Source organism: Mustela putorius, unplaced genomic scaffold, assembly GCF_011764305.1.
Source record: "Mustela putorius furo isolate JIRA1106 unplaced genomic scaffold, ASM1176430v1.1 tig00001012_pilon_pilon_pilon, whole genome shotgun sequence".
Taxonomy (NCBI): domain Eukaryota; kingdom Metazoa; phylum Chordata; class Mammalia; order Carnivora; family Mustelidae; genus Mustela; species Mustela putorius.
Genome location: NW_025421531.1, coordinates 4,892,022 through 4,955,833, shown reverse-complemented (window position 1 = coordinate 4,955,833; position 63,812 = coordinate 4,892,022). Strand labels below are relative to the sequence as shown.

Here is a 63,812-nt window from a genome sequence, read left to right as displayed (position 1 = left end):
AAAAGATGGCAGTACTCTTTGGCTGCTGTTGGGTTTTTGTTCATTTCTTCTCGGGTCTCGTCACTGTTGCCTGATCTTCAAGGCATTTGGTTGTCACTGAAGTGTGAGAGTCGCTGTGTAGCCACTGCACACCACTCGGCGAGCAGCCCACAGTATCCGTGAGCAGAGATGTCTCATTAGTTCCTTTCCTTCCTTTTTCTACTTTTTACAATTCTTTCTATTCAGCTAAAAATGATGGCTTTTCTTATAAAGTCAGGTCAAATTCCCAGGTGTGGTCCTTGCTACTGGTTTGAGTTAAGCCTCTCTGCCCACGGTCTCTCTCTCCAGCTGCATCTACACAAAATCACCAAAGCAATTATTTTCAATTAAAAAAGCTGTTTAATGAGTGTCTGTCCAGATGGTCACAAAATGCCTCTCCAGATGCGTGTGACAGAGTCTGTGTGTGGGTGGGGACGGGTCACTGTGAGAAGCACACAAGATAGTGTCGGGGAGGGGGGAGCTTTAGAAACTGTAGCCCCCAGGGGCGCCTGGGTGGCCCTGTCAGTAGAGCATTCAACTCTTGGTTTTGGCTCAAGTTGTGATCTAAGGGTAATAAGATCAGGCCCCTTGTGGGGCTCTGCGCTCAGTGTGGAGTCTCCTTGAGGTTCTGTCTTCCTCTTCCCCTTCCTCCTCTGCCCCCTCCAAACCAAATAAATAAAACTTAGGAAAGAAAAGAAACTGTAGCCCACAGGGATGGAGGGCCATGGAGTGATTGGCAGTACCATGGATTCTGGCTGAACTGTGGAAGGTTCTGGTGGCTTAAGCCCAAGCAGAGGCAAGAAGTGCTTTTACCCAGTGTCAGGTTTAGGAGGCCATGATTTCCCTTCATCAGACAGAAAGCAGGGTGGGGTGAGGAGGAATAGATTGTGTGTTTTCCTTGGCACTGTGGTAACTGTCAGTTGTTTTCTGCCACCAGTCGGAAAACAAACACAACTGCTGAGTCACACAGGCTTCCCATACTCTTTCCAACGGTGATGGTCCTAAAATCCACGGAATGCTATAAATATTACTACTACTGCTGCTAATAACAACATCAACAGCTAAGATTCAGCAAGTGCCTACTCTCCGCCAGGCACTGTTCTAAGATCTAAGATTTTTACTTGTATTAATTTCTTTACTCTGACAATAACCTTCTGAGATAAAGTGTTGTTACTATTCTCCTTTTGAAGATGAGGAAGTTAAGGGTTAAGTGGTGAGCATTAGAACTCAAGCATTCTGACTCCAGAGACCACCTCCCTATCTATATAAGCTCTTCATATTAGCTCAGTTAAAGTGTATTTCCATTTATACTAGAAATCCAGGGTCAGTCCACCTTCATGATCTCAAGCCACCATAATGGACCTTAGCTGGAGAAAGTAGTTGAATTGTTCTCAGTTCTTGGCCAGCTATATCACAATGACTGCTCTGCCTAATTTCAGACGTACCTGCTGGAGAGGGAGGCCCTCTTGTAAAAAAAAAAAAAAAAATGACTTAGTAACACTGGGGTCAGTGAGTGGCAGAGGGTACATCATGAATAAGGCACAGGAGCATGAAGAAGTGTGGTTGGCCTGGAACATGGCAAGGGGGACTTGGGATGAGGCGAGGAGGGGTCTTTAGCGGAGATAAAGTTGGCGTGTTAAGCAGAGAAACTTTGGGAGCTACCTCACAGGCCATCCGAAGAAGCTTGGATTGTGTGCTGAGGATTTTATTTTTATTTTTTAAGTTTCTTTCTTTATTTAATTATTTAGTTAGTTTAGTAATCTCTACACCCGACGTGGGTCTTGAACTCATAACCTAGAGATTAAGAGTTGCGTGCTCTTCTGACTGAGACAGCCAGGCACCCCTGTATGGTGAGGATTTTAATCAGGAGGGTAACGTGATCACATCCAGTGGTAACATTGCCAAAAAAATACCGGATCAAGGGCAACTCTTACTGTTGGCGCAATGCAAGAGAAAAATGATGAAGGCCTAACTAGGGTGGGAAGGGGAAGCAGTAGTAGAGAAGAAGGGAGGGGTCAGGCACAGAGATGGTAAGAAGGTGTAAGATTTTGTGGGTAGATATGGGGGCACACAGCAGAAGGAGAAGAAGCTGTCTGAGAAGTTTCTCAGGTTTGGGGTTTAAGGGATTAGGTGGCTGCTGAAGCCAGTTCAAAGTAACTCGGGCAGAAGAGCAGACTCTGGGGGATGTCTTAATGAATCCTGTTTGGGACACGCTGAGTGGGTCCTGGATGGAGAACACTGCCGTGAGACTGCTGATCTGGCAGATGGATGTGGGGATTTCATGCTCAGAGAAAGAGTTGATTCCAGAGACAGAAACTTGGAAGGTCCAGCTAAAGATGGCTGATGAAGGGCACCTGTGTGGCTCAGTTGGTTAAGTGACTGCCTTCAGCTCAGGTCATGGTCCTGGAGTCCTGGGATCGAGTCCCAACTCCATAGGGAGTCGGCTTCTCCCTCTGACCTTCTCCTGTCTCATGCTCTCTCTCACTCTCTCTCTCAAATAAATAAATAAAATCTTAAAAACAAAACAAAACAAAAAAAAGACGGCTGATGAAGTGATATGGTGTGATTGTCCAGATCTAGAAAGAAAAGAGGGCCCAGGCCTGAGCAGTAACGGGAAGGATAAGCTGGAGACTGTGGTATGGGACAGGGACCAGAAGCATGAGTAAAATTCTGGGGCCTTGGTGTTTACCCCATGTTTGTAACATCTTTGCAACCTGGCTGTTTCTTCCAGGTGGCAACTGGTTAAAAAAAGCGGGGGTGGCCTCTGGGTTTATCTTTGAGGATAGCAAAGGAGAGGGTAGCTGATGAGCTACTAAGCTAATCAGAACCTAGTCTTGAGGAGAAAAGAGGCATGAGAAGTTGAATAGGCACGAGGGAAAACTGTGAAGGTGAAGGAGGGCGAGCTGATCCCTGAAGGGGAACCAGGGCCACCGGAGCTGGGCTGAGGGAAGTGCTTGCCTGGCAACAGACCTCTGTGTTTTCTGAGCTGAAGGAATTGCCTTATCATCTTCCAGGGAATTTGAATATTTCATGAGATCACACAAAACTGACTGCTATAAAAGCCCAGTTGCTGTTAAGGGGGTCTTCTTCCTGTGGTAGACAGGCTATGGCTTGATAGGCTCATGGAGGAACAGGGACTCATTCAGTATCACCTCCCCCAGGACTGCCTCAGGACCTCTGTCTTGGGAAAGAAGGGGTGGGTTTGTCTCACCTGAGAATCTTCCCTTCATTTCTCCTACTTCCTTCCCAGCTGGAGAAAAATATACCATGAAGACACTTCGAAGCCTGGCGCTTTGGCTTCACATTGGATGTCTAGGCTGCGTGAGATGTACTTTACAAAGTGTCCTAGATTTGTAAGCTCCCTAATGACAGAGATTGGAACCTCTACTTACTAAATTTTCTTTTGCAAGCCTTGAAATAGGCAAAACTTCCCTTCAAATCCACTTTTTCTTACCTTTCTGGAAGTACTACTTACAATCTACCTTGCCTATAATTGCTTTCCTCTCTACCAGGTCCTCCTAAAGCCTACCAGTTTTGCACTGTATGATTCCAAGAAGAATTGTATGGCATTGCCTAGTGAGATCTTTGACAATCTGAGGACACAGCTCAAGTCAAGGAATGACCCTGAAATGGCAGGATTTGGGTCATTAGGGAAGCAAAAGAAAGATGTCTGAGCAGGACTGAAGGTACCTTCACCCAGTCCCTGCAATCCAATAGGCAGCAGCATCTCCCAGTGGCCTAGATGGCTCTCTTGCTCCCAGTGTAACCTTACAGGCCATTAAAGTCGACCCTTGGCCACCGTTTAAAAAAAAAAAAAAATTGGCCTTATTTTGAAAGACAGCATGTCAGCCATTTGCTCTGGGTTGCTCTCTCTGCAGACCTATAGCTATCCCCTCGACTAAGGTTAACTTACCCATAGAGATTTTTTATATAAGGCAGAGTCATTTGTGCTCATTGTGCTTGTGGGATTTTTCTACTTCTCAAGTAAATACGTTTGGTGAAATAGGTCCAGCTCTTTGGAATACAAATCCTTAGCTCGAGGTTGCTTGAGTGGAAATTTTTAACAAGCAGCTCCCTCAGCCACAGAGCCATGCAAAATGTGATTTCCTTAATGTGTGTGTTCCCACAGAAGCTAATAAATGGACATTACTCTGGTATGGACACATCCTATTACTCAGCTTGATCCTAATATCACTGGCAAAAAACCCATTTGCTGCTCTAGCAAACAGCTGAATTCATTATGTCCAGCTACATGAATAATCCCCAGACAAATTCTTGTTGACACAGACAGAACGCCGGTCTCTGAGGGACGACAGGGCTGCCAGGCAGAGCGGCCAGTGTTGCCGTGGTTCCTCCTGCTGCTCCCGTGGTAACCCACTAATCAGAAGTCACCACTTGCTGCTGATAGGGTGATGCATGGTAGACTCATGACATCTCGTTATTTCTGAGACAAAGAAAAAGAAAGGACACCAGGAAGGAAGGAATAATCTCTAGGTGTGGGGGGCGGGGGGATGGCAATACACAGCAGAAGATGAAAGACTGCTGCCTTACCCACACCTGCCATCACTCAGGTAGCTGAAAAATAGGTCATCGTTATGCAGCCACTTGCCCTTGACAATCCAGGATTCTCAGGCTAAATGGGCTCCCGGGAAGGACATTTGGTGTCCTCCTTGCCTTGGGGCTGAATCATTCCCACCCACACCCACACCCTTCTGGGTTGGGAAGACTTTCTTGGAAGAACTGCATGGTTACTCCTGTCCCTCCTTCTGGGTAGGTACAACCCCATAGGACAAATTTCGGGAGGGTTCCTGGGTTCAAGGAATGACAAGCTTTCAGAAAGATAGTACCTGTCATCCCCTGTGAGAGTTCCAGTGACCAGTGGAGATTTTGCTGAGTGGCTTTGTCCTGTGGAGCATGATGGGACCTATCAGGGCGGGACCCTGGCAATCCCTTCTTGCCCTGAAGCTACCTCCATTTTCCTGACAATTCCCAGACTGGTCAGAAAGAGGGTAAAATCATCCTACCTACCCACATATGTGCACATCTGAGGGTTCATTGTGACAGTGCTCATTCTTACCACGTGTTGTTGCTCCAGCTGGTTACGTGCCCTATGTTTTCAGCAAAGTTACTTTCCTCCCCAGTTGTCCTTGAGCTCCAAGCAAACAGTCCACTCTTTGTTGAAACCTTCTCCACAAGCTCTTTCTAGACCAAATCTTTCAACTTAATGTAGTTTTCTCCTCTTTTGTACTCTTAGAGCATTTGTATCCTATTATCATTCCATTCATTCTTTCATTCATTCAGTTAGTATCTATTGAGCACCTACTGTATGTAGACTAGGCATCATTTTGGGCAAGGATGACAGTTAAGGACAAGACAGGTAGTGTCCTAACCGCGTGGAGCTTACAGTCTAGCAGGAGAAGCGAGCCAGTAAACAAGTTCCACTATTGTTGCTCAGAGCAGGCTCCAAGATTTTTACAGCTGAAGAAATAAAACTTAGAATCCCTCCAGATTCTCTGATTCAGCCTGGCTTAAATTATAAGTATGGGTCACAGAAACGACCGACAAACCTAGGGTGGAAAGAATCTCTATCCTGATGAACAGTATCCTTATGCTTTTCAAAGTGCTTTCCTGAAGTTGCCCACCTCCAAACTTGTTGTATGATCCCCAATTCCCTACTTCTACTTCTCCAACCAGCATCTTCATTCTTATAGAGCAGTTGCTCAACAGCTGCTTAATGTACGAGGAAGGAAAGCATTTCTATTGAGTTAATTCATACTAAGTGTGAACAATTAATCCATACACAATCTTCACTGTGTTTTTTGCTTCTTGTAAGAGACTCTTTACTAACCCTAAATAATATTTAGACTTTTCAGTCCTCAATATAAATTGGAAAAAAAGGCAAAACAAGAAGTTTCTATTAGGTTGTGAACTGTTGGTTCCTCGAGGATAGAGACCGGCTCATTTCTGGGTACTCAGTTAACTAGCCTGATCAGTTGGGTACCTAATCAACACGTATTGAATTGAGAAGAATTCAACGTACAGAGAGAGGAAAGGAGGAGGGGGGACAGGTGGAGGAAGGCTAGGAGGAGAGAGGTGGGAGGGAGAAATGGGAGAGCAGGGGAAGTGAAGGGAGAGAAAAGGTAAGAGGGAAAGAAGGAAAGAGAGAAGGGAAGAAGAGAGCAAGGAAATCACAGTGAGAGAGAAAGAGAACTAAACAGAGCCCAGGGGCGCCTGGGTGGCCCATTGGGTTAAGCCGCTGCCTTTGGCTCAGGTCATGTTCTCAGGGTCCTGGGATCGAGCCCTGCATCGGGCTCTCTGCTCAGCAGGGAGTCTGCTTCCCTCTCTCTCTCTGCCTGCCTCTCCATCTACTTGTGATTTCTCTGTGTCAAATAAATAAATAAAATCTTTTTTTTAAAAAAATAAATAAATAAACAGAGCCCAGACTGTGGCACAGTTTCTGATTCTCTTGCAGTCAAGGCCCTCACAGAAACAGTAGCAAGGAGGAATTTGTTCCAGTAGAAAGGGGGAAAACGTTGCTGCTTCCGAGTGCCAACAAGAGAATGGAGCCAGGAGATGCTGAGCCCTGAGGAATGTTATTGATCAAAACCATAAGTTTCTATTTTCCAGCACGACAGAAATGATTCATGACAGATGACTGGCCTCCATCAATTAGCCTCCCTGAGGGACCCCTGGCCCAGAGGAATGGGGCCATGATCATCTAACAGTCACAGGAAATCGGACTAACCCTGTTAGAGTTATAAAAATTGATCTCTGTAGAATCAATATAATTAACAAGGCTGCGTTCATCCATAGAAGGCTGCAGTGGAATTTTCCACTGAAACCAAACTAAAATGGAAACTTGAGAGAGAAGTGGAGGTCAGAAGGCAGGGAGCCAGGACCACCAATTTTCTTCTGGGTCTCAGGAAATAAGAGAAGAAACTTTTTTAGATACTAAAGTAGCAGAGGCTGGCTACAGGAAACACAAGAGACCAAATGCTCCGGAATTTAGAGAGAAAGGGACTCGGGCATTCTGAGCAATGGAATCCTTGGGCAAGATTGGCCCAAGAACCAATGGGAATTGACATCATTTTTGCCAAGATATACCTTAGTATAATCTGTATACTCTGTGATTAGAATGCCCTAGATAAGTATATCAGAAATGGTTCTGCTCAGTCCAGGGCCAATAAAATTGTATGCATTCTTTTTTTTTTTTTGGAAGATTTTATTTATTTGACAGACAGAGATCACAAGTAGGCAGAGAGACAGGCAGAGGGAGTTGGAGAAGCAGGCTCCCTGCTGGGCAGAGAGCCCGAAGTGGGGCTCGATCCCAGGACTGTGGGATCATGATCTGAGCCAAAGGCAGATGCGCCCCTGCATTTTTTTTCTTTAAAGATTTATTTATATATTTGAGAAAGAAAGAGTGCACATGGGATCTCAAGCAGACTCCCCACTGAGCACGGAGACTAAAATGGGGCTCAACCCCAAGGCCCTGAGACCATGACCCACGCTGAAATCAAGAGTGGGACACTTGACCAACTTAGCCAGCTAAGGGCCACAAAATTGTATGCATTTAAATACTTGCTTCCATCTGTACCAACAATGGAACTGCTTTGCTGGATTTAGGGTCAAACAGACTCCTGACCTTACCATTCACTGGTTTGATGACCTTGGTCAAGCTACTTAATCTCTTCAATCCTCTGTTTCCTCATCTGTAAAGTGGAAAATACTTTCTCTCTTCCTCTCTCTCTCTTTACTGTTTCGTGAGTGTTTTCTATTGCCAGACACTACGCACTCTACATAGAAGATCTTTACTCTTCACCAGCACCCCAAGAAGTAGGTATTCTTACTGTCTTTTGACAGGTGAGAAAAATGAGGCTTAAACATGTTGCCACAATTTGTCCAAGGTCACTTAGCTGGGAAGTGTTAGAACTGGAACAGACACTCGGTGTACCTTCAAGAGCCCACAGTCTCAAAATGGGCGGCTTTGCCCCTCCAACTGTTCTAAATCATGGAGCTGAATGAAGGTGGAGAAACTCCACCCTTCTGTCCCATCGGGATGGAAAGAGCACCCTCCTTCCCCATCACAACCAGATCTGCAAAAAGGAAGCTCTCTCTTCCTCCCTTCCTTCTCTTGCTTATTTTTCAGTTACCAAATGGCAAAGGAGATTTCCTTGTTTTTGTTTTTGTTTTTTTCTGCCTTAGTGGTATCGAATGATCCTGAACCTACAGACTGGGAAACACAAATCTCAGCCCCCAGGTCTCGAGTGAGCAGCTTTCGTATAAGGAACTGTCATTTATCAGTTTGCCTCGCTCAGTACCCTCCCCAGGGTGAAGGCATTGACAAAACATGGTCCTTGTTTCTGTGGACTATCAGCTGCTGCAGCCTTGGAATTCAACCTCTCTGGCTTATTAGAACAACAAATTACCCAACATGAGAACTGCGGTGAGCATTCAGATGGAAAACGGTCTCTTTTTTATGAAGTGATTTAATTAGGAGCCATTTTCCCATCAGCTCAGTTGTCAGAGCAAGGCTGGGGCAGCCCCTGAGAAGAGCGTTTGGCCTCTGCCTTCCTGGCTCCCTTCTATCTTGCTGCTGCCATTTGGAAGAGGAGGAAATGGAAACCCCGCTAGGAAGGAGCCGTTGAAGCAGGGAAAGGAGACAGATCAGGCCCGAGGGCCATTTTTTAAGATCTTCAGTGAGTCCACCCACGGTCTCAGTCTCGGGCTGTGATTCCTCAATTTGTAGCCTGAGTCTCCAGTACAAGGATTTTTTTTTTAAAAAACCTTTTGCTTCTTGTGCTTCTTCCTTCTGCTCCTTGCCCCTAGCTATGACCTCTTGCAGCCCCAGTGGCTAAGAACACAAAATGAATTTCAAAGGTATCCTTGCTGGGAGTGAAGGACTCTGAAGGGTGTTTTGTGGTGGAGGGCTAGCAGGAGGCTGAATCCAGCTGGGGCTGTGCTGTTCAGGGCTGAAGAGTTTCTAAAATTGCACTGGAAATCTAATTATGTATATTTTTTTAAAAGCCTGGGTCCCATTCTGGAGCAGCTTGATTTTGACATTTTGGTTGCAATCCTATTTTTAGCATTCAGATAAACAGAATTTTGATCTGTATGGGTAACATGTCATTCTACACCACACATAGGAGCTTCCATCCCCACTCCTAGATTTGGGACTATCATGGCAAGAGTCCCCCAGGTACCAATAAGAATTTTTTTCCTGGGGTGCCTGGGTGGCTCAGTGGGTTAAAGCCTCTGCCTTTGGGTCAGGTCATGATCCCAGGGTCCTGGGATGGAGCCCCACATCTGGCTCTCTGCTCCACGGGGAGTCTGCTTCATCCTCTCTCTCCTCCTGCTTCTCTGCCTACTTGTGATCTGCATCTGTCAAATAAATAAGTAAAATCTTTAAAAAAAAAAAAAAGAATGTTTTCCCTATTTTCCGAGAAGGAAAGGGGTAAGGATGAGGTTTATGATTAGCAATGGAATATATTGCAAAAATGCATATCAGCATTGAGAGGATCAGAGCTCGATGAGTTGAGACTAGAAAGAATTCATGGAGAAAGTGAGTTCTGAACATGGTTTGAAAATATTTGACAGATCTGTAACTCCCCAATGCATATTTAAATTATTTTCTTTTGCCCAAGAAAACCAAATAAATAGCTACAAATTCTTTCATGAAAAGTGGCACAGAAATGTAATCTTTCAAAGGGAAATATTTGTTCACACTGTTGTAAGAAAGCATTTCTGTCCATTTGGTGTATGGTTATGAAGGCAGATGAGTAACACTGTCCCCTTAAAGCAGTGTTTATCACAAACTGAGATGGGCTGGAATCTGTAGTGGATTGTGAAGTCAATTGAATGGGCCATGACCAGCACTTCAAACGGCTATAATTCAATAGAAGAGTAAAGAACAGAAAACGCCAGTTTGTGATTGTAGGTGTGCTTTTGCACACACACTGAACCACAATGTAAAAGGTAGTCCTTACTGCGGCTCATAGAGCTCTAACTTCGGCATCAGAAGACCTCGGTTCTAATTTGCGTTCTCCCATGAACTATGTAACCTTAAGTAAGTTCTTAATGTCTCTTTTCTAAACTTTCCTTTCATAGCATCTGTAAAATGAAGGGGCCTGGTAAAATCCCAAGCTTCTGTGATTCCACAAAATAAGAAAAATAAAAATTTACTCTTGCAAAACTGTACTATGTCCCAAATCAACTAGAAATGGGTTGAGAGTGTTTTGAATTAACTGCATCCATGTAGCTATTCGAAATTTGACTGAGAAAATCCTCTCCATCCACTAGCCATATGGTCAAAAGGACTTCGTGTTTACTGTAGGTTTTATGGAAAGGGTATATCAAGACATGATGACATTTTAGAAATAAATATGTCAAAGACCAGAAGCTAGGCACAAGGACTTGCTGGTGGTAAAGTATCTCCTCTACCAATCTCCTCATCCTCCTAAAAAAAGTAATCTAACAAGAAATACAAAGCTTTGTGGAGCTTGGGGCCATGCGTGTGAATGTTACAACACGGCTCTCCCTGGCCTTTCCCGTTCACATGGAATGTCCTGTGCCACGTTCCAGAACCAACGCTCTCTTCACCAGTTCTGCTCCACAAGCTACTCCTCACTTCTTTGCATGGGAACAAAAATCTGACTTTATAAAAAATGGCCACCCCTCCATCCTCAAGTGCACTCTGTCACAGCATTGCTCCGTGGACCAGCCCCGGTCTGAGTCAGAACTTCTCTGAGGGGTCACAGCCATCACTCCTCATAGAAATGCACTTTCCGATGGCTCGCCCAGTGTTCTGTATAGCCTACACATGTTACCCCGCAATGTCCTTGACCCTGGTGCTCTCTTGCACTTGAAATGGGGATGTAATGGGACTTAAATCTTAATAATTGATTATGGCACGATCATAGCAGTTATTGTAATGTTTTTGTAATTATGTCATTATTTGCATGCCTCTTTCACTACACCGTGAATGACCTGAGGTATATGATTTAGTCATGAGTATTGTCAGATTCCCCAGTGGTATGGGTACCACCTGGCATATTCTAGGCCCTCCGTAGATGCTGAAGCTAAATATATCACTGGAGAAGAGAGAAGAAGTGTATCATCTAAAATAATGACTTAACTACCAGTGTTATAATATTTGGGATTTTCTATTTAAAGGTACTGTATGTGTACTATCAAAGAAATTCACTTCTAACCTAAGGAAATTATTGAGACTTTATGGGACTTTGGAGATCATCTAGACATGGGGTCACAAACTATGGTTTATGGGCCAAATTCAGTCCACTGCCTATTTTTATAAATCAAGCTTTACAGAAACACAGCAATGTATTTTCTATAGCTGCTTCCATGCTACGACGGTAGAGCTGAGTAGTTGTGACACAGACCATATGACCCCACAGAGCCTAAAATATTCACTCTCTGGCCCTTGACAGAAGAGGTTTGCTGACCTCTGATCTAGAGAGAGCACCACTCTGATTTTATATGTAAGGTAAGTGAGGCCAGGAAGAGGAAGTGACTTGCCCAGGCTCATGAATGATACAGCTGAGATGGTACAGTAAGTCCTCACTGTCCTGCTTCTCTTCTTGAATACCATCCTTTCTTCACCTGAATAACAAAAGCTCAGTCTGAAGATTTGATTCAGAAGAGCCAGGAAACCATCTCCTGGGATCCTCTGCTTTGCCAGATCCATCTTCGTGAGCTCCCTGTCAGAGATGATAGGTAACGTCCTGTTTTTCCATGTATGTCCCTTTGAAGGAGGGGCAGGGTCTCAGCTGGGACCTAAGCTTTGTTCCTCTTGCATTCAAGCATCCTGGGGCACGTTTGGAGAATCACAACATGGGCCTCCTAAGGGGCTGTTCCTGTGGGCCTTTAGGAAAGAGTTCACTTAAGGAGCAAAGGGTAGAGTGGCATAGATCTGGGGTCACGGGAGAGGAGCTGAGAAATGCAGGCGGTCCTCCCTCCAGGCAGTAAGTGCCTGAGTCCTAGAGAGGGAGGGCTGCAATCAGGAAAGAGTGAAGACTCAGTGAGTGCAGCAGGGGCATCCACGGTCTAAGACAGCACGGGGGACTTGTGGCCCTGGTGCTGGTGGCTTTGGCACAATGCATGGTGTTCTGTGGTTGCTCCAGAGGACTGCTCGGGCATGTGGGACCTTTCTAATGAACCCAGCCCAGCAAGCTGGGGCAGGACTGGAGATAAACAGCAGATGCGAGTGAAAAGTCAGAAGACTATGCTACACACCCACCCGAAATGCTCGTTGGGGTCCCCTGGAACCAGCAGAGAGGACTCCGAGGGGGCTGGAGGGCTCCCAGTAGCAAATGGGGCTCAACAACAGAAATGTTGTTTGCTTGTTTGTTTGTTTTTCATCCCCAGCTGGAACAGCAGGTAGCATTGACAAGTGCCAATCTTCTCCCCGCCTCTGCCAGTTTGAGAGTGCCACCAAGGCGAGTCTGGGCTCGTCCCCAGCCATACCCCCAAAGGTGGACAGTTAAGCCTCCAAAGCTCTATTGCTGAGTTTATTAACCCTGGTTCAGTAGGGCAGGGATGTGCTCCAAGTCATTCAGCAAGCAATTCCCTCCCTGTCAGACATCGCCAGCCCATAAATTCAGCCGCCATCGTGGATGGCTTTGGCACAGCCAACCTGAACTTGAGTGGGGTCCAGAGAAATAGCTTTTGGTTTCTGAGGGACAACACAAAAAGAAAACAAATGCTTGCTTAACAACTATGATTTGCGTTCACGCTAGGATATACTGGCTTGTAAATCTAGGGCTTAAAATAAGTCAGAAAGGTAAATCCATCCATTCCATGGAGGAAGGTTCAAGATGGCGAAGTAGAGCAGGGAGGAAAAGCAAGCGGGGTGTGTGGTTTGGATGAGAGAACTTCTGACAGCCCTCTGCTGGTCTTACACATCATCCTGCATGGCGACTTGGTTACCCGCAAATAGTGGCTCAAAAAGAGTGAAGCCGTGTCTTAAGAAAAATCATCCAAGGGGCACCTTGTCCTAGGATTGAGCCCCGAGTCGGGCTCCCTGCTCAGCAGGGAGTCTGTGTCTCTCCCTGCCACTTCCCTTGCTTATGTTCTTTCTTCCTGTCAAATAAATAAACAAAATCTTAAAAAAAAAAAAAAAAGAAAGAAAAGAAAAGAAAGAAAGAAAGAAAAGAAAAGAAAGAGAAAAACATTCAAAACTTGGAAATAAGACCAGAATTACTGTGTGTGCCCTTTGATGTCATGCCAACCCATTGTCTCACAAGCCCACCTGAGTATCACCCACTGTGCCAGGGAGGAACTGGGATTTACTAATTGCTAATGCTGAAAGCCAGGACTCTGGGAACTTAGATGTTACCTGGAGAACACCCAGAGTTGCAGATGACGTTTATTCAGTAGAAATGCAGATGAAATCCATCCAATAGCAAACATAACCCCCAAAGGGTCTGATCTTATCCCTGCTAGGATGTTAACTAGTTTTATCTAACATTCTTTCTTTCAGTGATCATAGAAAAGAATCTCTCCTATTCTCCCTTGATTTGGCCTTGGCATCCTGCTGGTTCCCTCACTAATGAACTGAATAAATCTTTGACTCCGCGTCTGTGTGAGAATCATATTTCTAATGTTTTACAGAAACCCCTCTTCTAAAATTCGCTGTGGGCTTCCCTGTCTGTAGTTAGCTATCTTATTTTCCATGCACCATAATAAACCGGACTCATCTGGCTTTCATTTCTCGGCTGACAGATTAGACAAAGTCTCCGTTTTAAAAAATGAAAGGTCCTTTCATTTCTACTTCGAAGCCAATTCACTTGAGCAAGTTGGCTGATGACCTTTGGGGCCCAGCGTTGTGCTGGTTAGTCCATGAATAACAGAAGAAAGGTCACAGCCTGTGTCCTAACATATCTTCCAGGCCACCTGGGGAGATGAATCACATGCGTTTTTTAATAATAGTCATCTGTGTTGAGACACTGCCATGGTATGCTCAGACCGGTTAGCGTACCTGATTTTATTCTAGGATCTAGAAGAAAAGGTAGCAAGAAAGATGACTGTGGCTGGAACAAGTTTCTGCCTCTCTTGGCGCTCACCCAAACTAATCGGCCTGGGAGATTGATTTCCCCTCCAGCCAGCATCTTGTTCAGCATTTCTGCTCATCATGCTTCTGGCATCGCTCCCTCAGAGGACTGTCCATCATTCCTAAACTCTCACCGCCCCTCTTGATAAATTAGCAGACAGATGTTGGGGATGCAGAATGGAAATTCAGAAAATATACCCGATACACAGACTCGTTCCTTTCTTCTTGTTACCTTTTTTCTCATATAAGAGAGAAGCATGGGGCAGTATGGCTGTGAACCAGGAGGAGTGTGTGTGTGTGTGTGTGTGCGCACACACGTGTGTCCGTGTGTGCCTGTGTGTGTGGGGGGAGCACCCAGAGTAAAAGGAAGAAGATTCCTGGGATGAGTTTGAGGGGAGAAAGCTCCTAAACAGGCCCATCTTTGAGGAATATTTGGGAGAATAATGCTGATTTTACGGCCTCTTCAAGGTCAGAGGAAAAGGCCAGGGGATACAGTGTTAATAGAAAGAGACAAGGGGGAATGCCAGGGGTTTGGCACCTCCATGTTTGTTTGGATAAGAGACTAAGAACTGAGTGGGCTAAAGTGGAGAGGAGGGTCAGAGAAGTCCACCACACTTCTGTGAAACTATTTCACAGATGAAACCCAGTTGGGGTCTCCCAGCCCCTTCATATCCAGATAAGGTTTGTTTGAACTGTCTGGATGATTCAAAAGCTAGAGCCCTCTTCCAAATTTCTGTGAATTATTAAGGGATCCACATGATCTTGTTCCGCTCTGGCACCAACGTTCTGCCCCTCCTGAGTTCTTGCTCTCTGCGCTGTATCTTATGTCTGTTCCTTTCTTTCCACCCTGGCTTTAACGCAAGCATGGGAGATCTTGATCCCCTTTCCACAAAATAACCATTCACACATGGAGATGGAGGAGATTTATATGAAGCAATAGAAACAATTTAGAATCGAATAGTAGAAATGATGCTGGGAAAACTGGAAAGCTACATGCAAAAGAATGAACCTGGACCACTATCTTACACCATACATAAAAATAAACTCAAAATGGACTAAAGACCTAAATTTAAGACCTAAAATCATAAAATTCCTAGAGGAGAGCACAGGCAGTAACTTCTTTGACATCAGCCATAGCAACTTCTTTCTAGATAGGTCTCCTGAGGCAAGGGAAACAAAAGCAAAAAGAAACTATTGGGCCTACATCAAAATAAAAAGCTTCTGCACAGTAAAGAAAGCAATCAACAAAACTGAAAGACAACCTACAGAATGGAAGAAGATATTTGCAAATGACATAGCCAATAAGGGATTAGTATCCAAAATATATAAAGAACTTTTAAAACTCAACACCCCAAAAACGAATAGTCTAATTAAACAATAGGCAGAAGACATGAACAGACATTTTTCCAAAGAAGACATATAGATGGCAAACAGACACATGAAAAGATCACTTTTCATCAGGAAAATGCAAATCAAAACTACACTGAGAGGCACCTGGGTGGTTCAGTGGGTTAAAGCCTCTGCCTTCGGCTCAGGTCATGATCTCAGGGTCCTGGGATTGAGCCCCACATCAGGCTCTCTGTTCAGTGGGGAGCCTGCTTCCTCCTCTCTCTCTGCAAGCCTCTCTGCCTACTTGTGATCTCACTCTGTCAAATAAATAAATAAAATCTTTAAAAAACAAAAACAAACAAACAAACAAAAAAACTACACTGAGATATCACTTCACACCTATCAGAATGGCTAAAACCAACAACAAAAGAAACATCAGGAGTGCCTGGGTGGCTGAATGGGTTAAAGCCTCTGCCTTTGGCTCAGGTCATGGTCCCAGGGTCCTGGGATCGAGCCCCTCATCGGGCTCCCTGCTGGGCAGGGAGCCTGCTTCCCTCTCTCTCTCTGCCTGCCTCTCTGCCTACTTGTGATCTCTGACTGTCAAATAAATAAATAAACTCTTAAAAAAAAAAAAAGGTCCTTTGACCACTCTTGGGACACCTGAGTGTCATTAAGCCTCTGCCTGCAGCTCAGGTCCTGATCCTAGGGTCCTGGGATCGAGCCCCACATTGGGCTCCCTGCTCATTAGGAAGCCTGCTTCTCTCTCTCCCACTCCCCCCACTTGTGTTCCATCTCTTGCTGTCTCTCTCTCTGTCAAATAAATAAATAAACCTTTAACAAAGCAAAACAAAATAAAACAAAAGTCCTTTGACCACTCTGCCTCCTGGCTCTGCTCCCGATATCCTCTCGTTGTTTTATACAAAGGCAGGTGGAACAGCACTTAGGAGCGTGGAAGCCAACCCCAGGGTGCGTGTTCTCAGTAAGCCTCCTCAGCTGTAAACCTAAGGTAAGCCACTTCACCTCTCTGTGTCTTATTCTTCTCATCTGTAAAACGGAGGTAATAACCCATGTAGGTCACGAAGTAGCTGTGAGCTTAAATACCCAAGCCAAGAGGCACACTGAAAGCTGTTCAGCACCATTAGTCATGGAGGAGATGCAAATCAGAACCACGAGGAGAGGCCCCTTCCCACCCACTAGGTTGGCGAGCATAAAAAATTGAGATAATAACAAGTGTTGGTGAGGATGTCAAGAAATCAGAACCCTCCGATTACATTACAGCAGAAATGTAAAATGGTGCAGCTGTTTTGGAAAACAGTCTGGCAGGTCCTCAAATGGCTAAATATAGTTTCCCTATGACTCAGCAGTTCCAGTCCCGGAGACAGGAAAACATATGTCCACATGAAAACTCCTACCTGAATAGTCACAGCAGCACTACTGGGGGCAGCCAGGAGGTAGAAGGGGTCACCTGCCGAATGGGTACGCGAAAGGCCGCCCTCCCATGGCACAGAGCACTACTCAGCCACCAAAAGGAATGGAGTACTGATGACTGCTATCCTGGGGGAGAATCCTGTAAACATTATGCATGACAGAAGCCAGGTGTGAAAGACCGCATGCTACACGAATTGGGCCGTGCGCAATGTCCAGGATGAGGCAACCTATAGAAAGTACATTAGTGGTGGTTAGGGCTGAGGGGCAGCCAAAGGAAATGGAATTTCTTTTTGAAGTGATGAAAATGTTCTAAAATTGACTGTGGTGACATTTGCACATATCTGTGAATATTCTAAAAACAACCGAATTCCGGCACTTGGGTGGCTCAGTCAGTTTAGCGTCTGCCTTCCATTCGGATTACAATCTGAGGGTCGTGGCATGGAGCCCCAGATCAGACTCCCTGCTCCCCGAGCAGCCTGCTTCTCCCTCTCCCTCTGCCTGCCGCTGCCCCTGCTAGTGCTCTCTCTCTCTGTCAAGTAAATAAATAAAATCTTTTTTAAAAATTAAATTGTATACTTTAAATTAGTGAATTGTATGATAGATACATTGTATCTTAGTAGAGCTGTGTTTAAAAAACAAAACAAAACAGAAGATTTATAACAATGCCTAGCACATAGGAAAGTTCAGGGTCCTGAGGGGAACAGATGGCATATTTAAATGAGTTGTTAAGGATAGATTAATTAAAGGTGTCTATTCACAAAGGTGTAGGCAGGGTTGGGGAGAACTAACAAGGTGGAATGCCCCAAGGGCAAGGGGAGGGAATCCAAGGAATGGGGTGCAGGAGAAGGGGGGCATGAGAGAAAGCAGCCACGGCCTACCCACACCGAGAGGGAGGAATCAGAATGAATGCCTCCTGGCGATCACTCCTCATCTACCAAGACGCCCCATCATGAGAAACTGGAAAGCCTGAGCCGCCCACTGAGGAAGCATAGATGTAGTCCATACAAGTCAGCCCACTGGGCAGAGGCGATTATTATTCTGTGGGCCAGCAAGCCCACTCTATCTACTAGGGCCAGCTTTTCCTACTAAATGGTCTAACAAGGTATTTTCTTAAAGATCATTTGCTTATTCAAAGATTTGGGTGTTTTTATGTTGCAAAACATTTGCAGCCTTTGGCAAAGACACCCCACAAACATTTCCTTAAGGTAGATGGAGAAGGAGAACTAAAACATCAGAATGTTTCTCCCAGGCTAGTAGGAATGGGCGGGTGGAGACACACAGAGCTGACTTGTGGGACGACACCTTGTCTTCTAGCCGGCCGCTGGAAGTAACAACAGTGCATGTTCAATAGAGATGGATTATTCTGTTTCCTCTCTAGTAACCATACCTGCAGCAGCCTGAATTCATTCCTCCAGAAGTTAGTTCCTCCTGCAGGTGTGGCTCCCTCTTGATAAACTGGTAAATCCTTATTTGGATTAAGGTCTGAGCAGAAAGGGAGTATGGCTACCTGCTATGGGCCGAATGCTGGCTTCCCTGCCCCCAAATCATATGGTGAAGTCTTAACCCCCAGGACTCCAGAATGTAATTAATTTGGAGATAAGGCCTTTAAAGAAGTAATTAAAGCAAAATGAGGTCATGAGGGTGGGCCCTAACTCATTATGATTTATGTCTTTGTGAGAGATGAGGACACAGACACAGAGGAGCGACCATGTAGACACAGAGGAAGTGAGCCTTCTGCAAGCCAGAGAGAGAGGTCTCAGAAGAAACCAACTCTGCTGACGCAGTCATCTTGGACTTTTAGCTTCTGGAATTGAAAATAAATTCTGTTTAAGTGACCTAGTTTATGATGCTTTATTATGGCAGCCCTAAGCAAATTAATACACTCCCCATTCCAGAATGTTGTCCCACTTTCTCCTCCAACCCATGCCCTTCTTCCCTTTAGAAAGTTGAGAAAAAAAAAAAGCTACTCGAGTCCTACTTGGGGTTTTACTTCCCAGTTCTGACTTATGTTATTCCTGGGATGAGTGTGTGGGTTGTTGTACCAATATTCTGATTCCAATATACATCCTGTTCCCTAAAATCTAGAAGTATCCCCAACATCACATTTCATTTAATTTCTCTACAACAGATTTAATCTGTTCTGAACCTCATCCTTCTCTAGTTGTCCAGAAACTCAATCTCAGTCACAGGTAGGGGTCTCCTTTCCAGATTTGTGCAAAGAAACTGGGGGTCTTATAGAGTTATGATATTTAGGGGGAGGCTGTCTGATCTAGTCTTCAGTTACTCTGGTCTGTTGACCTGCTCATTTCCCAGACTTGTGTGAATGAACTGCTTAAGGAGGGCAGTTCTCTTGCTTTGATACTGTGCTTGGCCTGGTGGGGGGCGGGGGTGGCAGGGGGTCTTTGCAATACCCTTCCCAGTCTGGAAGAAACAAGACCTCAGAATTCTTCCTCTTTGGCTGCTTCTGCCTCTTCTCCTCCAACCCTGGACTCAATATCCTTCACCTTCAGGATAAGTCATCGAAATTCTCTTCCTGGAAAATGCTGCTTCACCTTCCCCTACAAGCTCCCCACAGAAGGGGAACATCAAGGACTGGTTGACTTGGTGGGAGTCTGCAGGAACATCTATAGCAATAAAAACAGAACCTAAATTAGCATCACCCGGCTTTGTTTTGATGAGCATAAGGAAACTACCACACTCCTTTCACTCACAGAGCCGTATTTTTATCATGGTACAGCTGGAATTCTGTCATGGAAGGAGCTAGGACAGGATTCAGCCAGCATTTCCTCTAAGTTCAGATTCCTGTGGCAGACAAAGGCAGGTACCGATGATGGCTGCTGGGCGACCTTCCCTTCCACACCCAAGAGCCTCAAGCTGCTTTTCCAACTAGGGGAGCTAAGTCAGCACAACCAGATTTAGTCTTTGCCTCAGGTTTCATAACAGATAGAACAAAACTGAGATCTCTCCCTGCCCACTCGCTGTGGCTGGGGCGAACCTGGTGACAGCTTCTACACACCCAGCCCTCCTCCTGCCGACCTCTTTGCACCTCGTGTGGCGATGCACAGGGGAAAAAGTCAGAAACTCTAGTTCCAGGCGCAGAGTGGCTACTTTCTGGGAAATGATGAGGATCCCGGGGAGAAGCTGCATTTAGAGTCTGAGTAATTAAAAAGCATGAACTTGCCATCATGGTGCCCAAGCAGTGAGTGATGTGGGCGGCGGTAGGGCTCGCCTGGAGCAGGATTCCCGGCAGCCTCACTCAGCCCCCGCCTGCCTTTGATGGACAAGGCCTTCATTCCAGTGGCTCTTAGAAATACAACCACCTGCAAGAAGCCTTCTTGGGCCTGCTAGAAAATGTAGGTTTTCCCCTCCTAACCACTGCCTTTCGTTGCTACCTCTAACACACACACATACAAACACACACACACACACACAAACACAAACACACACAGTGTGATGTTTCATTCTGTTATTTGTTTGAAAGTTTGTTCATTTGGCCCTACAGAGTTCCAGGATGCCTGCCCAGTCCGGTCCCTCCCCCAGTGCTCACTCTGAGGATTTGCCACTTGGGAACTGGCACATAAGGTAGTTGCTTGGCGTGATGGTGTCAGTGTTCCTCTTCAGAATATCTGAGTAGCTTTCTTGATGGACAGTGGTTTGAAAAATGCAACAACGAACAAGATAAAGTATTGCCCTCAGCCTCACAGACAGATTTGGATAACTTTAGGGAAGTCTACAGGATTAAGTGTGATAGCAAACTGTGATTTCACAAAGATGATCATTTAAAGGGTGGCTTGAAAAAGGAGCAAGAGTTCAGCAGTGGTAGAACTGGGGACTGAGCAGGGGTAGAAGTGGGGACTGGGCATTCCAGGCAAAGGAAACGGGGTGGCCAAAATCTCTATCTTTGCTTCATTTTCTTCCAGCATTTAGCACCATCTGCATTTTTATGTAGCTTCTGATTGTTTACTTCCTGTCTTCGCCATGAATCTCTCAGTGCAAGAAGCATGTCTATCCCATTTATTGTTGTGTCCTAAGTGCCCAGAAGCATTCCTGGCACAGCGTGCATGCTCGTGCATAGCAGTTGAATGACGGGATCCACGGGCAGTCCATGTGAAAGGGAGAGGGGGAACTTCTATAAGCTCCACAAATATGCATGTGGTTTCATTTCATCCTTAACAATATCACTCCCCCAAAAAGACATCCTTATCTGCACCCTGCAAATAAAGAAACTGAGGTCAGACAAATGTAAGCAAATTTCTAAAGATCTTACACCCAGAAAAAAGTAAGATAGGGACTAAAGCCTGGGCCTTCAGTTTCCAAAGTCTGGACTATATCAGGAAAAGGGTAATAGAGGCCTGAATGAAGTAAAACTGTGGAAAGGGAAGTAGAGGGGAGAGCTCATGCTCAGGAGGCACTGAACTGAGAAACCTGCCCAGCCTGGGGTCAGACGGAAAGGGAGAAATCCCCGTGCAAATTCCTCTCTGTCCCAGAAGCTGGTCCTGACCGCTCTCCTGCCTGGAGCCAATCACATGGGGAGGACAGAAAAAACATGTGGCTTTGGCCATTTAACTGCTGTTTAACTTTGGGAGAGCTACCTAAATTCTCTGAGTATCTGTCCCCCTCATCCCCCCAAATGGTGATTAATACCAGCTTTAAGGCTGTCATGAGATGGTGTAGGTGAGACACCCAGGACAGCTCCTGGCCCATAGTAAGTGTTCAGTCAGTATCAATTCACTTAGCTTTTCCTGTGGCCTCCGGACGACATTTGACTTGGGCAATACTGTTCCCGAGAAGACCAAAGGAGGAGGAGGAAGTGTTAAGAGGCCATCTGCCTTGGTGCAGGTGCTGTAATGGACAGTGTCAGGAAGGAAGTGAGGGACAAGCTAGGCCTGGGAGAGGTGGATGGACAACAGGCTAGGGAAGTACGCAGCAGGGAAAACATCCTTCTCTGGGTGGCACTCTGGCCCCTCTTAGATGAGGGTTCAGACAAGCACCCAGAATTCTAAGTCTGTGGCCAGTCTCTTCACGGCTGAAAAGGTGTTGCCAGAGCAGGGTAAAGGAGAACCCGGGGTCTTAGGATCGAGCCCTGCGTCATGCTCCCTGCTCGGCGGAGAGCCTACTTCTCCCTCTGCCTCTGCCTGCTGCTCTGCCTACTTGTGCTCTCTCTCTAACTCTCTGTCAAATAAATAAATAAAAGCTTTAAAATAAAAAAAAAGAGACAGACCGACCGACCCACCTGGGTCCCTGGGTCTCTCCAGCTCACAGCACAGGCCTGCAGCCACCTAGAGGCAGCCAGAGGGAGGAGGAAGCGCCTGCTACTGCGTTTGTTTACAGCGCCACCTGCTGTTCATAACTCCTAAAAACTCAAGTTGCTTCATCCTTGAGAGCTGAAAATTAGAGTGAAATCCTCACAGCTCTCTTCTGAAGCATTCTTTCTCAAAATCTCTTCTTCATTTACTTGATAAGGATGAGTCTTATAAGCAATAATAATCTAAAGTAACAGTTGATGCCCCACGATTTTCCTTCGTGTTTGTTTAGCTCTGTGATGTGGAAGGGAAGGTCTGAAATGCAAGACTGAGGACTATGCCAGGCTGTGTTCTAGCTGCCCAGCATGGATTAGTAGCTTGGTTACGATAACAACTCTAGAGAAAGGTATTACTGTTATCATGCCCATTTTATGGATTGGCAACTGAGGCACAAAGAATTTAAAGAATTCACCAAAAATCACACAGCTACAAAGTAGCAAAGCAGGGGTGGCCGGGTGGCTCAGTCAGTTAAGTGTCCAGTTCTTGATCTCAGCTCAGGTCTTGATCTCAGGATTGTGAGTTCAAGTCCCGCGTTGGGCTCCATACCCAGGATGGAGCCTCCTTAAAAAAAAAGTATAGTAGCAAAATTTAAACCCCGGCAGGTTTGCTACCATGTCTATGACGTCTATGATTTTAACCACCATTATGCCAGTTTTCCATATAGGTGGGTGTTTCAAGAAAATATATCTTAATTTTTATCTGTCCTGATGTTAAAAATTTAATTTCTCTGTGTAAAGCTTGGTGGACCAAGAAACAGAGCAGCAAAGAAGTTAAAAATATGCCTTCAATAATCATCAGCTATATGAGACATTAAGCTTTCCAGAAGGATAAAGTCCCTTTTAGAATGTCATGTAATCCTGGGATGCCTGGGAGGCTCAGTCGGTTAAGCAGCTGCCTCCGGCTCAGGTCATGGTCCCAGGGTCCTGAGATGGGAGTCCTGCATTGGGCTCCTTGCTCAGTGGGGATCCTGCTTCTCTCTCTGCTTCTGCCTGCCACTCTCCCGGCTTGTGCTCTCTCTCTGACAAATAAATATATAAAATCTTAAAAAAAAAAAAAAAAAAGAATGTCATGTAACCCAGAAGGATAGAATATGAAACAACTTAATTAATGTTTGTTTATAATAACCTCCTCCCAAGAAAACATAATCCCCTCAGTCCTTTTAAGAATTCAACAATTTACAAGATCTCTCCTTAAGAGTAATAATAATTGGGATACTATTTTTTGAGTGCTCATTTTTCATTTTGGAGAAGCAGTTATCTATAGTCCCTGACCTACAGTGGTCTGACTTACAATTTTTCAGTTACTATGAGTGTGAAAGCCATATATGTTCAGTAAAAACCATACTTCAAACTTTGTATTTTGATCTTTTTCTGAGTTACCGATCTATGGTATGATACCCAGTTGTGATGTGGGGCAGTGGCACCAAGCCACAACTCCCAGTCAGCCACACGATCACAAGGGTAAACAGCCCATATACTTATGGACCATTCTATACCCACACAACTATGCTGCTCTTCAGTACACTACTCAGTTACATGTGACATCCAGCACTTTATTATAAAATGGGCTTTCGGTCACGTGATTTTGCCAATGCAGGCTAATATAAGTGTTCTGAGCACATTTAAGATAGACTATATCTTTGGCTATGATATTTGATAGCGTAAGTGTATTAAATGCATTTTTAATTAAAGAACTTTCAACTTATGATGGGTTTACCAGGATATAACTCCATTCTAAGTCAAGGAAGATCTGTAGTGAAAAACAATGTAAGTTTTGGGATCACACTACCTGGGTTCAGATCCTAGCTGAGTTACTGACTAAGCAAGTCACTTTATATCTCCAAACTCCGAATTCCTTCACAAAACAACAGAGAAGGGGCCTGGGTGGTTTAGTCAGTTAAGCAGCTGCCTTTGGCTTAGGACATGATCCCAGTTTTCTGGGATCCAGCCCCACGTCAGGCTCTCTCCTCAGCGGGAGCCTGCTTCTCCCTCTCCCTCTGCCTGCAACTCCGCCAGCTTATATTCTCTCTCTCACACTGCCAAATAAATAAAATCTTTAAAAAACGACAACGGGGGGCGCCTGGGTGGCTCAGTGGGTTAAGGCCTCTGCCTTTGGCTCGGGTCATGATCCCAGAGTCCTGGGATCGAGCCCTGCATCAGGCTCTCTGCTCAGCAGGGAGCCTGCTTCCCCACCCCTCTCTCTGCCTGACTCTCTGCCTACTTGTGATCTCTGTTAAATAAATAAATAAATAAACATCTTTTAAAAAAATAAAAAAGTAAAAAACAACAACAGGGAAAATAATGGTGCCTACACTTCAAACAGGTATATGAGAATTAACTGAACTTCATACACGAAAAGAGTTTAGAAGAGTTTGGGCAAATAATAAGAGCTCCAAAAAACTGTTACCTTGTAGTATGATATGTCAGGCACTGTGCTAAGCAGATTATAAAAACAAAACAAAAAATAAAAAACCCTTTCAGTGCAAAGGTCACTTTATAGAAACTGCTGGCTATAAATAATCTTTCAGAAAACAATCTAGGAGGAAACATACCAAGGTAGTAATAAGTTATCACCAAGAAGGTATAGTTTTGATTTTGTATTGTTTTTCACTGTTCTACCTATTTTTACTGGATTCACATGGGTTTTTGTTTTTTTTTTTTAAATCAAAACTGAAAGTACAACACTTTCTTTTGAAGGAAAAAAAAACTATTGAAGGAATGAAGAATGATTTGGAACTACGAAGTCTTGGAGAGGACAAGGCGGATGTCTTCAAATAGAAGATTAACAAGTGGAAGAAAATCTTGTACTGTGTAACACGGAAATGGAACCAGGACTGATGGATGGAAGCTTCATGAACTCTTCTGTTTTGCATCAGAACTCATCATAAAAGCCATAGTGAGAAGTACCTCCTCCTTGAAAGCATTTGCACAGAGGCTGCAGACCGCCTCTCCGAGAAGATAGACAGATGACAAGGCAAGTGGCAGAATGGATCACAAGACCTTTGAGTTCCCACCCAACTGGGGATCTGGATTCGTTACCTCGAAACATGGCAGAACACATAAAAAGCAGATGGTCACCAGCTTTCAGAGTTGAAGTCTGATTTCCTGACAATTATTGTTTTGCTACTCTCAGTTTCCACTAAATGCCAGAAGACTCATGTCCTCCTTCATTCTTCTGGACCCAGTGTGGACGGCATGTCACAGCACCCCAGTGCTCTCTCCCCACTGTCATCAATAGTCAGGAATTGACCCTGAAGTACAGATCCTATGTCGGATCCTACAGAGAACAGAAGAAAGAAGGGGCAAAGTCTCTAGACTTGAGGACTCTGTGATCCCATTTTTGTCCTCTGTATCAGTTAGGAATTGCTAATAAAAGAAGAGGCCTGGACTCAGAAGCTTAAACAAATTAGATTTAGGTTTTCACCTAAAAGTGCAAAGGGAGGGGGCACCTGGGTGGCTCAGTGGGTTAAGCCTCTCTCTGCCTTCAGCTCAGGTCATGATCTCAGGGTCCTTGGTTTGAGCCCCGCATCGGGCTCCCTGCTTAGCAGGGGAGCCTGCTTCCCCATCTCTCTCTCTCTGCCTGCCTCTCTGCCTACTTGTGATCTCTCTCTCTATTTCTGTCAACTAAATAAATAAATCTTAAAAAAAAAAAAAAAGTGGAAAGGGAGGCCACATATGACTGGTACGGCACCTTCAGAGTATGACCAGGAAAGCAGGCCACTCTTTCTCCTCCACCATCATCTGTGCAAAATGCCACCCTCAAGAGCTTCAGCCATCACTTCTGTGTTCCAGGAGGCAAAAGGGAAGATTAAGAGACATTGGGGTGTTCCTCTCAAAGAGCTTTCCTCATGGGGCGCCTGGGTGGCTCATTCGGTTAAGCATCTGCCTTAGGCTCAGGTCATGATCCCAGATTCCCGGCATAGAGCACCCCCCTCATCTACCCCTTCCCTGCTCAGCAGGGAGCCTACTTCTCCCTCTCCCTCTGCCCCTTCTTCTGCTCATGCTCTCCTCATGCTCAAATAAAAATCATTAAAAAAAACAAAAAAAAAACAAAAAAAACTCTCCTCAAATGAGCAGTGGTTAGTGCTCATATCCCTGGCCACACCTGCAAGGGGGACTGGGAAATGTCGTTTTAGCCGGTCATTCTGTCACCCCAGTAAAGCTCAGGGTCCTGTTAAGGAGAAGGAGATTTCAGGGCAAACGGCAGCTTCTTCCACTGCCTCTCATTCCCCTGTGTCAGGACAGTGGGATTCTTCCCTAATTTATAAAGAGGAGAAGGCTGAAAAGGGGCAGAGGTCCCTTTTCCAGAGGTCCCATGCAAAGCCCCAGTAGGTCAGGGCTGATGCCAGTCTCAGCATCCCGCTCAGGGCCAGCTTTGAAAAATGAGGGAGAACGCAAAAAGCAGGAACGCATGCATGTCTGTGGGCCAACACCGGCTGTGGGCCCAGGGCCATCTCTCTGCAGGGAGTCCCACTGGCCCGGGAGACGGGCTGCAGGACACTGGTCTACGTGTCATTCCCTGGGTTGGCAAGAGATAGACAGCTTTGGCCCTGGCTCAGTTGGGAGAACAGATGGGCAAGAATTCAGGGCAACTTCCAAATCAGCCAACTGGCAAAACTGCCTTCCCTCTCTCTGTCAGCCGCAGCTGGGTCCCACCTAGTCACAGGCAGCTGCAGAGGCCCAAGACTGAAGACCACGCCCGCTGGTCTTCCAGGAGCAGCCTCGGAATGTGTCATTCCTGGCCTGCGTGAGGGGCTGTCATGAGGACAAGCAAGTGCAGCTGTTCGTCCTCAACAGCGAGGGGGACACCTGGGGAGAGCTGCCCACCAGCAGCGGGTTTCTCTGTGTGGGGCGAATGAGCCCTGACTCCTTTGTGGAGCCCAGGGCTCTCACTATTGAGAGGGCCAGCCTGGAGCTCTGTTCTTTCTCGCACCCTCACCTCCCACAGAAATCATGGCGCTGTGGCCAGGGAGGTAGGTAAGAGGAACCTAGGAATTACATTACAATGCATGCAAGGTGAGCAGAGGAGACTCCTCCTCACATCTGAAGAAAGCAGAGTCCTCACAGAAGGGAAACAGAAACAAAGCAAACTTGATGAGGGGACAGAACCACGTGTTCAGTTTCAGAAACAGGATAGAAAATGCCGAGAATTTTATTGCAACTCTGATTAGAGCATATGGTATAGGAGGAAGAACTGGAAGTTTTTAGAAACACTTTCCTCCGTCAGCCGAACATGGTGGGGTTCACCAGAGAGGGAGTGGACAGGCCCAGAGGAAACGAGAGAGCTCTCCTCTTTCTTTTGCCTTCCGAAGACTGCACTAACTTTGGATTATCTGTGTCTGTACTCCCAATTCACGGACTCGAATTAAAAGCTGACTGAAATTTGCTCACAATTCTATTTAGCTAGGCTTCCAGAAAAGCTTTTTAAAATAAGCTTGGAGCAGAAAACACAATAAAGATCACGACCGTAAGTCTTTAAAGACAGAGAAGTTGGGGAAGAGACTGGAAGGACAGGGGTTGGAAGCAGGGGAGGCTAGCTGCGAAGGCTGTGCCCCCTCAGAGGGTGCGCCCTGAAAGGTGAAGTCGATGCGTTTCCAGTCCTCTCGTCTTTGGCAAGCTGCTGGCCCCTCACGGCCACCTGCAGGTTCCACGACGAAGCTCTTCAGATAAAGAAACTTCCAAATCCTATTCTCTCACCCCAGGCCTTCTCTCATCTTGAGGCCCTCAACTCATCAAATCGGAACTCTGCAGCCCAAATCTGCTCATGTGGCCTTGGGAAGGCTGGGCAGAAGGCAGCCAGCAGGCTCCCGCACCACCTGCCTCGGCCCTCCACCCGCAGCAGCCTAGAGCTCCTCGTTCCCACGAGGGCACGATCAGGGCCAAGAGCCTTCGTGAGCCCCTCTGGCCCTCTGGGGTGCAAGGAGTCAGCAGGGACACACTCCCCATCCCGCCGGGACCATCTGCACCAATTATAAGCCCTTTGGAAGCCAGCAGAGGGCTGTTTAGCTACTTGTTCTCTATGATTAGCTAGTTCTTGTTTTTGAATATTGCATATGGTGCGGCCAGCTGTACGAAGCATTCATGATTCAAAGCTTTTTTTCCCTCAAAAAAAAAAAAAAAAAAGTGCTAATCTAGTTGTTATTACTATAGGGAAGGAAAACTTTTAAGTCTTATTCTGGATAAGTTCCTTTCCCTATCTTATAATTCTACCTCTTCCCAGGATTAGGATCATTTGGATGATTAGGACCATTTCTATAAGCACCAGCTAGGCACTTGCTTACTGTAAATGAGCCTTGTAAATGTAAAGAAATATCAAGATAGGGATGCTTGGGTGGCTCTGTCAGTTAAACATCTGCCTTCAGCTTAGGTCATGATCCCAGTGTCCTGGGATCAGTCCCCTGTCAGGCTCCTTGGTCAGCAGGAAGCCTGCTTCTCCCTCTGCCTGCTGCTCCCCCTCCTTGTGCTCGCTTGCGCCCTCTGTCTCTTGACAAATGAATGAATAAAATATTGAAGAAAAAGAAAAAAAGAAGTATCAAAATAGTATGTAATTCCAGCTCAGGCATTATTATCCATAGTCCAGTAGACTCTCTTCTCTCCCTTATTTTGTGTATGTGAGAGCCCTGGTGTTAAGGCATCCTCTTAATGAAACCATTCATTCCAGAGAATCAACTTTTTGCAATCAATTCAGAAGCCAGGGCCAACTGCTGAGGCTTACCTTCTTGTGCAGGTGCTAAGCCAAGAACAGAAGCAGTACTTGTTCACATTTGAAATCCTCAGTGTTTTTACAGGCAAGAAGCAGTTGGCTGGCTACAAGCCAGCACTACAATCACCAGGGATGCTAAATACAATGTAGACTTCCTGCGGCTACATCATGGACTTGAAATCCAGGCTCACACCTGTGTACAGATCCAGAGAAGTTGGAGATCTGGGAGTCTCGTGAACAGTTGTAATGAAAGCGATGAAATCAGCTACAATGCACAGGGAAATGAACATGGAAACAAAAGAAGGGGTCCCCTTTTTCCTCCTGTCTCTGAACTAGGCAAGTGAACTCATTTTTCTCATCATCTACAGGCTCTATGGTAAACAAGAGCACAAGTAAAATAAACAAAGGATACTCTATGACTATAAAAAGTCCATGTAGCATGGGTTCAGCCATCTTGATGGTCACCTCAATTTTCAGAACTTTAGGAACCCAGCTGTATATGGAATGAACTTCTATGTGGAGTAAAGAGAGAAATAAAAATGCCTATTTAAATATTCAGCAGGACGACTACCCCAAAAATGATTTTACTCTTTTTTAATAAGCAATTTTAAGTAAGTTCAAGTAGAAGAAAATCTGTACCAATTATGGCTTGTTTCACTGAGGATAATGGGAGCCACACGTCTCGCTCTGAGAAGTTACAACTACAGAGAGGGAGAAAGCGAGAAGGTATCTTGTGGCGTTAGACTGGAATCAGAGGTATCATATGAATTCATGATTTTCAGTACGTGGATGCAGAAATAAAATTTAGATGCTGTGTGTGTATACATGTCCACACCAATTGTAATGGATTATAACCCACGGAACAGAAGGCGAAACTACAAGTCCATACTGACATAAATTGATAAAGAGGAAAAGAGGAACTCCATACTGGAAAAGCCTGGCATACACTGCCTTAAACAAGCAGCTGGCTCGGTCGATAGAGGATGCACCTCTTGACACTGGGGTTGTTGAGTTCGAGACCCCCAGTGGATATAGAGATTACTTGAAAATAAAATCTTAAAAAAAAAAAAAAAAGCAAAAACAAAAGAAAACCCAGTCATCAGTTAGCATCATGCGTGACGGGGCAAGAGGAATGGTGTGTGCCACCTGAGGAGATGCAGTGAGGACACAGCAGTGCATTAATGTTCCCGCCGATTAACTAAAGCTAATCAAAGGGAAACATTATCCAAAATAAACAGCCTGTTGTCTTCAAAAGTGTCAAGCTCAAGAAAGCTAGGGAAAAACTGGGGTACTCTTCCAGATTAAAGGATGCTACAAAGATGTGACAATTAAAGGCCGTATGTAATTCTGAACTGCCTCCTTTTGCTATAGAGGACATTATTGGGGCATTTGGCAAATGGGGTGCGAGGATGAGATGGCTATAGGTATTAATGACAATGTCCAGATCTGATGTTTTTTGGTTACACAGAAACAGGTCCTTGTTTACAGACAATACACAATAAATTCAGGGGTAACTTTAATGAGTGATAAGGCCCATCAAGTTAGCAACTTACTCTCAAAGGTTTAGGTTTGGTACTTGTAATTTTCTGAGAATATTTCAAGATAAAAATGTTTTTAAGGGGTGCCTAGGTGGCTCAGTGGGGTAAGCCTCTGCCTTCGGCTCAGGTCATGATATCAGGGTCCTGGGATGGAGCCCTGCATCAGGCTCTCTGCTCAGCAGAGAGTCTGCTTCCTCCCTCTCTCTCTGCCTACTTGTGATCTCTCTCTCTCTCTCTGTCAAATAAATAAATTTTTAAAAAATCTTTAAAAAAAAGTTTTTAAAAGTGCAACTTCCCCATCATTTTAGTTGTTGTATGACCTACAAAATGACTACAGTAAAAATGAATACAGTGATATTAAAGATGACTATTTCAACACCAAGAGTTTCAAAAATTCTTGAAATAGAGTAGAGATTATTTTAAAGAATCTGATTTTAAATGTGTGTTTTTTAAAAAATATTTTTATTTATTTGGCAGAGAGAGAGATCACAAGTAGGCTGAGAGGCAGGCAGAGAGAGAGAGAGAGAGAAGCAGGCTCCTTGCTGAGCGAAGAGTCCAATGTGGGACTCAATCCTAGGACCCTGGGACCATTACCTGAGCTGAATGCAGAGGCTTAACCCTCTGAGCCACCCAGGTGCCCTGAAGTGTATATTTTAAGTAAAACATTTACTGTTATGAGTTAAAAAAGATTAGTGGATGTACTCTTCTAGGCTGAATTAAAATAAAATGTTTAAGGTTTAAAAAAAGTTTGGCTGGAGAAAAATAATTGTTTTTGCAAAACCTGTGTGATCCAAAATTAAGATGATATTCAGCAGCAAAAAGTATTGCAATTTCTCATAACCAGTTCCCAAGCAATGACATGTATGCCTTACTTTAAGAAAGCGTCAAAAAGAAATAGGCAAATCTGAAAGAATTTACCAAGTGTAATAAATTAGAGAATAAAATAACAATAAAAGAATTTATGGCTTACAAAGAGCTTCAAGTAGAAGTTTTTCCTCTATCAACGTCTCGGAATTTATCAGCTCCCTCCTGATCTCTGTAAGAGGTGACCAAAATTTAGTTTACAAAATTTAGTTAACTTTTCAGGGACACATGACCTAAAAAGAATCATCCAATATGACGCTGCCTGGTGCTCCTTCCTTATAGCAGTCCTTCTCTCATGTAAGTGATCAGAACTGGGTCCAAGTGGCACAGAAGTAAGCATTATTACCCCACCAACACCATTTCCTGTCCAACAAAGTTTCATCTTTCTCCAGTGATAAACAGGTGGACGTTCTTCTTGGACTGCAGCATCTGTGCGGCCCGCTCCACGCCAACCACAGCAGCCAGCCGCTGGGCATCATACTTGGAGTAGAGGACAGTGCAAGTCCAGGTGGCTTCCTCTCCTCTGCTGGTGGCTCTCAGCATGTTACAGATTTCACTGTAGAAGTGGGGATACGTTGGCAGTTCATAGAAAATCAGGTTCCTGATCCCTTTAATGGTATACCTATTAGAAGGGGAAAGAGAAGAGTATCTACTTGAGAAAACGTATGGAAAAGCTACTTAGAAGAGTTCGACAGGGGCAGAGCTCCCTCTTGCTGCTACATCCTCCAGGAGGAAGACAACGGCACACACAACCAACAGAGCAAAGGTTATTTTGAGTTGGAAGGACTTATTTTGTGACAATACATTTGAATTACTAAAGTTTGGCTTAAGACCATGATAAAGTAAATTTTATCATGATCTGAGGTAGACTAGGACTGAAGATCTGTCACAGAAAGCTTAAAAAGCAAACACTTAACAACTTAACATTACCCTTAATATAATAAGCACAACAGAAAGTTCTATAATGGAGAGGAGGTCAGATCCAGTACGTCAAATAAACTGCAAAAACTGTAAATGCGTTCCCATCAGTCTTTTCTTGTCACTCTGTAGACATGTTAACTCCATGGCAGATGTCCCAAGTTCATCCGTTTACAAAATCCTGCCTGAGGACCCATTAGGCATTACGGAAAAGCAATTAGTTTCAACAGCTTATGCACTTCCTTCCCTGCTGCAGTGCAGCACAGTGGTGGTAGGGGGTGGAGACTCTAGGGACTCACAGTATGGTTCGGGTCGAGGTCAATTATTCCCTCTGGGGCCCCATAACAAAAGATTTTATAGTTGACAAGTTCCAATTTTTCCTGTTATAGCTCTCTCCTACACTGTGATGTAGACTCCCTTGGGAATTTTATTTTATTCACAGAGAATAAGCTTTCCTTGTCTTCTTATCTCAGGATCATCCTGACCTCTGTGACGATCCTCGTCTTCCAAACCAACTGCAAACTGCTACTTGGTTCACCTTTAACATTATTATAAAAAAGAAATTCTAACAGCTAATGACTTGAAGAAACTATTCTACCTCACTAGTTATCAAAATAAGCAAAAATAAACATGGAGGTCCGCTTCTGCTTAGTATAGAGTAAACTCAAGAGCATACTGCTTTTACACTACCAAGAAAAAGCCAGATAACCTATAAAAGCATTCCTTTCCTTGAGCCTAGACAGCTGATGTCACAAGGCAACCAAATGAACTGATTCAATGGTGCACTGGTGAATGCTTAATAACTGGTTCTCACTGGGGAAGAGAGAGTGCTGATTTGAAGCAACTGCCAATTTCTGTGGTGTAAATACTCCTGCCATGGCCAATGTCAAGCGACCAATGTCATGTTGCTAAACTCAGGAGCTGGGAAGAGACATGCAACCAGATCTCAAAAGCCAGACCACCACTGACTGAATTCTGAAGAGTGGCAAAGCCTTCTGCAGACAGACAGAAAACAAGAACTACTTTACTCTTAAAGGAGCACAGGAGTAAGAGAGCAGCTACCAAAAAAGTGGGTAGCAAGAGAACAGCTATACTTTTAACAAATTCTGAAAGGGCAAGGGTGGGCCTGTGCGACGGTTCAGAATCCCTGGGATTTGTGGGTGCTCCTTCTCACACTCACTCATGAGTTCTTTTCCACAGGTCTCCACTGGGAGTCCTTGAGAGAGATGGGAGGCAAGGCAGAATACATGAGAGATCCCTCTGGTGAAACCTCTCACTTCCCAGACCCATATCTGTATGAAGCAAAACTCTGAAATTGAGGAGAGAGGGGAAAGGTTAATTGTTGGCAGGGTGGTAAAGCAAGTCATCTGGGATAGTAAAACCCCACCTCATCCTTCTTCATCATAAGACTTCCACAGAGTAGAAAGTAACAGCTGACTACCCCTGAGGAAAGAGCATGAAATCCGCTCACCCCAAATCCTGCAGTAACATAAGCAGAGGTTTGCCACCACTATGGGAGAAGAAGGAAACTCTTTCCCGCCAAGACCCCTTACAGATACCAGGCAGGGTTCAGCTGCCATGGAGTGTGCTACAGGAATGCTGAGAAGGCCCCACCTCCACAGCTCAGAATGAACAGGGTCTGCCTAAAACCAAGCTGTACCAAGAGAACCCCAACCCCAAGCCTCAAGCCTCACAGGGAGTAACAAGCAAGAGCAGCCTGCTGCTGGGGGAGGGGGGCTCCTTGAGTGGGGAGAGCTCCTTGCTCCGGCACGGGGCTACAAGTGCTCTCTTACTCCTGTGCTCCGGCACGGGGCTACAAGGCTTGGTGAAAGCTGAGAGAAGATCAGGACACTGAGAAAAGACCCTCTAGCACTCCAGTCCCCACACTAAGCCACTGTGTAGTAGATGAATTTGAAGTCTGTGGAGCGTGGAAGATTAGCTACAGTAATAACCAAATCCTGACTAGATTTACAACTCCTACATGAGTGGCCTGACAGAGTAAGACATGTGTCTGGGTTAAGTACTACTTATTTCAGCCTCTACATACAATAGACAATTATTAAAAAACACAAAATTGAAAGAAAAAGACATTAAAAAACTGAGGTATCATTTTGGCTATCAAGTCACCAGCAACAAGTGGGGTTTTGCAGAAATAGGCCAATGGAGTACAAATTATCAGGTGTGTGTATTTTGGGGAGGGGGAGACAAAATATGGGGAAGACGGTAGGGAGCAAATAAGCAGCAATGTATAGTAAATTTTTCATTGTGTACAGATTTTGAGCTAACGGGTTTCCCTCCCCATATTTATCCTGATGAAATAACAAGCAACGATGCCATCAACTATGCATATGGATATTCTTGGCACTGGTGCACATAATAGCAAAACAATTTTTTAAAAAAACCTATTTACCCATTAAAAGGAAACTCAGCTAATTATATATCCATACAACATAATACTATGTAGCCATTAAAAATGATGCAATAATGTGCTATGGTGAGTGCCGTGAAGTGTGTAAGCCTGATGATTCACAGACCTGTACCCCCGGAGCTAATAATACATTATATGTTAATTTCTTAAAAATGATGCAATACACACCTCATAGATTACTTACTAATAGAAAAGGAACCTTTACAATGGAGAGATCTAGCAGACCCACCTTGACCAAGTGATTACATTTAGCATCTCCAAATACTATATAAACAAACAATATGTGCCAAGACATGGTGGGAAGTATACAATATCCTCTATATAGAGTTTTATCAAAGATATTTAACCTAAGTCCATGATTCCCACTTCACTGTACTTTGAATCACCTGTCTGTGTAGATGAATTATCCACGCTTCATCCCCACCCCCACACACAGGGATTTAATTGGCACTGGGATATGACCTAGGTATCTGAATATTTAAAAGCTCCCCAAGGGGATTCTAATGTATAGCAAAGTTTGGGAACCAATGATCTAAATAGCAATTAAAAAAAAACAAACAATTAGACAGTCCAGATTCTGGGATATTTTAGAGGAAACTGGAATGAATTCTTTAAAAAAATGTCAAAGAAAGAAAAAGGCAAAAGAATTATTCTAGGTCAAGGTTTCTTTTTTTTTTAAAGATTTTATTTATTTATTTGACAGAGATCACAAGTAGGTAGAGAGGCAGGCAGAGAGAGAGAGAGGAGGAAGCAGGCTCCCTGCTGAGCAGAGAGCCCCATGTGGGACTCGATCCCAAGACCCTGAGATCATGACCCGAGCTGAAGGCAGAGGCTTAACCCACTGAGCCACCCAGGCGCCCAAGGTCAAGGTTTCTTAACCTCGGCACTACTGACATATCGAGCCAGGTAATTCTCTGTTGCAGGGCTATCCTGTGCACTCCAGGATGCCTAGAAGCATCCTTGCCTCAACCCACTAGAATCACGAGACCACCAGAATAACCCTCCAGTCTCGACAACCAAAAATGTCTCCAGAAAAACTGCCCCCAGCTGAGAACTACTAAAATAGACTAAACAAACATTAACCAACTGTAATGTATGATTCTTAACTGAATCCTGGATTAGGGGATGAAACAGCTATAATGGCCAATGCAGAGACAACCAGGAAAATGTGAACACGACTATACATATCAGATGATATTACTACAGTGATAACAGGTGGTATGATAATGGTGTTACAGTAAGATAAAAGTTAGGAACTATACACTGAAAGATTTAGGGGTTCAGTGTCATGAAGCCTCCTGCAGTTTCCTTACACATCGTTCACAGGAAGGAAAAATAACATGTGAACTGACAGAAAGAAGGAAAGAAAGAACACGGGTATGTGCAAATGTGGGAAAATGCTAGCAGCTGGTGAAGTCCAAGTGAAAGGAGTTATAGAGGTTCACTATTAGTCTTACAATTTCCTTTGAAATGAAGCCTTTCCAAATAAAAAGCTAGGGAAAGGGAGGATATGACAGGGATATATATATCAACTTTAAAATGGACCCATGATAGACACATATATATGCCAAAGTGTTAACATATTAAAACTGTTTTCAAAGCGCCTGGGTGGCTCAGTGGGTTAAAGCCTCTGCTTTCAGCTCAGGTCATGATCCCAGCATCCTGGGATCGAGCCCCGTATCGGGCTCTCTCCTCAGCAGGGAGCCTGCTTCCTCCTCTCTCTCTGCCAGCCTCTCTGCCTACTTGTGTTCTCTATCTGTCAAATAAATAAATAAAAATCTTTAAAAAAAAACAAAAAATTTTTTAAAAAACCATGGATGGAACTAGAGCGTATCATGCTTAGCGAAATAAGTCAAGCAGAGAAAGACAACTATCATATGATCTCCCTGATATGAGGAAGTGGTGATGCAACATGGAGGCTTAAGTGGGTAGAAGAAGAATAAATGAAACAAGATGGGATTGGGAGGGAGACAAACCATAAGTGACTCTTAATCTCACAAAACAAACTGAGGGTTGCCGGGGGGAGGGGGTTTGGGAGAAGGGGGTGGGATTATGGACATTGGGGAGGGTATGTGCTTTGGTGAGTGCTGTGAAGTGTGTAAACCTGGTGATTCACAGACCTGTACCCCTGGGGATAAAAATATATGTTTATAAAAAATAAAAATTTAAAAAAAAAAAAAAAAAAAAAAGATGGCACATAAAAAAAAAAAAAAAAAAAAAACAAAACCTGTTTTCAGGGGCTGCCTGGGCGGCTCAGTGGGTTAAGCCTCCGCCTTCAGCTCAGGTCATGATCTCAGGGTCCTGGGATCGAGTCCCGCTCTCTGCTAGGCAGGGAGCCTGCTTCCTCCTCTCTCTCTCTCTCTCTCTCTCTCTCTCTCTCTGCGTACTTGTGATCTCTATCAAACAAATAAAAAATCTTAAAAAAAAAAAAAAGCCGTTTTCAATATGCACTTAAAACATATAAAAGAAAAAAATCCCAGTAAGTACAGTGTGATCCCAATTAGTATCTTTTAAAAAAAGCCTGTGTGTCTGTGTGCCTATGTACATGTGCACATACTTTTTGCATAAAAAAAGGAAATACACTAAAATGGGTATTAATATCACAGCAGTGAGATTCCATTTTCTTTTTTTTAACCTAGATTTTCTAAGTTCTCTACAATAATTGTGTAATACTCTTAGAATCAGAGTACTTACAAAACAAAACAATAAAACCAATTCTGATAAGTGTTATAATTAAAAACCAAGAAAATCTCTCTGTCTTAAAGCTCCCATAGCAGAGACTAAATATCTCCTGCTAATAGTGAACGTGATGAGGACTTTTTCAGAGGGTCAGTTAGTGCTGATTCTCCAGTCTTCAGCACCTTTTCCCCTACCTTCCTCCTCCCTTGGTTTAAGCTTTGGGTCTTCAGTGACCCCTACAAAATATGACCAAGGGGTACCTGGGTGCTCAGTCGGTTGAGTGTCCAACTCTAGCTTTCAGCTCAGGTCATGATCTCCGGGGTCTTGGAATTGAGCACCCCCCATAGGGCTCCATGCTCAGCAGAGTCTGCTTGTCCCTCTCTCCCTTTCCCTCTGCTCCTCCCTTCGCTCGTGCTCTCTCAAAAAATTAATAAATAAAATCTTTAAAAACAAAACACACAAATATGACCAAACAGCTGGATGTACTCAGACTAAGGACATAGGACAGGCCAGATGTCGACCTCACCTGCCAACTGTGAAAGATAAATGAGGCGCCCACAACTGATTTGAAAGGCGAGCTCGTCCACCTTATCTATAGAGATGGTCTGCTACTTTTAGAACTGGGATTCTGAATCTGAATTTTGAATTCAGAATTTCAGATCCTGAAATTCTGGGATTACCACAAGGGCTGGGGATACTCGGAACACGCCAGCAGCCTTTCCAAACCCATAAATCCCACCTCCAGAGTTTCTGACTTGACCCCTGGTTGAGAATCCTCCTGCTGTGACAATCCAGGGACAATGTGGAGGGAAAGAGCTGTGAAGCATCTCAAGCAGACCATCATGACCAAAGGCCTGTCCAATCTTTTTTTTTTTTTAAAGATTTATTTATTTATTTGACGGACAGAAATCACAAGGAGGCAGAGAGGCAGGCAGAGAGAGAGGAGGAAGCAGGCTCCCCGCTGAGCAGAGAGCCCAATGCGGGGCTCGATTCCAGGACCCTGGGATCATGACCCGAGCCGAAGGCAGAGGCTTTAACCCACTGAGCCACCCAGGCGCCCCAGGCCTGTCCAATCTTAATTCTACCGATTTCATCCCCCAATCCCACAAAACATGACTAATCTTCATGCTGAAAATGTTTTGCTAGCTTGCAAATCAGCAATGATATTTCTAACACTGCCTACTTCCACAGAGAATATAAATAATGAATTTCAGAGCTGGATATTTAAGCTTTACATGTACCTCTCCACAGAGGCACTGCAGATAAAAGCACCTATCAGCACCCTGGTGACCTCTCAAGCAAAAAAATCTATAGTTGGAAACTCTGGGATAATTAGCAGTCACAGAACACTGAAGCACATTATTTCTATTCATCTTAAATACAGAATATACCAATTAACCTGGCCCAGCATAGGAAGTAGGTGGTACATGCTAAGTTTGTCTTTCAGTGATTTGGGGGCAAAAGAATTTGGTAAATTCAGTGATGTAAGACAGGGGACTGTCCTGCCTACTTGAGAAATCATGCCCTCTCCTTGAAAAGCTGCTCTTTGAGAGAGTCTTCATCCCAGCCTAATTCATACTTGCTATAAACAATCACACTGGGAAGTTTTCCAATCCATCCACTTCACTTAAAAGGCTTGCTTTCATGTATCAAGCTGACAGAAAACGAAGGGCTCTTAAAACCTGCTGAGTGCAAACTTCCCCCAAATATCACTTTCCAACATGAATGAAAACAACAACTTATTGGAACAAAGCAAATAATGATGCCAACAAGCAGGCATTCATTAACACTCTTTGGCCAAGCAGCCCTGTGTAGATGGCCAACAGTGGAGCCCAGGAAACACAAGTGCAGCCATTTCTCATCTCTCCACTCTTGGATCACCCAGTCAGCAGAACAGCCAAGGAGGTCATGTCATGTCAGCCTCCTCTGCTGTGGCAGGCTGTTGCATTCCTCCCTCCCCATCGTGGTAACAAGAACATGTCTTAGGGAGCACATCCTAACATCAACATAAACTAAAAGGCAAAGCAGTGCCAACATGTATCACCGAATATCCTCCAAAGCCTGAAAGATTTCTGGCTTTGGTGTCTGGGGTTCTCTAAAAAAAATGTGCCGCTCAGTAGTATATATGACTGAGAGTTAAACAATAAAGGCAAAACATCAATTCACTGAACATTACTGCACATCAGGAAGGAAAAGATAAAGATGCAACTTCCATCTCTCTACAGGTTAAGGGTTTAAAAAGGGCTTTTTCATTTGGCAGCAGAGACACACTTGGCAAAACAATAAAACACCTGACTTCTGGGGGCACAAGTGGTTGCAAATAGTAACAGAAGGCTTGATATTACTAACGCTCTAATTGGAATGTGTTTCTAAAAAGCAAATCTAATTTGTTTTGTCAAAATCACATAATGGGGAAGCTAAGCAAATACGGAAATCTTTAAATATTCAACCCTAAGCCCCTCACCTTTTGCCTCCCCCAAACATGGGGCCCCTCGGTCCTGGTCTCCTTGTAAGGAAGGGTGTGTGCACCTCCTCAAGACATACCATAACTCTCCGAACATGGACCGTGTGCTCAGCCTCTGAGTCCACAAACCACATGGCCCCTGATACTGTGTCTATGCTTTCACGACAGTTCCCTCTCCCTCCTAGACTCACTCCAGTTGTGCCTACCTCGAAGTGTTCCAACTCAGTAATGTCTTTCTTGAGGTGTAAAACCACAACTACATGAAGTAGTGTGGACACACTACACACCTACACACAGATTACACTATAGTCACTCATTGGTCCCTACCTTTTCCAACAATATCCATGTTGGGAAGAGCCCAACCAACCAAGTCGAGTCTATCCAGTTCCAAAACCCTCTGGTTTCTCCACAGAAAGTAGAGTGAAAGAGGACCTTACGGCACCACCAAGCCTGCCATGTACTCAGAAGCAGGCCATGATATTCACGGTTCTCCCCTCCTGAGAGGATGCTCCAAACCCAGCACTGCTTTACCTTTTGTAGAAATGGAAGCGCTCTGTGAGGAGCAAGAACTGCTTCTCTCCTTGAAGGAAGAAGTGTCTGGCCCTGGAGATACCGGACTTCTGAGTGTACTCGCAGATGTGGGTGAAATTCAGTTCCTCCTTCTTGAAGTAATTCCGGAGCCGCACAAAGTCAAAGTAGGAGGGGACGTAGATGAGTGTGTGAGACATCACGGCATCACGGTACTGAGGCAAAATCTTGTTCACAAAAAAGTTAAACCTGATTTGGAAAAGCAAAGGGCAAAGTCAATGATTTGGAGATTAGCCCACAATGTCACCACTAACTAGGTTACCCTGGGCAAGTCACAATCTCCTTCTACTTTCCCCAAAGAGGCCAATCTGACGTAATCACAAAGAGATTATGTAAGGATAAAAAAATAAGTGCTAACTCAATTCACTGTTAATAAATAGATGTGATGTCAGTGTATCCCAGAGAACTATTCTAGAAATAGATAAGCACACTACTCATTCATTCATTCATCCATCCATCCATGGTCAATCAATCACAATTACTGAACACCTCCCACACACAAAGCATCTTTCTCCTACCATGGGTCTCCCAATGAAACATATTGAAGAGACAGGGAAAATAGAGATTATTAGAAATACTGGAACCTTGGTATTTGTGGGAGGCAAAAGGCGAAGAGCTTAGAGTTGAATATTTAAAGGTTCCAGTGTTTGCTCCTCGGCATTAGTTCTGCCCTAAAGGCCTTATAATTAAGTTGTTGACGTGGAACATGTAGCAGCATTAAACAGTGTAATGTAATTAAGAAATGCCATGATCTTGTGGGAAGAACCCCTGATTTACAGTACTAATGCTGCCACTAACTAGCTAGGAGAACTAGGACCTCTCCAGGCTTCAGGTTCCTCCTCTGTCAATATGACTGGGTTCAATGATCTCATATCATTTGGTAAACGATTGTCAGTAAAGTCAACATGGAATCGAATTCTAAATTCATATGCTGCAGCTAAATCCCTCTCTGTGACCCCCAGGCGTCTAATGGGACTAGGCAGGGATAGGTACCTGGCATCAATCACTGAAGCTAGGTTTTCAGCTTCCAACCTCTGGAAGACATGTGGAAGCTGCACCAGGACATGGCTGATAGAGCCTGTCATTGGGACATTCCTCACAGCCACCTGCCAGGAGTCAATGAGAATGTTAGGAAGCGAGCCATCCTCCGCTTATGCCTCATGACCCAAAAAGTACACAATGCTTCATGAAGATCCAAAGAAACAAGGAGAAAACCCACCTGGCCTTGCAGATTGACGCAGTACTTGTTGAACACAGAGTTGACTTGGGCATCCTGCAGGGCCCCAAAAAGCAGTGTCTGGCGATAGTACTTAGACCAATTATTGAGGCTCCACATCCTCACTCGAGAGAAATCCACTCCATGTGAATCCAAGGGCAGTAAGTTCATGTGGTTCATCAAATGCTTTGAGTAGAAATAACACTACCATTCATTTTTACTGACAATGTACCTGTTGGGCACACTAAGCATTTTACAAGTCTGTCATCTTACTAACCCCATGGAGTATATGCAGCCAAATTCCAAATTATACCAGAAAAATCAAGGCTCAGATGGGTGTGAATTGCCCGCTTAGGTGAACACCCCTGGACAGGAAGGTAACCTAAAACTAGCTACCTCTTAGACCTTTCAAAACCAATCAAAATGGTACCTACAGGAATATTCCTTTGATAGAACTTCTGAAATGCCATCCTAATCACTCTATGGGTTCCTCAGTCCCTGAGTTGGACAAGAAAGGAAAGACATGGAAAACAGAGCTGGTGCTCTTCACTGACCTGGTTCTCAAAACATTAGGATATCCCCAGAGCCAGTACATATGCCTTTCCCCCAAATTACAGAATATGACTCAACCATCAACATGCTTTTTCTATCTTAATTATATTATGTTATATATTATATACATATAAAATATATGTTGAAGAATAGCAAGTATTAAAAGATCCTCTTTATTTGCCCCAACCTTCCTAGGTCCCTACAAGCTCTGGGACTGTAGAAGTAAGTTCTCAAATGCTTTAAAAAACCAAACCTATGGTTCTATGACAAGGATTGTTCCAAAGCACAGCTGTTCAATCCTAAAATGTACAACACTGCAGAGTATGTGGGGAAGGAGGAAAAAAATTATAGCCACAAGCTACACTAAGAGGATAGGACATACTACATTTCTCTGTAAGATAAGATCACACATTCAGAAATCCTGAGCAATGTTTCCACTGAAGGCCAAAGAGAAGAAAATGAGGATAAACTGTAGGAGGAATTATATTAGGTAAAGACATTCCTGGTCAGGAGCAACCAATCTACCAACCAGCCACACTGAAGTGGTCTATTAGCAGAGATGACCTTAAGGAGGAAGAAACCTTTTCTGGAGATCTGAAATATTGGTAAAAATTTTTGCTCCTCTACGTAATTATTGTCAACCTGTGGGTAGAAGAGGGCATAAGGGTGTTTTCAAGTTGGAAAATGTAAAATATTCCCATTTCTAAACTGAGTATTCATTTGGCATTAAATAACCCTTAAAGACTTAAATTACTGAGCTGCTTCTCTCTCTAAATGTGAATGACCATCATTACCAGGACATGCTCCCAGTTCTGCATCAGGTAAATGTCAGCTTGATCAATGATGAGCAGCTCAATTGAAGACAGAAAGTCAAAATCTCTCTTCTTCTCTCCTTCTGCACCAATGATGGTCCTCAAGCCCAGCGGGGAGGCAATGAGGATGTCAGAGGAGTAAAAGGGGGCATAGAGTCGGATGCTTCTCTGAAGTATTGCCACTCCTACAGGAAACAGCCAAGTACACACCCGCTGATTAGTTCCTGCCGAGCCATTAGCTTCAGTACTAGAAGTTCAGCACCTTTCACTCACTCACGGAGCATGCTGCACCTTCACATCTTTCCCCTTAGTAAATGACCATGCTCCAGCGGTTTCCCTTCCTAAAATAATCATCTCCCTTTGCCTCTGTGGTCCTGTCTAGCTCTCATTCTCTTCCTTTTGGCTCAAACTTTTCCAGAGAATGGTCACCCACCATTTAGAAATTTCCTACTCATTCCTCAGTGCATCACAATCTGGCTTGATTCTCAGGACTCCACTGAAAGGACTCCTGCCAAGGTCACCAATTTAAGGATACTCACAAATGCATAAAGAAATATATTGAGCACATCCTCCTTGAAATATTCTTTTCCTCACTGGGGGTTTCCATTTCTTTAACACTCACTTCTGTTTCTAACCCTGTCCCAGACTATAAGCTATCTTTCAGGATCTAAACTGCTCTTCCACAAGTCCCTGATTCAGCTAAGCTCTAAGTTCCACTCACATCCTATATAAGTTTATGGTAATAAATGGATAAATTTATTCACTAACCACAGCTTAACACCACCTCCACAAAGATCTGTATTTCCAGCCCATATCTGTTTCCAAAGCCCAAAATTGACCTATCAGCAGCTTGCAGGACACCTGCATGTTTAAAACTAAACATCTACTCTCGTCCCTTTGCACCTGACACCCCAGCCACGCTGAAGCCTATGTAGCTCTTAGGTCATTCTCAGCTTATTCAACCCGATGCCTCTGCATGTGCGGTTTCCTGTCTGAACCCTTTTCCTCCATTCTGACCACCCCTCTTTGTAACAGACTAAACCCTAATCAGGTCTCAACCTTCCATAAATGGCGCTGCCACCAGGACACATCACTGCATCCTCTAATCGGCACTTATCATTCTGTACTGTTTTCCCATTATGCTGGATTTCCTTAACAGCAGGAAGCATAACTTTTATTTCTGTATCCTCAGCTTCTTAGCAGTACCTGGCACACATTAGATGCTTAATAAATGTTTTTCAAATGAGCCTGTGACTAAAAGACATTTTCCCAAAACTTTATCAATATAAAACCAACCAAGTATATAGGAGTTGAATAAGAGACAAGCAAAGATGTGACAAGTTGGGTGGCACTTGTGAGTGGAGACAACTCAGGGGCAGGCATGCTACATGGCCGGTAGGAGGGAGGTCCACCATTATATATAGATACTGTCTACTCAACCTCCCCAGTGACCCACTCAGCCCCTGTCACTTCCAACTCCCCCTGTAGCAGCAGCTACTAGCTACAGGTATGCAAGGACACTTTTGCCGTCAATGCGCACGTGTCTTTACATACAGCTTCAGAGGTGATCCACCCTGAGCCAAGTGTCCACCCCATCAGCCAAGCAAGACTCTCTCCCCTGGCAGACACCATGTCCCAAATACACCCCGGTCCTGTTAGGAAGATATCTCACCCCACTGAGAGAATGCCTAATTCCAGGTTTCTAGCTTGCAGCCATGTGAACCTCACATTATAGATCCTTCAGAGTTTGAGTTCTGACGGAAGGAATTACCGATCCGAAAGTGATCATCGATGTTGCCGACAAACACAGCTTCGTAATCCTCGGGCCTCTTGAGGTTGGGTGGTCTCTCCTCAGGATCTGAGCCATACTCTCCCTTAAACCTCTTTTTGTTGCTCACAATTATTTTCTTCTTGCTGTCACCCTCGAGGAGGCTGATGAAGAGCTGTACCACTCGCAGAGCAGCTTCCCGGAAGGGTACAACTATTAGCACCTGGGAAGAAGCCACGGCAGCCTCGATGAGCCCAGGGGAAGGACTGACAGCTGCATGTCAGCCTCCTGGGGACATGGAGCTAAATAACTCTCCATAGAGCAGCAGGCCCCAAAAGGGCTCACATCTCGGTCACCCCCTTAGCCAGGACCTGGCTCAGTACTAGAAGTTCAGCACCTCTCATACCCAGCACTATGTCCTATGGACCTTAATCTCATGACTCCACAGGAGGCAACTCTCAAACAGAATGTGGAAATAGCTTTCAGGATATTTGACAGGTGTCCACTATCAAAAATCCAATATAAACATAAAAGTGGCATGAAATGTTACTCATTTCTGTCTCCCACAGAATTTAGTACAGTATTTTTATGCATAAGCCCCAAGGGATAAATATATGCCAAATAAATAAATAAATTAGGGAAAATTTTTAAAAAAGAAAACAAAAAGTAAATGAATTAGCTATAGTAAGTTGAGAACAAATAAAGCTGGTAAGGAAAAGACAGGATTAAGCTGGTAAGGAAAAGAAAGGATTAATGCATCACTACTTTTCTAGTATGCTCCCTAGCACATTTTTCAGAAATGATGAGAAAGCATTTCTGAAATAAGATCATATCTCAATGGGAAATGTAGGACTCAGTTTTCCAAACATTTCCAAATATGCTTGAAGTTACAACTGGTGAAAATGAAAATAGAATATGCTTAACAATGATAAATTTCTAACTACCCTTCTATAAATATCAACAATGCAAAAAACCTCTGTCAGATTCCACAATTCATCAAATTCTAAATGTGCGTCAAGGGTAATGTGACTTATTCTTTTCTACAACTCTAAAAGGAAACAGATAACTTACAATCCTTATGTTCAAGACTCTGAGATAGTTTCCCAGAAAGCAAACCAGCACAGCTGGAGACGTGCAGTGAGTCAGCCTGGTATAGTACATCACTGAGGGCCCAAGACTGAAGAGGACCAAGTTACTGTCCCAGCTCCAACACAGTGTCTAGGCTTCGTGTTCCCCAGCTATCACATAGGGGTCTGGACCAAGAAATGTCTAAGAGCCACAACAGTACTAAACCCTAGAATCCTATGAGACTTCTTCAATACGGAGGGATACAGGCTAAGGGGGAATGGGGAAAGGATGATACAAAATGCAGCCACATTAACATGAATAATGCGGGCACACTTAAAAGACATTTTCTACCAAAGCTCCAAACCCATTGGAATTTAAGCTTATGAGCCCAAATAAATGTAATCATCACTTTAATCAATAGTTAACTGTATAATGGAAAAATGGGAACTTCTGTTTCCCCAGGTTTACTTATGTGTGTGGCTCAGTAAAGAGAACCCTTGGCTCTATTCCCACCTCTGCTATTCCTTCCCTGGGGCTCTTTAGCAAGGTCCTCTACGAATCTGGGTCTCTGTCCATAGCTGTAATATTTAGGGACTGGATAAAAGGCTTGCTAAGGTTCCATCCATTTCTGACAATCAACAAGAAGAGATTTACAATGGAGTTGTCATTTAGTATGTTCAGGGTTATCTTTAAACAGCGTTATCACAGAGGTACCTCTGATTCACAAGCTTCCAATTCCACAGTTAGAAACAGTCCACTAAGCTGTCTGCTGCACTGCTCTGGCACTATCTGGCCCATCTAACCTGCTCACTCTTAGACTCATTCATTATTCCAGTATTCATATCATTAAAATACCTGAGTACCTGACAAGTGCCAGGCACCTATATGGCAGTGACTTGCAGCCTCCTAGAGGACAAAGCTCTCCTGCTGCCACTCACCTTGGGCCTTGTTAGCCCTTGGTCTCTGAAGTCATCATCGTCACCCACCCCAAGTTTCTGGCTGCGGCGTCTGCTATTGTTACCAAGCACCCGGGCATTGGCTTTGAGGACATGATTTATTACATGTAGGCAGTACACGTGGCGGATCTCCTCCCCATTCTTCAGGGCGGTCCTTTCTGGGTAGAACAGGTCCCGGTAAGAATTCATAATTAAGAAGAGCTCTTTCTGGAGGGGGGTGAAGGGGCCACTTGATTTGGGGGGACCAGAGAGGAACTGGCTGTTGGTCTTGGTCCAGGTGGATTCCAGAGGCTTCTGGAGATGAAGTGACTTTAAATCAATGTCCTTTGAAGGTTTAAAAGTTTCCAACTTCTGAAACTTGGAGGAGAAGACAAGCTGGCCCAATATTGGCCACTAGGAAAGAGACAGATCAAGACCTAAGTTAGAAGTGCATTATAAGGGGCGCCTGGGTGGCTCAGTTGGTTGAGCCGCTGCCTTCGGCTCGGGTCATGATCTCAGGGTCCTGGGATCAAGTCCCGCATCGGGCTCTCTGCTCAGCAGGGAGCCTGCTTCCCTCTCTCTCTCTCTCTGCCTGCCTCTCCATCTACTTGTGATTCCTCTCTGTCAAATAAATAAATAAAAAACCTTTAAAAAAAAAAAAGTGCATTATAAGGGGTGCCTGGGTGGCTCAGTGGGTTAAGCCTCTGCCTTTGGCTCAGGTCATGATCTTAGGGTCCTGGGATCGAGGCCCGCATCAGGCTCTCTGCTCGGCGGGGAGCCTGCTTCCCATTCTCTCTCTGCCTACTTGCGATCTAATCTGTCAAATAAATAAATAAAATCTTTAAAAAGAAAAAAAGAAATGCATTATAATACATTGCATTCACACAGTAATTTCTAATTTACCAAGCTGTCTGTGATTTACCAGATCACCTAATTTAATCCTCACCAACAACCTGCAAGGCAGACAATATAATGCTCATCTTACAGTTCAGGAAAGCAGAGGTTCAGAGAGATTATAGGATTCAGACAGTCTTGATGACCCAGGAGAGAAGAGAGCTGAGAGCTAGGGCCCAAGGTTTCTGACTTCCAACCTGAGCTCTTCACTATGTCAGTGTGTCCCAAACTATTTTGTGGATTGTGTTCTAGAATATCAAAATTCATTCTAGGAAAAAAAAAAGGGCTCCACAGTCAATAACTTTAGTAAACATCACAAAATCTAATCCCCCTCAGGGAGAATCACAATGTATATTAGATACAAAACGTTTTGATGAGTCCTATGATAAGAGCTCTATTTTACTGCATTTCTCAAGTTTTCCAAATTTACTTGGGCATGGAATACATTTTTTGAGATACTGTTATTAAAATCATAAAGTATGTTTTTGTGAAATACCAGCTTGGGAATTTTTGTGTTCTAACAAAATTGCTTATCTCAGGAGGGAAAAAAAGGATGAACTCAGCAATAAAAAGAAATGAATTACTGGGGCACCTGAGTGGCTCAATGGGTTAAAGCCTCTGCCTTCGGCTCAGGTCATGATCCTAGAGTCCTGGGATTGAGCCCCACATCAGGGTCTCTGCTCGGTGGGGAGCCTGCTTTCTCCTCTCTTTCTGCCTACCTGTGATCTCTGTCTGTCAAATAAATAAATAAAATCTTTAAAAAAAGAAAAGAAAAGAAATGAATTACTGATGTGCCCCCAAGAACTGGGGGTGGATCTCCAGGGAATTATGACTTTGGTGGTAGATAAGGGGAACCTCCACCCGATAAAACAGTTATAGAACTAAACACACACACACAAGAAGAGGAGCAAAACTGAGGAAAGCTGAATAAGTCAGAAGGGTGAGTCAATGTCAATTTCCTGGCCCTGATACTGTAGCATAGTTTCACCAAGATGCTACCGTTGGGGGGAAACTAGGCAAAGGGCATAAGGGACGTCTTTGTGTTATTACTTAAAAATTCAGCTATAATTTTTATTTTAATAAAATTTTCAATTAAAAAAGGATGACCAACTCTTAAAAACAGGACCTGCTGGTAAAAAACAAAAAAACACAAAAAAGCAAAAACGGCACCACATCTGAGTAACTTAGTTGTGAACCTATCTCAGATATTTCAGACAAACTAAAGCAGCAATAGCTAGTGTTTTACTCAATACTTTCTATGTATCAGTCAGTAAGCTAAATCACTTCATTTTGAGGTAAGCGTTACTGCCCCCTTCGAACAAATGAGAACAAGATTTAAAAAGGTAGATTAACTTGCCTTGGGTCATGTAAACAGCACCTCTCAGATGCTGGTCTAAACCCTGGTGTACCTGTCTCCAAGCCATTCGTCCCTGGCTTCTACACTCCAGCTTCCCACGGCCTTTCCTGGCTACATCTGTGCCCTTCTAGGCTCTTCCGGCCTTTCTACGCTGTGCCCCCCTATCAACTCACCTACCACTGGTGGCTATCATACATTCAAGGAGACTGCTGAAACCCAACACCATTGCTTTATGTGGAGCTTCACTTTGTTTGTGATGGGGATGACCAAGCAATACTTACTTTCAGCTGGTGTGTAGTTTTAGGATTTGTGGCAACAGCTTGAATTTCTTCTTCCTTCAGTTCTTTGCTCATATGTTGTAGAAATGGATCTAATTAAGAAATCAAGAATATCAGAACACTTTTGGTCTTCCCTCTAAATGAAACACTCTTTCACAATGTTAACTCATCCTTCCTCCCATCTACTTTCCCCATCCTCTCTCTGAGCTCAAAAAGTTTCTAACAGGTTCTCTTTCCTAAAGCATTTCTCTAATCACATTACTTCTCAGCTCAAAAACCTTGAAGAAACTTCTCTGTTTGAAATTTGGGGCACTCTAGGATGTATACTTCCAATCAACCTCTCAAATGTTATTTTTCAATTATATGGCCCTCAAATTCTTCTGCCTCTGTGGATTTCCTTCCTTCATTTAAAAATTCTATCCTTCCTTTCACCTCATTTCTGTATGTCCAAATACTATCAGTTTAATGTTATCTCCTGACCTATAATAAATATTTCCCTGGAGCCCACTCTGCCAGGCACAGTGCTGATTCTACTAAAAGGCTGTCCCCGGATCCCTCCAGACAGTTCTCTACCCTGCCTCCACCCACCCACTGCAACACTATAAGATCCCTGAGAGCAGGTTCCATGCCTGAATGCACTGCAGGACACACAGAAATGCTCAATACTCAACTCGGGTGAACAATGATCCAAATGGTAGTACCTACACTCAGGGTTATCTTCAGTCCTTTGAGCTGGCCACCCAACCCTCCTTCCAGTCCCATCATTAAGGAGAGAAAAGTTAAATGGCCTACACAAGGATCCGAATGGTAAAACTTCAAATGCAGTGCACTTTGTACTAAACACCTAAGAGTGGACAACAGGATATAAGAATTCTAGGTGCTGATATATCTACACAGGCAAAACCACCAGAAGAATTTTAGGATAATCAAGTACTGTTTTCTCCATGGTTCTGATTTTTTAATTTCTTTTTTTTTTTAGAGAGGGAAGGAGGGAGAGAGAGAGTGTGAGGGGTGGGGAAGGGCAGAGGAAGAGGGAGAGAATCTGAAGCACGCTCCATGCTCAGCAGCAGAGCCCAACACAGGCTCACACAATCTGAGATCATGACCTAAACAGAAATCAACAATCAGACGCTTAACGAACTGAGCCACCCAGGCACCCCTCCTCAAAGGTTACTTAAGTTTTAATGGTTTGGAATGGCTTTGGTGCCCAAATTCTATCTGCTACTTCTCTTTCTCCAGCATAACAGCCAACAGAACCAAACGAATCAAATAAGGATTAAAATTTCAGCTTCTTTAACGGTACAGCTAGGGTAAAGATGGACAATGGGGTCAAAAATAGTAGTAAGAATACAAAACAAGACTAACCTGACTTAGCCTCCAGGCACAGGCTGAGAAAGTGGACCTAAGAGAGCAGAGACCTGCCTACACCTACCATACAGAGGCAGGCCTTGTACAAGCCACTGCAAATGGAAGAGAGGCAGGACCAAGAAGCTCAGAGAGACTGGAGAGACAGAATGGCGCTTTCAGGCTTCAAAGGTGCTCCCTGGTAATGAGGACCAATGAAATTAGCCAGTCCTGGGGCACCTGGCTGGCTCAGGGGGTTAAGCCTCTGCCTTCGGCTCAGATCATGATCTCAGGGTTCTGGGATCGAGCCCCGCATTGGGCTCTCTTCTCAGCAGGGAGCCTGCTTCCCCCTCTCTCTCTGCCTGCCTCTCTGCCTACATGTGATTTCTGTCAAATAAATAAATAAAATCTTAAAAAAAAAAAAAAAGAAAAAGAAAAAGAAATTAGCCAGTCCTGAGTCTTACAAATCTGGAAAAATTCCTACTGTAATAATAAAGAGCAAATGAAGGTAGAAAGAAAAATATAAAATGTTTTTCTCCTATCTCTTCCTTCCCTGCTTGGGGAGAAAATCAGAAGTCTTCTCCTGACCCCAAATGTGGAAACATGAAGTGTGGGAAAATGGCCTTCCCTACTATCACTCTTTGGTTATTTGTCCTACTAAATAGTCTCCTGACTCCCAGCACAACCTAACCACTGAAAATCACAAAACAGCTCTGAGAATTATTTCTTCCCAGCTCTAGATATAGCTTCTAAACAGTTTCTATTGTTGCTCATTCCAGTAATAGGAGATTTAATGCATATTAGCGCACAAGTCCCCATACTAAGCACCTGGTGAATGCAAACACACACTGCTCTGACCTTGTGACACTTTCAGAGAGCATGTGCCTCCACTTTCCTCTTCAAGAAAATTGGTTTCCAGGCTGAAAAGTGATTCATGTTTTGCATCTGTGAACTCCTCAAGGGATTCTTGTGATGTGCCAAGTGGTCCATCCCCACCTTTTCCTTCAGGGTCACCAGGTAAATCCATACCTGTGATTTTGAGAAACACTATGTAAAATTATTTATGCACAAATATCATTATATTTCTGTGGACAAGTAAAATTTAATTCCTTAGCCTAAATCAACACTGATGTTCACTGCTATTATTTACATTTAAGCAAATTCAGGTAGAAGACTTAAATTTCAAAATTAAGCCTGATGGTTGACCCAGGCTTAATTTTCTAGAAACTTATTTTATGATGATAACTAGACAAAGTACACTAAGAGGTACATGTAAGGATGTTCAAAGCAGCAATGATTATGATAAGAAATAAATGGAAAAATTGATTTCATCCTTTTCTATCAATGGAGTACTAAATTACCACATGTCATTTACAATGAAACGCCACATAATTAGGAAGCTAATATGAATCCATGATTATTAACATGGAAAAGATCTACTATTAAAGAAAAAGTAAGTTACAGAAGTGTATGAGCTCATTATGCACACACACACATCCATATATGTATATATATGTATATTTACATGTAATATCCTTGCACTCACACGTGTATCCATAAAAAGTAAGTAATGGAAGGTTCTATAGAATGTTCAAGGTGTTCATCCCAAGGTGGTGGAGATATAGGTTAACTACACTACCCTCTTAAATTTTTATAGTAAGTATATATCACTTTAATAATTAAAAGAAAAAAACTTTTCACTTCTAAAAATCTAAAACAGGAAATAGAAAACAAACAAACAAAAAACCCTAAGTCTGAGGCAATGAACTTTTATCCCAGTAAAACTGATGAATTAAAATACTAAGAATGATGTATAACACCTTAAAGTATAGAGAAAAAAATGCAGCTACAAGGAAAACAGGCATTAAAATAGTAAGGTAAAAATAATTACTCAGACACATTGACAATGAGATATGGCTCCAGGAATATAAAGTCATGAATTACTAATTCATGAACAACACAAATCAGTCACAAAAAACATGAGGAGCCAAAGAAGTCAGACACAAAAAGGTGCGTATTTTACACTTCCATTTATATGAATTTCTAGAATAGGCAGAATTAATCTTTAGTGAAAGAAAGCAGATCAGTGGTTGCCTCATGCCAGAGGGGGAAAACTGACTATAAAAGGACAAGAAGACACCTTCTGGCAGTACTGGAAATGTTCTGAATCTTGATTTTGGTGATAACAACATAGATGTATGTGTCAAACTCACTGAATTGTATACTTAAAACAGGTACACTACATTGCATATAAATCATACCTCTATAAAGTTAGTTTTAAAGTTAAAAAAGTCCCCTAGAAGTCCCAGTGAGATACATTCCTTTAAGCGTTCAATCTCAGCTGTTCTCTGAAGCTCCCCTCCCCCCATTTACTCTGGCAACCAGGTGGAATCTCTTCGATGCCTTACAACTAGCTATTCCATACAAATCTGCTGTTGAAAATTTTTTTATATTTTGTCTGTCTTCCATTAAACTTGGTTTCTCTAAGGAAAGGAGAGTGATCTCTTTAACTGAGACTGTCCCAGAAACAGCATTATGTTCCCTTTCCTCTGAATCAATTACGTACGATTGATGAAGTCCTGGAAATCATAAGCAAAAATATTACTTCTGTATTTGTCTGGCCATAGGGTCTGGTTTCATCAGATTCTCAAAGATATCACTGAACCAACAAGGTTAAGAGTCTCTGCTTTGGATCCATGTGCTTTCCTCCAACTCACACAGTATAGGGCACTGTGCTCATAGGAAAATCTGTCCTGACAAAAATGATGAGCCCACACCAAAGACACTTACTCTCCTGCACTTTGGTAGACTCTCCTGTTGTTTCTTTCTCCACACTGACATCACTATCACCATCTTCACTGTTCATTTCCGCCTCATCTACAGCACTGTCTTCTTCTTCGTCTTCCTCTTCTTCTTCATTCTCTTCCTCCTCCTCATCTTCTTCTACAGCATTCTTTAATGTGGCAAGAAGTTTGTGGTACCCAGAAACTTGTTCTGGTTCACTCTCTGCTTCACTTTCAGAACCTGAAGTATCTGAACTCTCTGACTAAAAGGAAAATGGGAAATTTGATTTCTTTTTAAAGATTTTACTTACTTATCTGAGCGAGAAAGAGAGAGCATGTGTGGGAGGAGGGGCAGAGAGAGAAGGAGAAGCAGACTCTCCACTGAGCAGGGAACTCTACATGGGGCTTGATTCCACGACCCTGGGATCCTGACCTGAGCCAAAGACAGACACTTAACCAACTGAGCCACCCAAGCGCCTTGGAAAATGGGAAATTTTAAAACGGAAACGTATTATTCTTGTTTCTACCCTATGATTATCATGAGGCCAAAAATATAACTGGTTCCAACCTTCATAAATAAAAATTAGCTTTTCTATAAATATACAATCTTATCTATTCAATGATGCCCAGCAACAAAGTTATTTTAAAAAGCTAGTCTAGGGAGATGCTTGAGTGGCTCAGTCAGTTAAGTGTCTGACTTTTGATTTGGGCTCAGGTCATGATCTCAGGGTCGTGGGATCCAGCCCCAGGTTGGGCTCTATGCTCGGTGTGGAGCCTGCTTAAAATTCTCTCTCCCCCTCCCAGCCCTGTGCATGTATGTGTCTTTCTCTCTCAAAAAACCAAAAAACAACCCCCCCAAAACAAAAAAAAAGCTAGTCTAGCTATGATTCTAGAATATTTTTGTCTTCTTTGAACTGCTAATGTTCTATATGGGAAGAAAGTGGACTAAAAACAGGGCTTTTGGTTATAAGGAGATCTAATCTGTGTGTCAGATATTTTGCATGCTGAAAGGAGCAATAGGAAAACTGCAATACAACAAAAGAACGTAGGGTTGTTGTTGTTGTTGTTCTTTTCCCAGTTTGTTGTAATGAGTTAGGACCTTTGTTCAGTCTGCACTGTTTGTGGCTCCTTTTATGTTAAGTAAACAAGATACACCTTTAGGATTTACCAAGAGCCCTCTGGTAAGCCTCCTTGATAGGTTCTAATAGGCTAATCTCTCAGGAGAGTTTGAAACTCTGGTTACTATATTAGTTATCACAATGGCATTATAACAGACATCTGCATTCAACAGTAAGCAGTATTACTAATAGCTTACATCTAAAATTGAAAGGAGTGGAAATGTAGCCAGGCTTTATTACTGTTATATATAATCTTAAAATTAAAAACCGACAACCAACTCTAATTTAAAAAGGTATAAGGTATTACCAGTTGATAAATCTGTGGTTTTGCCTCCTTTCCAGAAACCCTGAGAAGAAAGAAGTAATATTAAACTCTAACTACTAGCATGTAGCAATTAATAAAAAAAGTCTAATGATAACTTTAAATGAAAAAGGAAGGGCATTCCATTATAAATGCATTATAACTATAGCCATGTAAAAGCCACATATGCACTTGGACAGGAATTTTAAGAATATAACAAACGGATAACTGACAAAGGAAAAGTTTAACAAGGTCACACGACAGTTAACTGGCTCTCATCGGAAAGAAGTATCACTTTAGCAAATAAAAGACATTTTCTAGCACATTTCTTAATTATAATGCATCTAATTGCTGATGAAGCCGCCCAAAGGGGAGTGGCGGGCGAGCACTAAGACCATAACTGAGAGTCTGGACGCTTAGAGAGGACCCCACAATTACGGATACACAGGTTTCCTCACTGTAACTGGATAAAACAGCGGTATCTGAGGGCCGAGACAATTCTTTAAAAACACACAAAACCACAGAAACAATCTTAGAAAACTGGCGGTAGAAAAACCAGCATCCCACCTCCGCAGGGGGCGTTCGGTCTAACTTGAAGATAAGGGCTCAACAAAAGCAAGAGGACCCACAAAGAACCCCATCTCGGGCGGGATGCCACCGGCATCCTCCCAAGCCCAGCGAGCTGGAGAAGGGCGGGAAGAGTGGTGAGCAGCCCCGTCCCGATTCCCAGGGAGACCGGCGGCCCCAACCCGGGAAAAGCCACGGGCCCCGCTGGCCCCGGCAGTGCCCCTCCATACTTGTCATAGAATGGATGCTCCTCGCCAAAATCCCGAAGATGCTTCTTCTGCTTCTTAGTCAGGGTGGTGAGCAGCTCGCTCTGGCTCCGGCTCCCGCGTTTACCCATAGCAAAAAACGTCAAAGTCTCCCACCTCCAAGAGACGCGTTTCCCACCACCAAGTTGTCTAGTCAACTCACTCACGCGGGTCGCCCACAGCGCTTCGCGACGGAACCAGGTTGCCATAAAGCAGAGCCGTTTTACGTCGTGCCTGTGCGACAGGCCTTAGAACTTCCTGGTCTCGCTTCTGCTCTCTAGTGAGGCTCTTTGGAAGCGCATGCACGTGTATCTGTGGGTTCTCTGAGGTGCGGGCCGTCGGCGGGCACGCTTGGGGCTTTCGGGGTGCGCGTACTTTGTGCTTCCGTTTGGGTGTTGGGAATCCTCCCGCGTAAGCGTGTCGTCGTGGAGTTGAATGACCCCACTTTATTTTGTGATATAATAAAAATACCAACCAATATTTAAGCGTGCTGACACATCTCACGTCATTGTCCCACACAAAGAGGCCCTGTTCGTAAGCCCAGTATTGCAGAAGAGGAAGCTGATGCTTAGAAAGCATTGCACACTAAAAAAAAGAAGGAAAGAAAGAAAAGGAAAACGTTACACACTAGCCAAGAGAGGATGGGAAACCTTGATGCCACCAAGGTCTTTCACTTGCTAGGGTGGGTCACCTGCGTGTGCTATATCAAGAACGAGGACACAAGGCTGACACACCCGCCCTCACCCCACCCCCTCATTTTCTGAAAGTAATGGAAGACACCCCCCCCCCGAAACAAATCTATTCTTACACTCATCAAGTTATAGGAGCAGGAACTCATCCAGAGAAGGAAAGTGAGTTTCCCCAAATCACCCAGAGTCAAGGTTAGAGAATGCCATAAAACTGAATTAAGTGTCTCAAAACTGCACTTGGGCAAAGGGGGATGGGAAAACTTTTTAAGGTGGTGTCACAGTTCCAGATCTTGCTGGTGGCAGTGGTTTCCCCTTGCACACCACTACCAAAATTAAACTGTACTAAAATTGGTGAATTTTAATGTACAGAAATAACCTCAACACATAAAGAAGAGAAAGCACAAAACAAAATTAGACTCAGTATTTCAGGGACATGTACCAGTGTGTGGGGCTTCTTGAGTCCATGAGATAAACACAGCGAGTTTTTTCACCAATAATAGCATAATATCATGTTCTATAAAAACAAAGTGCTAAATCATAGATTGCAGAATTCATCTGAACATTTAAGGTAGAACAGGAGCCCTCTTTGGCTCTGCTGTTAGGGGTGCTTTTTTGGGAAAATCTGAGCTTGGACCAATGCCATGTCACTCACGGAGAACTTATACTAGAACTACTTGAATCCTATTCCTGTTGGCTCTAGTGACCCATTCTGCACCTAATTAGATTCTGGGAGCTTGGGGTGGGGTGGGGAATGCAGGGGAAGGACTGTCAAGAAAATATGCAAATAGCTGGTGGTGTCAGCACCTGGCCCAGCCAAGGAAACCATACAAACACACATCTGTCTTCCGTGTAATTTCAAGATAAAAGGTACACTTATGTCAACAAAAGGCTGTTTGCAAAATGTCATCATATATTTTAAGGCACTAACCACAGTATAATCTGGCTGAAACAATAAAGCCATACTTTATTTTTCCTCCCACCCTGTCCCAAGTGCTCCAGCTTCTCTCCCCAGAGGCAACCAGTATCTTGGTGTTCTTCCAGAGATCTTCTATAAAAAGCTATACTCTTGAGCACTCGAGATGACTCCTTACTCTCTCCTGGTTTCCACATCCTTGCAGTCTTGTGGACAGGTCTAGACGGTTCTCAGGCTCAAGCAAAACCGTGCCTAGCCCCACCCCAGCGGTCTCATCATTGGCTCACTATACAATGAAAAAGGAGTCCTTCTCCTCCTAAAAGTATTTATATTAGTCTTTAACAACACAAAAGGAAACCCTTTGTGAAATTTTAACCTGAGAATCCAGAATTTAAACATTTTTTTCATGCCTCCAGAGAAAGTTCTCTCAGTAAAACACACACAAAGAAGATGCATGTGCCAACTAGTGAAAGCCCTGGGAAAATTGTCATGAAGGCCAAATTCATTCTTCCTTTCTTCTTCTCACACCCAGCCCTTACTTTTCCCTCCTCCAAGGGTTTCTTTCACTTTTATCCTCAGGCACTCAGTATTCTCAGAAGTAAAGATGGCCCAGGAAATAATCTTTTAACTAGTGTGCAAAGATATTAATGAATTAATGTAACTTTTCCTAGGATATTTGCAATTCCCCGGAGAGTCCCTTGGATAATGATCTCAAAAGATGGGAGAGAAATGGTTGTGCCCTAGGACAAGAATATCAGAATATTAAGGAAGTGTTAATAATTTAAAAGAAAAAATCTTTTTCTTTGGAAAATGTCAAGAAGTAGAGAAGTAGATAATATGGAGTAATGCACTCCCCTGTACCCATTACTCCTCTTCAGCAATTGCCAACGCAAGGCCATCTGGTTTCATGTATACACACCCACCCATTGCCCTGACCTCCCCTATCCCACATTATTTTTGACGCAAATCCCAAACATTATATGATTTCATCTGTACATATTTTAGCACACATTTCAACACGATAAGGATTCTTTCTTGAGAATAGCCACAGTGGCATTATTTCTCCTAAAAAATGTTAAGTTGCTTAATAACATCATGTATCTAATTTATATTCACAATTTCTCATTGTTTCATAAATCTCATCTTTGTTTTCTTTACACTTTGATGGTTTCATGTCTTCTCTTTTCTATATTGTTACAAATAGGTTGCTGGATCTAGAGCTTTGATCAGACTTCATTATAACTGGTATTTTGTACTTCCTACAGGAGTTGTATAATGTCTGATTGTCTTTTATTTGTGATGTTATCAGCCACTGATGCTTAATGTCTAAATTCATCAATTCACTAGAGGTTGTGTTCTAATTGGGTCACAAGAGTGATCTCCTAACTCTATTATTTTGTCTTCACTCACTTACTGAACTATTTCTATGAAGACAAACTTCTCCCTTATTTAAATTTGAACTACCCAGTAATATAATTTATATAGGGAAGGCAGAATAAATGCTTGATTCTCTCCCTTCATTTACACATTTTCAACACAAGGAGTCAATTTGCTATCTTGTAATGGTGATTAATCAAGTTTTTGTTTTGTTTTTCATATCATTATGAACTCATGGAGTTATACAAATTGATATGTTTTCATTCCTTGCAAATATTATGGTGTATATGTTTGAAAGAGTTGATTTGATGTATAGAAAAGATGAATAAATATACCACTTTGAAAAGTGAATAAATATACCACTTTCCAACGCAAACTGCAAAAAGTTAGCAAGAGTCTATCTCAGATTTGCAACAGAGGGGGAGGCCCGGGGGGGTTGGGCAAGGGGGTATGTGGGGAGGTGGAGGTGTACAACTTGAGGCTACAGATCAGATACTGAAGATATTTGAATTCTGAAACTAATGTGATAACTTACATAATAACAAGGTTACATGGGTTCAAGATACGTTGACAGGGAGCCTTATGTAATCCAAAGTTATGACTGTCTAATAATGGAAGTTTGGACTCCTCAGCTACTGTTCTGGAGAAGGTTCTTATATGCACACCCATGCATTTGTCTGCTCTCCTCCAGACGTCTTAAATCAGACAGTTTCCACATCCAAGACCAACTCCCCCACCACGTGTGTACACACGTGTTTCTATACACCCCAAAGTAATTCAGCCCCTCCCTGAGAATGCTGATAGAAATAGGTTATCTCCAGATCCCTTGCTGGCTCAGTTGGTAAATGGTCTGCCTTCAGCTCAGTTCATGATTCCAGGGTCTTGGGATCGGTATCAGGCTCCTTGCTCAGCGGGGAGCCTGCTTCTCTGTCTGCCTACCTTTCCCCCCACTTGTGGTCTCTCTCTCTGAAAAATGAATAAATAAAATCTTAAAAAAAAAAAAGGGAATCAGTATGTCATTACCCTTATAACGAAATGAGTATTTATTCATTAAAAAATGCATATACTAAACACTGTGTACCAGGTGCTAGGCTAGCAGCTGAGGCTAGGAGAAAGAACAAGACCCATGCTGGCCTCTTAAAGGAGTTTGCCGTCTTGTTTAGGTAGGCACAAGTATGTAGATTCTTGTAATACACTGGAATAAGTGCAGAAACTGTAAATGCTAATGCTAAGGAAGCAGCCAGAATGGTTGTTTTGGGGCTTGGGTGGGTGGGGGGTACTACTGCCCTTGAGGATTCATCAGTCAGTCACTTTCATTGAACATGAGGACTGAATTCCAAATTAATCTAGATTCTAGATCTTTGGCTGTATGAGTTGTTTTAGCTGACTTCATGAACAGCGTGTGTTTGTGTGTTCAAGACAGGATATGAGAGATATAGGACAACAGGAAATTAGAAAGCTGTGTAGTCATCAGATTCCATTGCATTTATTGTGTAAGGGGCAATAGATTTTTAAGGGGGAGCACATTTTAGAAAATGAGACTCTGTGGGGCACCTGGTTGGCTCAGTGGGTTAAAGACTCTGCCTTTGGCTCAGGTCATGATCCCAGGGTCCTGGAATCGAGTCCCACATCGTGCTCTCTGCTCAGCAGGGAGCCTGCTTCCCCTCCCCCCTGCCTGTCTCTCTGCCTACTTTTGATCTATGTCTGTTAAATAAGTAAATAAAATCTTTAAAAAAAGAAAATGAGACTCTGAGAAAAGAAAGGCTTCGTAATGCACTTCAGTGCACTCTATATAACTTAGAAATGTAAAATATCAGTATATATAGTTCCTACCCTTTTTGTTCATCTGGACCCACAAGAAGCACTCATTGTCAAAGAGTCTGGCATATAGTGACTTTTAATAAATACATTTTCTTCAGGTTTATCAGAGATTGATTTACATTAGGTCAAGCCTAAAAATGAAATAGTTTATCAAATTATATTAATCTGATTGAGATGGAGCTTAAAATGCTTTGCCAGAGGGGGCAAAGCTTTACATTCCTCTCTCCAGTGGACTATTGGTATAATTATACTCTACTTTTCATATTTTGGGGCAGGGCTCAGTATGCATACATTCATTCATTTATCAAACAATTACTAAACAGTCACTGTGTTCCAGGCATGACACTAAGCATTAAGGATTTTTAAAGCTTCAATTTTAGGCTTTTCCCTTGAAGATCTCATACTCTAATTGGGGAGGCAAAGCAAGTAATAAATAATAACAATGTCATGGGCTAAAATCTCTATTTGGGAATGCCTGGCTGGCTTGGTTGGAAGAGTATGTGACTCTTGATCTCGGGTCATGAGTTTGAGCCCCACGCTGGATTTGGAGATTACTTAAATAAGTAAAGCTTTAAAAATATAAAACAAAACAAAACAAAATATGTATTAGAAGAATGCACAAGAGGTTCTTGGAACACAGAGTATAAAGAAACTCATTCTTCTGTGGATGGGAGGGTGAGGGTCATAGGGAACTGCACAGAGGATATGCCAAGTCAGGGTTTCCCAAGTGAACAGTAGGGAAAGAATATTCCATGGAGAGGGAATAGCATGAGCAAAAGTGTAAAGATGTGTTTGGAGAAGAGCAAGTCCATGTTGCTGGGGTGGACGGATGAGAGAGGAGGGGTTGGAGAGTCCAACAAGTGAAAAGGCTGTCAGCTGAAGGCCTTGTGTGCCTTGCTGGATGGGGGGGCGGCAGGTGTTGGTTCAACCCTAACCCCTCATGAGGTGAGAAACTACTAAAGAATTTTGGGCCAGGGATGCCTGGGTGGTTCAGCTGGTGAGCGTCTGCCTTCGGCTTGGTCGTGATCCCAGGGTCCTGGGATCGAGCCCCACATTGGGCTCTCCGCTGGCAGGAGGACTGCTTCTGCCTCTCCAACTCCCCCTGCTTGTGTTCCCTCTTGCTGTGTCTCTCTCTGTCAAACAAATAAATAAAGGTCTAAAAAAAATGAATTTGGGGCCATAGGGTTACACGATCAGATGTAGACTTTAGAGAAATCCTAATGATATCTGGTCTAGGAGACAAAGCTATTGAATCTCCCTTTTTAATGCCTCCCCTGAATATTTAGTTGGTACCCATGCTGCCCACGAAGACTTCAGAGACTTTTGTTTTTAAGATTTTATTTATTTATTTGACAGACAGAAATCTGTAGGCACAGAGGCAGGCAGAGAGAGAGGTAGAAGCAGGCTCCCTGCTGAGCAGAGAGCCCGATGAGGGGCTCGGGACCCTGGGATCATGACCTGAGCTGAAGGCAGAGGCTTTAACCCACTGAGCCACCCAGGTGCCCCCGAGAGGCTTTTTCATATTTTTACCAAATGCTTTCTTCTACTTCTCAACATTTTTTTTTTTTTTTTTTACTTCTCAACATTTTTGAAACTAGCATCTCAAGTGTCGCTGAGAGAATCATCCTAAGTAGAGACTACGGTGAATTCAGTTTATGAAATCCATACCCACCATACTGGTCCTTGTGCATGATTGACCAACCTAAGGGACTTGCTTCCTAAGTTGTTCACTACTTCTGTCCTGCCTTTCTGTCCTCAGAGATCCTGCATCCATCTGCCTAGCAAAAAAGGTAATTTGATTCATATGAGCTTAAGAATTCTATTAGACACCCAAGGAGAGAGATCCAAGAGATAGTCAGAGATGTGTGCACATCTGGGCTTCAGGGGAGAGTGTCTAGAGTGGTCATCTGGGAGTGGTCAGCATATAAATAAGACATGATGAGATCACCTAGTATAAATACAGAGAGGAGATCTGAGAACTGAGCCCTGGGGCCCTGCAAATTTAGGAGGCTGGGGGGTAGGGAGCTGTTGAGGGAGAACCAGCAAGGTGACTGAGAAGGAACAGATATTGGGGGAGCAAGAAAGTGATTATTTTCTTCCACTTACCGACCGATCCTTCTCAGGAAGGTAGGTTAACAAAGAGGTTAAGAGGGAGGGTACTGGACTCAGATGGATCCGGATTCAAATCTCCATCCCACATTAAGTACTGAAGGAGTTTACACTTCCTATGGGCCACTGGGTCCAGTCTAGGACCAGGAGGGTATTTGCTGTTTGAGTAATCACTAATTGTGCACCACTGATTGTACTCTGGGCATATCTTGAGTGCCAAGGGCATTCATGCAAAAGAATCAAAGGCCCTCGGCTCAGGGAACTCACAGTCCAGAGGGAAGAGGCAGCGCTAGAAGCCCATGATTCTCTGTGACATCGCGTCATGATCAATTCTTTTTTTTTTTTTTAAGATTTTATTTATTTACTTGACAGAAAGAGACACAGTGAGAGAGGGAACATAATCAGGGAGAGTGGGAGAGGGAGAAGCAGCCTTCCTGCTGAGCAGGAAGCCCAATGAGAGGCTCGATCCCAAGACCCTGGGATCACGACCTGAGCTGGAGGCAGATGCTTAATGACTGAGCCACCCAGGCACCCCCATGATCAATTTTTTAATAAACGTATGAGCCATGTGCTGAGAGAGCAGAAAGGGGGAGTGATTCATCCAGGCTCTGATGGCCTGACTTAAAGATGATGCATTTTTCCCTCATTTGTCTTTAACATGTCATGTTGCCCAAGAAAACTGTGACTCTTCTGAGTGCCACCAACCAATCTATGTAACCATTTATGAGAATTTTTTTTTCTTTTGGAGAAAAGTAGTATAGATTATGAGTATAGATTGTGGTTCTACGTTTTGAAAAATGAAGAATTATGGTCTTGAATAAAATTGGATCCATAATTTCCTTTTAACCCAAATCAACAGCAGCTGCTCTTACATTCTCCCACATTTGATTATTACCAAATCAGTCCCCAGTGTAGCCCCCATGCTGCAGGCCAAGCCAGAGAGCCTGTCACATCAGTGTGGTAGGCTTCAGTGAGCTGACTTTTTTTGCTTGGGCAATAATTTACCTTCCATTTGCTGGGGGCAGATTTTTTTCTTCAAATAGGGAAGCCCCAGTAAGCATCAGCCTTTCTGAGATTCTGAGATTTCTGAGATATATTTCTCATGAATAAGATTTCTCACATCTTCTTGTGTGTTTTATTTCTCTTTGCTTTCTTCTCAATGCATTCATCCTGGCTAGACCTGGAAATTTTAGATGTAAAATTTGTAACTAAAGATGTCCTTTTGTGAGTTTATTATGAAGTCTTGCACTGAAAATCCCACAAGGGCAGATCGCAGAGTTGTTTGGAGCTCCGTATGGAGAACCATGGGGTATTCTACCGCGATTCCACAAATCGAACCTT

At 43.6% G+C, this 63,812-nt stretch overlaps 1 protein-coding gene and 1 long non-coding RNA gene across 3 annotated transcripts; both read right to left on the bottom strand.

Moving 5' to 3' along the window:
- Positions 1 to 20,296: 20,296 nt before the first annotated feature.
- On the bottom strand, positions 20,297 to 30,891 carry LOC123393822. Its single transcript, XR_006608636.1, has 2 exons — positions 28,858 to 30,891; positions 20,297 to 21,051 (listed from the first exon to the last, which is right to left on the bottom strand). It is a non-coding gene; the product is annotated as an uncharacterized LOC123393822 (long non-coding RNA).
- A 397-nt stretch (positions 30,892 to 31,288) lies between these two features.
- Positions 31,289 to 55,785, bottom strand: UTP25 (UTP25 small subunit processor component). Of its 2 annotated transcripts, XM_004775308.3 has the most exons (12): positions 55,548 to 55,784; positions 54,757 to 54,796; positions 53,339 to 53,594; positions 51,407 to 51,577; positions 49,208 to 49,296; positions 46,679 to 47,089; positions 44,676 to 44,895; positions 42,887 to 43,089; positions 41,544 to 41,726; positions 41,318 to 41,430; positions 40,268 to 40,513; positions 31,289 to 31,869 (listed from the first exon to the last, which is right to left on the bottom strand). In XM_004775308.3, exons 1-12 carry the CDS (start codon positions 55,769 to 55,771, stop codon positions 31,626 to 31,628), a joined length of 2,400 nt encoding a protein of 799 aa, XP_004775365.2. In that variant the 5' UTR covers positions 55,772 to 55,784; the 3' UTR covers positions 31,289 to 31,625. The 2 variants fall into 2 exon arrangements, with proteins under 2 accessions (XP_004775365.2, XP_044942995.1); XM_045087060.1 differs by lacking the exons at positions 42,887 to 43,089; positions 44,676 to 44,895 and having other exon boundaries at positions 55,548 to 55,785.
- Between the last annotated feature and the right edge of the window lie 8,027 nt (positions 55,786 to 63,812).

What these genes read in the sequence shown, in the direction of transcription:
- UTP25 (XM_004775308.3), bottom strand. Translation starts at nt 55,771, where the DNA reads ATGGCAACCTGGTTCCGTCGCGAAGCGCTGTGGGCGACCCGCGTGAGT. An exon ending in GTCTACCAAAGTGCAGGAGA is followed by an intron (nt 51,578 to 53,338) that starts GTAAGTGTCTTT and finishes TCAAAATCACAG; the next exon opens with GTATGGATTTACCTGGTGAC. An exon ending in CGCTTCCATTTCTACAAAAG is followed by an intron (nt 31,870 to 40,267) that starts GTAAAGCAGTGC and finishes CCCTTCTAATAG; the next exon opens with GTATACCATTAAAGGGATCA.